General features: G+C 35.3%; 6 protein-coding genes, 1 long non-coding RNA gene and 1 pseudogene across 13 annotated transcripts; 4 read left to right on the plus strand and 4 right to left on the minus strand.

Annotated features, from left to right (window-relative positions):
- Positions 1-1,237: 1,237 nt before the first annotated feature.
- Positions 1,238-2,845, minus strand: LOC147509404 (UDP-glycosyltransferase 91C1 pseudogene; annotated as a pseudogene). The gene has a single exon (XR_015216553.1). The product of XR_015216553.1 is annotated as a UDP-glycosyltransferase 91C1 pseudogene (transcript).
- Positions 2,846-8,046: 5,201 nt separating this feature from the next.
- On the minus strand, positions 8,047-9,505 carry LOC147509405 (protein FAR1-RELATED SEQUENCE 7-like). Its single transcript, XM_086597802.1, has 4 exons — positions 9,254-9,505; positions 8,972-9,046; positions 8,619-8,769; positions 8,047-8,513 (listed from the first exon to the last, which is right to left on the minus strand). The coding sequence occupies exons 1-4, from the start codon at positions 9,503-9,505 to the stop codon at positions 8,047-8,049; spliced, it is 945 nt and encodes a 314-aa protein (XP_086453928.1).
- Positions 9,506-19,151: 9,646 nt separating this feature from the next.
- LOC147509406 (uncharacterized) lies at positions 19,152-19,871 on the plus strand. The gene has a single exon (XM_086597803.1). The coding sequence runs from the start codon at positions 19,152-19,154 to the stop codon at positions 19,869-19,871; it is 720 nt and encodes a 239-aa protein (XP_086453929.1).
- Positions 19,872-22,575: 2,704 nt separating this feature from the next.
- On the minus strand, positions 22,576-29,732 carry LOC147509407 (uncharacterized). 2 transcript variants are annotated; one of them, XR_015218486.1, is made up of 4 exons: positions 29,687-29,732; positions 28,038-28,228; positions 26,076-27,917; positions 22,576-23,029 (listed from the first exon to the last, which is right to left on the minus strand). It is a non-coding gene; the product is annotated as an uncharacterized LOC147509407 (long non-coding RNA). The 2 variants fall into 2 exon arrangements; XR_015218485.1 differs by having other exon boundaries at positions 28,038-28,233.
- A 561-nt stretch (positions 29,733-30,293) lies between these two features.
- LOC147509408 (uncharacterized) lies at positions 30,294-33,370 on the minus strand. The gene is made up of 4 exons (XM_086597804.1): positions 32,992-33,370; positions 30,990-31,781; positions 30,493-30,872; positions 30,294-30,430 (listed from the first exon to the last, which is right to left on the minus strand). Exons 1-4 carry the CDS (start codon positions 33,195-33,197, stop codon positions 30,294-30,296), a joined length of 1,515 nt encoding a protein of 504 aa, XP_086453930.1. The 5' UTR covers positions 33,198-33,370.
- A 19,913-nt stretch (positions 33,371-53,283) lies between these two features.
- On the plus strand, positions 53,284-59,134 carry APEM9 (3-phosphoinositide-dependent protein kinase-1). 3 transcript variants are annotated; one of them, XM_086601710.1, is made up of 6 exons: positions 53,284-53,481; positions 53,551-53,706; positions 53,780-53,857; positions 53,930-54,203; positions 57,467-57,564; positions 57,657-57,800. In XM_086601710.1, the coding sequence occupies exons 1-6, from the start codon at positions 53,435-53,437 to the stop codon at positions 57,664-57,666; spliced, it is 663 nt and encodes a 220-aa protein (XP_086457836.1). In that variant the 5' UTR covers positions 53,284-53,434; the 3' UTR covers positions 57,667-57,800. The 3 variants fall into 3 exon arrangements, with proteins under 3 accessions (XP_086457836.1, XP_086457835.1, XP_086457834.1); XM_086601708.1 differs by lacking the exon at positions 57,467-57,564 and adding an exon at positions 58,432-59,134 and having other exon boundaries at positions 53,295-53,481; positions 57,657-58,015; XM_086601709.1 differs by lacking the exons at positions 53,551-53,706; positions 57,467-57,564 and adding an exon at positions 58,432-59,134 and having other exon boundaries at positions 53,292-53,481; positions 57,657-58,015.
- On the plus strand, positions 58,576-62,326 carry LOC147509410 (uncharacterized). 3 transcript variants are annotated; one of them, XR_015218487.1, is made up of 8 exons: positions 58,576-58,716; positions 59,306-59,422; positions 59,499-59,765; positions 59,838-59,983; positions 60,951-61,020; positions 61,455-61,532; positions 61,693-61,878; positions 62,142-62,326. XR_015218487.1 is itself a non-coding variant. In XM_086601712.1 (7 exons), exons 2-7 carry the CDS (start codon positions 59,340-59,342, stop codon positions 61,721-61,723), a joined length of 675 nt encoding a protein of 224 aa, XP_086457838.1. In that variant the 5' UTR covers positions 58,576-58,716; positions 59,306-59,339; the 3' UTR covers positions 61,724-62,326. The 3 variants fall into 3 exon arrangements, 2 of the variants coding, with proteins under 2 accessions (XP_086457838.1, XP_086457839.1); XM_086601712.1 differs by having other exon boundaries at positions 61,693-62,326; XM_086601713.1 differs by lacking the exon at positions 59,306-59,422 and having other exon boundaries at positions 61,693-62,326.
- A 2,547-nt stretch (positions 62,327-64,873) lies between these two features.
- Positions 64,874-68,961, plus strand: LOC147509411 (pollen receptor-like kinase 4). Its single transcript, XM_086601707.1, has 3 exons — positions 64,874-65,986; positions 66,451-67,062; positions 67,966-68,961. The coding sequence occupies exons 1-3, from the start codon at positions 65,323-65,325 to the stop codon at positions 68,637-68,639; spliced, it is 1,950 nt and encodes a 649-aa protein (XP_086457833.1). The 5' UTR covers positions 64,874-65,322; the 3' UTR covers positions 68,640-68,961.
- Positions 68,962-71,408: the final 2,447 nt, after the last annotated feature.

Consider the following 71,408-nt stretch of genomic DNA (forward strand, 5'->3'; position numbering starts at 1 on the left):
TATCAGGATATAGGTATTTATCGATATTCAATTTCTAGATATGTATCGTGGATATATCCCCTCTTTATGGATATTTGATATTGTTCCACATGCAAATATCGTATATATATATTCAAAATATCGACAAATATCGTAGATATTGTGGATATTTCTTGATATATCATGATACATTATTTATATTTATTTGAAATATAATGGTAAATATTAAATAAAATTATTATATACATAAAATATCACCAAATATCGCAAAATATCATCAAATATCACAAATATCATCGAAATATCATTGATATTTGCAGTCGTATATATCTCTGTACATATTGTGATATTTATATATCTTTCTCTGAAATCTGGATAGATATTTCCAAATATCATGATATATCGGGATATTTTGTACTATGATAGGCTCTATGTAAGGAGACAGAGTGTTCATATTGAGGTGTATTAGAGAGGAACAGGGGAGGAAGAAGAGCCTATCCTATAGAGTACTATTGTTCCAAGCTATAATGCGGTATTGTTGATAAAATGATAAGGAATAGATGGGTCCAGATGGGCACATGCCTATAGTCTATGCTCTTTGCATAGGCGCACGCTCATAGGGTATTATTATTTCGAGGCCTGTTAATTTCCGCAAGTTTTAGGTTTTGTAAACTAGTTTTTGGTTATTTATGTTTTAGGTCGCCTATTTAAGGCCGCTTTTAGAGTTTGTAAAAGGCACTTATTGTTCATTCAGTTTATTTTATCGATTCTTAGTTAAAGATTGACTTTTTTATCATCTCTTAGTTAGATAGCGATATTCAGATTGTTTGAGAGCTAATGCTGCATTTCTCCTACATATTGTTTTTGGATTATTGTAATCAATACAAAGATCTCTACATGAAAAACCAGACCAAGGTGCACACCTTAGCTAGTTGGTGTGGGTTCTCTTTCTCTAAAGCTGATTTTGGGTGGGGAGAGCCAGTGTGGGTATCTCAAGTTAACTTAAATATGAAGAATGCTGTTTTATTGACGGATGCAAATAATGATGGAATTGAAGCTTGGGTGACTTTGGGTGGGGAGGGCATGGCATGATTTGAATGTCAGCTTTTGCTTGTGCAAATCCCATGGTTTGTGAGTCACTAACTCCGCCATGAGAATTGGCGAGGTCAGGCTGGGAAGCCCTGGATGATGGCTTGATATACCATATTTTAACTGAACAGTTACTGAATTTGTGGTATTATGGGGTTACAACAGCCCCTTTTATCTGATAACAACCACCAATATATTTTTGAGAAGTTTCTTGCTGTGAGATGATAGGATACAATACTTATCACTCCTAAGTTGGATTGTTCAACAACATAACTAAGCATAACAAATTATGAACAAGTATCAAGATGAAATGGAAGTGATATTGATTGAACATGCAGCATTTCGCACATGTTTATGATCTTGGAGATACTGAATAATATTGTTGACATATTTATCATGAAGATCCTTATTACCAAAGATCTCTTTCATTTCCATTGCTTTTCTTCTGAAGTAATTACCCTTATCCTCCACCATTACTGTCCTCAATGACTCAGCTACCGAGTACCTTGTGAATGATCCGTCTTGTTCGTCTCTCGGTATCTCCAGTCCAATCTTATCCCCATGTAACTTCCTCGCATTCAGCCCTTGTTCTGCTAAGAGAGGCAACAGTATGAGAGCACATCCAAAGCTGAGAGCCTCGATGATGGAATTCCAACCACAATGCGTCAAGAAACCCCCAACTGATGAGTGTGCAAGTATCTTAACCTGAGGAGCCCAACCCATACAAACAACCCCGTGGTTCCTCGTTCTATCCTCAAACCCAACTGGCAACATGTATGAGTCACCTTCGAGTGAAAGTGGTTTCCTTAGTACCCAAAAGAAGGGAACATTTGATAGCTCTAGGCCAAGCGCCAATTCATCTATTTCTTCCTGAGTTAATGTTGCCTCAGTCCCTAGTGCTATGTAAACCACTGATCCTTTGTTCTGTTTGTCTAACCATACTTTTATTTCAGCCCATTCCCCAATTTCATCATCTCTTCTCCCTTGCACCGAGGGAGGAAGTAGGCCTACAGGAATTACTGGTCTCTGAAGAACCTCCGCCTCGACGAAATTTAACCAAAAATGTTCAAATTCCAAGCAACTTCGGATTAGTACAACGTCAGAACCATTGACAGCGGAACCATACCGATAAGCATCCTCCACATCTGCAACATTTTCTTTCATAGTGTCCATGATTCGTAACATCTCATAGAGGCGAAGGAACACAATAGAATTGTAAGGTAACCACTTGGGCTTATAAGTCAGGTCTTCAAGTGATCTCCAGGATTCTTCATTATTTCCCATTAACTCGGATGGCGGTCCAAAGAACGCAACTGATGCAGCATTAAATAGACTGAAGAAAGCACAAGGGACACCAAGCTTAGTTGCTATTGGAGGCAACCAGTATGATGAGAAGTCGTATATAATCCAGTCTGGAACAGAATCTTCTAAGAAACAAGCAAAAGGATTCTTCAGCCCGTCAAATGCCTTCTTAAGGTAATGAACCTTGTTTGGTGGAAGGTCAATGGTAGCCTCTGCATCTTCTGGTAAGTTATCAACACTAGGTAAAGGGAGCCCCACCAAGTTTATCAAAGCTGATATGTTTTGAGGAATCTCTGGAAGTCTTTTGATATTTCTTGGGGTGGACACCAAGGATATACGATGACCCTTTTGCGCCAAGCACTTCGAAAGCTCTAAAAAAGGTATTATGTGACCCATAGCTAACCATGGAAGCATAACTACATGAAGCTTCCCATTGTTATCCATGGTAGAACAAACGCACTGTAGGTGAATTTTGTTGAGTGCATAGAAGTTATCTATCTATCTATATATATAGGGGCTGGCTAACTTGACAGCTTAAAATGACAGCCCATCTTAACAGCTCATCACGTCCATTCGATTATACCCGATCCAACGTCCAGATCTTGCACTAATTTCACAAGGCAAATATGAGAGGGTACAATAGTCATTTTATTTTTCTTTCACAAATTAGATTAGAAAATTGGATAAAAACTGACGCCTCTTTCTTCTTCCTCATCCTCTTTCTCTCTCCTCACTACAGGGACACCCACCACCAAGTTTTCAGAGAAACTCACTACCACGTTTTTTCATGAAAACTCTACCTGGAAACTCAATGGAACCGGTTAACCCACAATCAAATCTTAAGAATCAAAAGGAAAATATAATTAAAGTTGAATCCTTGAAACCCAACTCAATTAAGTTTGAAGAACTAATTTGAAAATTGATTACCTCCTGCTCAACAATAGAATCAAAGAGATACAAAAACTCACTAAGATTCTCAACTCAACCATCCATATCTTTAATTCCTTCCAATGGTTTACATAAAAAAATGTGTCATAACTATATAAGGTATTTCTTTATCAATGATTCAATGGAAGTCAAAGAATTCACTTCAACAGATAACCGATCACCCACTTCATATTTATGAGAATAACTCCAAGGTAAATTAAACACATCTCCAAATTGAAGAATTATACACAAATCAATACCCAACTATGAAATTTTATGCAGAGATGGCTTTTGTTAGGAGGAAGAAGAATGGGGTCGTGGATTTTTGTGGATCTTTTTTTTTTTTTGTGAATAGAAAGTCAAATGACCATTGTACCCTCTCTTATTTGGGGTATGAACAATCATTGTTCATACCCCAATATGAGTTATGAACACTCATTGTTCATATGAACATTCATTGTTCATACATATTTGGGGTATGAACAATCAATGTTCATACCTCACTATATAAGCCGTGTACAACACTATATAACGAGAAAGTTTATATCACGACAATGTATAAGCCGCACGTGAAAGACTACCAAAATGGTTAGATCTAATCTCGATCCGATCTAAAATAAATTAGATGATCTAATCTCAACCGTTTACCAAAACAAAAATAAAGATGATATTATTATCGGGAAAAATCACTCCTCTCACTTTGCGCAAAACAAGGGGTATCTCAAATTAACCATTCTTTGTTCATACCACGGTCATGAGCTATGAACATTTTTGTTCATATCACAATTGAACTATGAGCGGTGAGTGTTCATAGTCCATCTTATGCGTATTATAAACAATCAATGTTCATAGTCATGAGCTATGAATATTCTTTGTGCATACTACAATTGGACTATGAACAATGATTGTTTATAATGCATATTATGGACTATGAACACTTCATTGTTCATGTTAGCTCATAGCTATGGACAATGAGTGTTCATACTACCGAACTATGAACAATCACTGTTCATAGTCCAATTGTAATATGAATAAAGAATGTTCATAGCCCATAATATGATTAACTCTTAATATCACTATTCATAGTCCAATTGTGGTAACTCTTAATATGATTAACTCAAAACCAAAACTGAAAACTTTAATACAAACTACCAGCCTTTATATAGGCGAAATACCCTAATTTCCACAAAACTCAAAATTTTCCAAAAATGGAAAGTTTTGGGATAACCATATATTAAGAAACTACTAATCAAAATAGAATTAACCCAATTGACCAAATCGAAAACGGAATCTCCTATCAAAAGATATAGCAAAAACAAAACTTTCCTAAAACGGCAAAAACATGATTTTGAAGGCCTAAATGATGGATTTAGGGACCGAAATGATGGATTTAGGGACCGAGAGGGTGGTGCCCACAACAAAGCTGTGGGTTATGCTTATTTTGACATTTCCAATTAAATATGGGCACGTCTATGTCTTTCCGACTTTGTTACCCGCTTTTCCAGTTCATTGACGTATGTCAACTTCATTGACATACACATCATATGCCAACTTCATTGACATCATTGGCAAACTGTATTGCATCAACTATGAACACTGAATGTTCATAGTCTAACAAGAGTATGAACATTCAATGTTCATAGTCCACTAGGAGTATGAACACTGAATGTTCATAGTCCAACAAGATAACATACCTATTCCTATTTTTCACCATAGAAAACAAAACGCAAATAATCATTCTCCGTTTATTAATAATCCAACTTTTGACAACTTTAAAAGTTAAAAAACAATTGTCACATGCCTTATTTGCTTTCTTTGTCAGAAAAGTGCAGTTTCTCTCCGCTTGCCACGTGCCCACACTCTCTCTCCTAGATCGCGTTTTCTTTCCTTCTTTCTTTCATTTTTTTCGAGAAAAATTTACTTGCACCGAAAAGAAAGCGTCTGCGATTGAAGTTTTAAAAGATTAATATGATAGATATGGTTAGTGGAAATATTTTTCATTGTAGAAAACATTCATGGCCATCGAAGAATACATCAAACAAAACTACTTTGCGGTTGGTAAGTGTTTTTTTTTTTTTTTTTTTTTTGTTGTCACCGATTTTTATAACTTAGTTTAAACTTATCTCGATTGCATGTTTTTTTTCAACAAAATAACATACCATTACTAATATCCTTTGTATCAGCTATAATATGTGAATTTATGGAGTCAAAAAAAATATGTTAACATAATGATTTGTAAAACTCATATATAAAACATGAAGAGTCGATAAAACTCTTACACATAAGTTTCAAAGAGTATAAAATATGTGTTGGAGAGATAATTGTCAAGATGGTCCAGATCAAAAGTTTCCCTTACACATAAGGAAAAGCTACGAGGAACAAGAAAAAAGAAAAAGATTCGTTATGCTTTGGCTATTCAAAGAACTTGGATCGGGTAAGTTTCGGTGTAATCATTCCAACACCTTTTGTACTCTTTGGATTGATCGGAGTTAATCGATTATATTTTGGTACCTTTTGTACTCTTTTGCCGATTTTTGGATTCATATTTTGGATCCAAAGACCTTTTCCATCGATAACTTCATCCCAACTTAAGGGATATGTTCATAAGCAACTCTCATAGTAAGGCATTATATATATTGTAAACTATGTTATGTTAATTATCCATTGTATAAATTTCATAACAATATAAAATATGATTAAATTATTGGTCTGAATATATTATTTAAGACATCTTGATAAAACTCATATATAAAACATGAAGAGCTGATAAAGGTGTGTTAGTGTATACATTGAAAGCTTTGTAAACTTAAAGCTTTGTTATCAACAATGTAAAAAATAATTCAATGCTATGCTATTGTTTATATGGGTTCATTCATTATTGTTGTATTTGAATGCCAATTGGATACAGAAACAGTTCTTTGTGGACTATGAACAATTTGTGGACTATGAACAAAGAATGTTCATAGCTCATGACTATGAACAATCAATGTTCATAGTCCAATTGTTCATAGTCACAAAGCCCACAATCTACTCACCGAAAATAACAACTGAAAAGTAAAACCCAAATAGGCGCCCGCCCTCTTATAGTGCTTGGGATATAGGCTCATTTTAAAACCCAAATAGGCCCTCTTATAGTGTCTGGGATATAGGCGCCTGCCCTCTTATAGTGTCTGGGCTATAGGCGTACGCCCCTAAACCCAAATAGGCGCCCGCCCTCTTATAGTGCCTGGGATATAGGCGCATGCTGACAATATTGCACCAACTCATTTTTTGAATGATATGAACAAAGAATGTTTATAGCTCATGACTATGAACAATCATTGTTCATAGTCCAATTGTGATATGAACAAAGAATGTTCATTGCTCATGACTATGAACATAAATTGTTCATTGCTCATGACTATGAACATTGATTGTTCATAGTACAGTATGGACTATGAACAATCACTGTTCATAGTCCAATTGTGATAAAAACAAAGAATGTTCATAGCTCATGACTATGAACATTGATTGTTCATAGTACAGTATGGACTATGAACACTCATTGTTCATAGTCCAATTGTTCATAGCTCATACAATTGGGACAACAATTTTACTAATATACTGAAAGGAAATAACTAAACCAGAGAAAGAACTCTTACAATTGGGACATCTTTTGGTTTCTTCTCGAAAAAAAAGAGTATGGACAAACATGTTCAATGAGCGATTATTCTCGCACCAATTTAATTTGCAGATATTTTAACTTTTGAACTCACTACATAACATGGAAAACTCTGAGCACAAACCGAAAAATAATTATAGTCTACAAACCATATCAGTATCATGGGCAAGATCAACATTTGAATTCAGTTCCACACCAAATGATTTGGATCCGTTCCTTGACAAGGAATTCGTAAAAGGTTCTTAATTTTTCCTTGTGAAATATTTTCCGGAATTGCTAGGTTTTAGACTCCCACCAAATCTTGACATACCACATCCGCCTGTCCAAATTCAGCTACCTAAGCAACAATGTACATCCTCAAAAACCGAAATTTCTCAAAATTGTGTCTACCCGTTCCAGATCAGATGTTTCAAAATTGGGAAGTCCCATTTCTTCCATTGACTACAAAGGAAATTCCTCACATTCTCAAAATACCGATATGCGGATAAAGCCGCTCCATCGGGAACAACAATCGAATCACTTTCGGACTTTCTACAACCTAGGATCATTTTGCCTCATACCATTTTTTCTAGTATCAATTATCCGACATAAAAAAAATCGAAATCATTGGTGTAAGCTCCCAAAAATTGGATAGTTTTATAATTCTTACAATTAGAAAAAAAACACAAAAAAAAACAAAGGCAAGAAGAACATAACCAACGGTCCTTCCACACTCAACAAGCATGTCATTCCACACTCTTGTTTTTTAATTTTTCTGGACAATTTCTGGAGTCGTGCTTAGCAATCTTATTACAAGATTTACACATTCTTCCTGGATTCTCTAAGGCTTCCTCCCTGGGGCCTTTCATTCTCTCTGTTTTTTCTTCCTCCCCTTCGTTTGAGAAATGTTGGGATTTAAAACCAAGAGCTGAAAAGAAGATTTAAGAGTTAAAATCAAATAGGATTTTTATCATTGCAAAGATAAAAAAAACAAACTATATAAATTACCTGTGAGGTATCAACTATAGGCTCTTATTTGGAGGTGCTTCATTATTCATTGCATCCGTTTTGTTGATAGTTTCCTTGAGCTCGAAACTCCAATAGACATTTCACTCATCTTGAATAAAATATGCATATGTCTCAACACTAGTTGATGCATCATAAGCCAATTGAGTAGCAACCTTGATACAATGGGCAACTCTTAATGGCTCATGGTCTTCATGACCGGCCACTAGTCCACCATCAAACACCACTCTGTATGTGTTTGCCTTTTGCGTCCACCGTTTCAAAATAAAATGATCTGGAATCTCTTCGATGTCATAACGTTGAAAAAGCTTTAAAATGTGAGCACAAAGTAATCCTTCGAACTGAAAATTCTTACATTCACAGTCACCCTCCAAAGTTCCTCTATTAAAAGTCACTTTCCAAATTGAAGTTTGCTTAATGTCTCTTGTCTTCACCGTATAAATTCCTATTCCATGTATGTCTATCTCTTCTCCAACATTTCTATACTTCATCTTAGCCTTTTCTAAATGTTTCTTGAATTTATTGAAAGCACTAATGGTATAAACTTTACCTGCATGCTTGAGGAGGAAAGCATCCTTAGCCACAATGAGAAGTATGTTCGCACGGTAATCGATTCCCTTTCATTCGGCTATCGATTCCAAAGACCTCTCATTACCATGGACAAATTCCATAAGTGTAGTCGTCGAACTAACGAATTGATCATAATGAGAATTCATTGATTCACTTCGCCCAGTTGTATGCATACCAGCAAAAAAAAATGTCATTGTGATAAGCCGGAACCCAAGACGTACGGTTTTTATATATTTCTGTCAACCAAGTATTTTCAGTCAAGTTATACTTCAACAGTAGTGCAGACCACCTGCTTTCAAAATCAACAAACCTATATGACTTCCAAATAATATATGTAAGCTCTGAACACAAAGCATCGAGCCTATGGTAGACAAATGACAACTTCTCTGAAAATTTCTGCATAATGTGCCAAAGACAAAATCGATGTCGAATACTAACTGCTGCAGTCATCGCTAAATCTTGGTCAGTAAGTATTGAAGTTGGTGGACGACCACCCATAGCTGCAAGCCATGTCTGAAACAACCACACAAATGTCTATTCTGTCTCATCAAGTAGCAGGGCACAACCAAACTGAATGGACTGCATGTGGTGGTTGACTCCATTAAAATGGGCAAACGGCATACCGTAAATATTAGTTCTATATATTGTATCAAAAGATACGACATCCCCAAAGTACTCATATTAGACACAGGACCTTCCATCAACCCAAAAGAAATTTACTACTACACCTTTTGTATCTAATTGAACGGCATAGTAGAACTGAGGATTTTCAGCACTCTTCTGCCTAAAATAGTGAAGCATGGCTGTTGCATCATTATCTTTAGACATTTTTCTCGTCAAACCATAATGGTGGTTCCAACAATGCTTTCTCCGAAACCCAATCTCATCTCCATGGAAAACGTCTGCCACTTTCCCTACAGGTATACCGTTGTCATGAAAAACCTCTGTCAAACTCTTTGCAGCTTCAGGCATATTTTTGTTACCTTTCATATATTGTCTCTTTGATGGAGTGACGAAACCATGGCTATGGCGATTTTCAGCCAAACTCACATCATATATATCTTCAAGTTTTCTTTTTTGTAACTTCGCATTCTAGCTTGGCAACCACATCTAATAGTAGGAAGTACTTCTCGAAGCTACACCTTCAATTTCTTCTTTCTTGTTATGGACCCCTGGCGTGAGCAAACCAATAGACAACTAGAAGGCAATTCCACACCCGTTTGTTTTTATCCGTAGTCCGAACACTAATCTCAAATCCCTCCTGTTTACCAAACTCTCTATAGTAAGTCTTTGCTTCATCAACACTATTAAATTTCATACCTAAGTGTGGAGCAACTAATTTATTAACGTCATTACTTTGAGAATCAGTACAACAAGAAGAAGTGCCAACAAAAGCTCTAACATTTTCTTCCATTTCTAGCAAAAAAAGAAACAGAGAAAATATCAAATGACGCAAAATAGATATTAATGACTCCCATATATTAAATTGACAATTTTAACGTCTATTCTAATTAGCAAAAAACGATTATGGTATAAAAGAGGGCTATAGAGCAATTCTTCGAGAACAAACAACTAAGAATTCTAATTCGAAAAGAAAGCACTTAAGTTCAAAAGGACAATATCAAAGCAAAGAATATTAACTTCTTACAAATCGGAAAAACCAAAAGAACGATAAAATAAGATTAACTTACCTTGGTTTACAGAGATGGCTAATTCCAAAAAAAATAGTATAGTGATTTTTTGTGAAAAAGAAAGATAATGGGCTCCAATTGAATAGTCGGGTGATCTTTTGTGAAGAAGAAACCGGCGTGGTTTCTCTGTAGAGAGTGAGTGAGGGAAGAGAGAGGAAGAAGAAGTCTCGGGGGTGTTTTGTTGGGTTTTTTTTTTTATGAATAGAAAATCAAAATGACCATTATACCCACCCTGAATTCTTTGTTTGATAAGGAATAGTTCTTGGACGTTGGATGGTTGTGATCAAACGGACGTGACGAGCTGTCAAGATAAGCTGTCAAGGTAGCCAGCCCCATATATATATATATATATATATATGTGTGTGTGTGTGTGTGTGTGTGTGTGTGTGTGTGTGTGTGTGTGCATATTCTCTCTCCTCACTATACTGCTCTATTTCCAAACCAAACAATATCAGTGGTTCTTTAAAAAGAGGAGGTGCTAATAATTAGAAACACCTCTCCAGATTTGTTTAAATCTCCCCATCTATTCTTATATTACTTTAACCTCTCTAAATTCCAAATAAACACCCCATCTCTTCACAATCGGTCGTCTTCTCTATCTTCATGCTGCTCAGACTTATCAATGGAGTTTGGACCAAAACAATGAACCTACCGCCCTTCTCCACCCAAGGTTCCAATTGTTGGAAACCTTCACCAACTAGGAACTCTAATTCACCAATCTCTTCGTGACCGCTCTATAAAGTACGGGCCAATAATTTTGTTGCTTTTGGGACGAGCACTATACAGTAGGAATCCTTTGTCGAAAAAACACAAGACACAAAGGCTGCGGGGAAATCTTTGTGTTGAACGGAAATTAGTAGTACATTGTTGGGTGAATAGTGAAGCCTGATGTAAGCCAAATATGTTTTTTTGACAGGCAATCAAGTGTTCTGCCTATATGTATTTAATTTTAGTTTTGACGTACTCTTTGTTCAACGGCAATACGTACTCTTTGTTCAACTCCTTGAAAGGAAAAAAAAACATTGTAGTGGACATATTGTAATCATTAATGTTATTTTGACGTACGTTTCATTTCTCCCCTCCCTGTTGCAACCATTTCAGTGCAGAAGCACACAATGGGTGATTGAAACCATCCTCTTACTCTAATCAAACCAGCATTAGACCCTTTGACCTTACGGTGCATGAGTCCAATGGTCTCTGCTTAGTAGGTAGCGCAGCTTGGAATTTAACTTGATCTGATAACTTCTGGGTAATTTATACTTATGCTGCAGAAGAAAAATGGCAGAAATTGGATGCTGATGACTATAGAATCAAACAAGTTTTTAATACAAGGGTGTGTACTTTGAAGTCAAATGATTCAATGATGTTTACATACATATTAGAAGGGTAAACGTCTGCACGTCTGCATTTACTTCAGCCCCGGCCTGTTTTAGAGAACAAAAAGAAGTCCGAATAAAATAGAGATTGTTGTATGATAATATGATGAAGATGAATAATTTCTAGGTTAATTTCTATTGAGTTCCATTCTCTTTTGAAGAGACATTATCGTACACTCTTAAACTTATTTGGAGTAGACATACACATTGATATAAGTGTTTGCGTGAAAACCGTGTTAGTGGCTCCTAAAAAAACGCCAATTCCACATATTAGTTAGACCTCTCTCGATTTGTTACTTTCTCCTTTGTTTATTCTGTATTTATTTTGACCTCCTCAAATATCAAAACACAAACTAATTATACATTATGATTCGTGACACCCTAAGCAAACTCTTCTCACCGTGAAACCTATAGCAGTCCTTTTTTCACCGGAAAAAAAAGAAAAGAAAAGAGAGAGAATATGGTATCGAAGCAGTGGAGGAGCATGGACATGAATGCTTGAAGGAAGCCAAACGTGGTTCAATCTGCCATCTTCTTCTTCAAAAACTCTTAATCAAATACTGACGATACAAGCTTGATAAACATGTAATTCCTTGACCCCATTTAGGATTTGAATGATTTCAAATCTCAGTATATGCATTTTGATACTAATGAGTTTTTTTTTTTATTAATCACCAAAGTTGTATTTTTTTTTCTTTTTTAGTAATAATTCCTCCTCTCTCTCTCTCTCATCTCCCATCTCCCATCACTGTATATTATTTGTTTCTTTAGTTTTTCTCAATTTATTGAATCATTGATTTATTCTTTTTCCTGATTTCATTGTTAATTTGGTACTCATCTAAAATCCATAGTATTTAGTTTCTTTTGATATTTAGTATTATTTCATCAACTTAGGATTCCCTTGAATTCAACCGCAGTAATATCCCTTGTCTATATTTCTGATGAGATCCCGGTTTTGAGTCAAGACGGTGGAGATAATAAAATCGATATGATGAATTCAGAAAGTTTGATTGGATATGTAAATGGAACTAGAAATTTCGGTATTGTTCTGGTCCATGGATTTGGAGGTGGAGTGTTCTCTTGGAGGCATGTGATGGGAGTGTTGGCACGACAGTTTGGGTGCTTAGTTGCTGCTTTTGATCGTCCAGGTTGGGGTTTAACTTCTCGGCCACAGAGAAAGGATTGGGAGGATAGCCAAATGCCTAATCCTTATAAGCTTGAGACTCAGGTGATTGTCATTTTTTTATTCATTCAATATTCTTATTTCCCCTGTTTGTCTGTTACCTGTTTTATGATGAGAAACGACACCTGTTTTATTGGGAGAGAGGAGTGTCTTCACCAGTAGGTTAAGATAAAAATCAAATGTTCAAATGTGTAAATTTTACACTTGCTTATTAAAAGAAATAAACAAGTTTGGAATGTGCTACCTTGACTATTGTACAACTGTAAGGAAGGTGGGGAGAGGGGTCTTAAGAAGTCGATCATACTTCCAAAATGTGGTTTGCTTATTTTGGAAAACCCGCAACTGCAACACTACCTAATCTACCATATCGTCTCAACACTCATCTTCTCTGTGGATAAGCAAACTATCGACACAAATATTAAGGACAATCAATCACACAAACATTTAGATGTTTTGGTTTTTTGCAAGTTCCCAATTGAAAAACGAGGTTTAGGTTTAAGAAGTTAGGGTTTTGATTCAAGCGAGGGCCTACTTCATGAATTTCGCAAGGAATGAAGTCATCCATGAGGGTCTTGGTTTATCATCCATGTTTTTCAATTGAATCTGCTGTTGTTTATATCTGAAGTCTTATACTTATGATACCTCCTCCACAAACATGATTGTCAGCAACTGGACTTGCAATAATGCTAGGGAATGTCACCGTAAGTTATTCTGGGATTTATCAATCTTGGCAATGAAGCTATTTTTTGCCAACGGTTGTATTCAGTGAGTGTTCTAGGTTTGAAAACCTCAGATAATTAAGGGGATCTTTTTTTTTTTTTTTTTTTTTTTTTTTTTGTTTTGTTTTGTTTTGTTATTATCTATTGAAATTATTTGATTACTTTACGAATTGAGCGATGGCTTGAAGGTATGATTTTTATTTTTAGCTATTATATAATGTCTAGTGGTCCTGTTTTACTTTTCGTGCGAGTCAATATGTTTTTCTATACTCTCTACATTAGTGCTACGTTATATTTATACAGTTTCGGAAGCTAGAAAGCTTGAAGGATTGAAACTATAGTTTAATATATTAGAGTTAGACAAATGAAAGTTAAGGTGGTTACTGTGTTTTCTATATAATGTGAAGCTTGAGTACATCTATTCCTGCGATAGAGTACAATAATCACAAGACATGGATACATTTATAAGAATTGGTGGTGCATATATAGGTTATTGATACAGTTTCTCAAGCTCTAGAATTTGATAGGTTAAGCTAGGGTATGGTAATATTAGGAACATGTTAAGCTGCTAAGTTGTTTGTATAGGTTATGAAATAAATAAATTTGGACTAATGCACTAGATTACATTGAATCTCTCACTATGCACATTAAGAAGTTAACATGCATGTATGATCAACTTGAATTGATTCCACGACTTCTTTCCCAAATGATTGTCAAAGTCTAATGTAAATAGTATCCCTATAAGCTTTTGCTATTATTTTCTATCTTGGGAGATTTTAGTTGCTCGAGAAAGTCTTTTGATTTTCTAGAAGTACATCCTAGCTAGAAGCTTCTGATTTTCTTTTTTCCATCTTATGAGAGCGTATATCAATTATTTGAATGGGTTCAAAACTTCTTTTGGTACTGATAGCTTATTGTATTGTGATTATGCCTTAGATATTTACATAACTAATCTATATTATATTGTTTTACCTTTGATCCTTTCTTTTGTAGCTGATCTGTTGCAACTGATAAGGTTTTAAGATGCAATTCCAAACTTCTTTTGTTAACGGTAGGTTATTGATTTATTGTGTTGTAGCCTTTCCCTTTTGTTTGAGACCAAGATTATCTCTTTATCCAAATAGATGAATTTTAGATGCGAATATTATCTTGGGTTAGTTAGTGTTACCCCCCTAGATGGCCAATTAGGGTCTCCCTCCTAAACAAAAAAAAAAAAAAAAAAACACGGTCAACCCAAGTTTTTTTTTTTTTTTTTTTTGTGTACTTTGGGGGTACTAGTTAACTACATTATCTTTCATTGTCACTAAAACAATGGTGATGCGGTTTTTCTAACGTTTTCCTGCTTCAGTCCTAATACACCTCAGTATGTAGTTCATTTTTTTTTTCGGTAGTGCACATTCAATTCATATAATTGTTTGAGTTATTCATTGAATGAGTTGGTTGAGTCGTTCTATCAGTTATGTGGCTGGGTTCGTTTTTCTTAACTACGCCCAATTTTAGATATATATTGCTCTCATTTGATGTATTTGGTTCACTTTGATTACCTAGCTAGCTGCACTAAGAAATTAGTTTCCATTCATACAAGCTTCTTCTTGCTTAGTTATTTTCTATTTGAATTACCTGTTTTCAATGGAGTATGCTTGCTTGGTGATTGCGCCTTTTAATATTTCAACTTTTCTTGAGAAACTTCATTTTTTTTCGGGCTGCATATAAAAGTAATGATATATTCATAATCTTATAATCCTATTTTATCATTTTTTATTCATTTTTTTTTTATGAGTTGGAATAAATTTTATATTTTTTTTTCTCATGATTTTCTGTCATAATAATGTGGTTTCCAGGTAGTCCATACTAAGTCATTCTTGATCGATCAATTGGTACACTTCAAAGCAATGGAAATGAACCTAGCTTTCCTTGATGTGATCCTTTAAGTCTTAAGTTACATATTAACTTGGTCCTTTATAATTACACATTTCTCTTATTGTTATGTTAGAGTTTTTTGTTTCCTTAAGCTAAGAAACATTGCTAAATTGTTATAAAATAGGTAAGATAGAGTTTGCTTATTTCTTGATAATCTATCGAGACAATCCACTTTTTGGTCATTTTATTGATGAACACTATAAATTATAGTAATTTAAAAACCATAGCCTCGACTAAATATATTTGCTAAAACAATATGTTGCTTCTGCTAGAGGAATAATTAATTGACAAATACCAAAATCAGTATTTTACACGCCATTGACCTAAGACATCATAGTACAAGTATAGTTGTTTGTATTACTATTGGAAGGCAGTGTTATTCTTGCTTAGATTTTTGCGTGCATATCTTGCAGTCAAGAGACCTACTATCTACAATTAATTTGAGAGGACATAATGGGAGCGTATTTCTACTCGCAGAGGTGCTCCCTATCACTAGATCACTAATTTATGCTCTCTTAGTACATTAGACTACCAAGAGTTAACAGTAAAATCTCAAGTTGAGATCTATCATTGTCCGAAATCTAGCCATGTTTATTCTCTTTTAAACAGATAACAATGCATTTTTTTTTCTTCCCTTTTTACTACTCTTATTCCAAAGATGAATGATAAATAGATCAATCCATGTGTTGCAGATATCAGTGAAGGAGAATGATAAATCTCACTTTTAAGCAACATCCGTAAGTAGAAATAAGCTCCAATAATCTGTAGGGGTGTTGCAGATATCAGTGAAGGAGAATATTTCTTTAATTCAGCGGATGAGGATCTCAAAGGTATATATATTGTTATTGGACTGATCTTAATATCCTCAAAAGTTGTGGACAAGATATCAAGTGGTGCAATACTTGATAAAAAATTGTCACGTACAAGTAATTCTGAGATATTAGTAGAAAATCCGAACTTTTATTTAGGATTTAAGAAAACAATGGATATATTTGACATGTGAACATACAGTTTATAATGCCTTCATGCTAATTATCTTCGATGCTATATGTTGATCACGAAGAGAAAAGATAATGATTTTGTGAAACAATTAGGTGCTACATTCTTGATAAGATTTTGAGTCTAAAAGCATTGTTTTGGTAACCTTTTGGTGTAGTTGTTCTCTCTTTAAACTTTTCAAAGTAGTCACTTTGTTGTTTATCCTGTTAATAAGGAAGAAGAGAAACCTGGAACAGAGCCTTTGTTCCTTTGGATAAAAAGATGATTTGTTCAATAAAATGTAACCATACAATCATTTTTAGTCTATAAAGTATGGTTATATTAATTTATTGATTTTTTTATTTTTTATTTTTTTTTTTTTCCCTTTAGGATTTGACCTATTGGGTTGAGTACGATTTTAGTGATAAACACTTTAGAAGATATTTTGCACTTTGATTTAGATTCAACTTGACATTTGATAGTTGTTGCTTTAATAAGAACAAATACTTAATTACACAGTTGAGACGTTAGGTGAAGTTGTAAACACGTATCCCGTCCAACTATTCAATTGATTTGCTTGCATAAATAATTAAGTAATTAACCTTATTAAGCAATGTAGATCATTCCCTGAACAAACTTTTTTCGTTTTTGTTATTTGGAGAATGTAGAGTTTGGCTTTATATCGGAACGGAAAGACATAGCAGCTTTAAAAGCTATGACGACATATTCTAAGAAATTAATATTTAGACACAAGAAAAAGCACTCATGTATTTCCAAAATGAGCCAAATTACATGGGGTTTACCCGCTTAGAGTGATACACTAATTCAAGTACATATCTATGTACGTCTGATTTCCACCTATTAGTATAACTCCCTCAGAGAGCGTAATAAATTAATCCTTAATAGAAAGAAACAAGTAAAGGTCTATAAATTATTGCTCTTTGAATGGATTTCCAATTTGTTTTCTATGTAGCTTTTCGAAACTGACCAAGACATTCATGGATCCATGTAAGAAAAAAAAAACTATTCTAAACCAAGGCCGTATCTGGACAAAGATATCAACTTCCTAATAGCTTAACTTATCTACTGTCATTTTGATGTTATCTGATGTTTATTGATCTCTTTGACCATTTGAGCAGATACACGTACAAGAGCAACCATTTTGAAGATTTTGCAACCAAGCATCAATAAAGTCTCTGTCTGTTCAAACTCTCTTAGGAAAATTTAAATTCTCAAAAGTTCAGGAGGTTAAACATAGTAATCCTTTGATATCTCCATTATAATTCTAGGGCAATTTTCGTAGTCTTTATATCTCATTGTACCTCCTCATAGGTTAAAAGCCAGCTCGACCCTTGCTTTTGGAGATTGAGTTATCTACTTTTATTTTGCTGCTGGCACATCAATAGTTTCCATTTTAGGCATCTTGGTATGTTATCGTGGAACTTATATGCTACCTTCAATTAAACTCAGTCAATCGTATCAAACTGAAATACATGAATAAGCTTAAACATGCGTGAACATAGTAGCTAGAGCCACTCATCATCATATTTTTCTTATTCTTAATTATTTATAGCTTATTGATCAAATTTGTAGCTTGGTAGGAGTAGCTAGATTTTGGCAGAATATTGCGTATTTTCTAATTCTATTGGGTCGACTGCTAAGTTCTATTAAAATTCTCAGAATACTAAATGTGATTCATAGTTACTCTTTATATCAAGTCCATCCATATTACAGTATTGTGTCTATGTGTGGTCCTTTGACCAAGGTTGTGCCACATATCATCTATTGTTGTTTTCGTGGTATTCTTTTCTTCAAGGAGACCCTCTTTCCCCTCTATTGTTTGCCTTGGCTGAAGACACATTGAGTAAAGCTTTACATTTTCTCAGGGAAAAAAATTCATCTGAAGCCACTGACTATCATTAAGAAAGTGGCAGCACCTAGCCATCTCATATTTGTAGATGATATTATTATATTTGCAAATGGTGAGATAAGAGGCATTAGAAAGCTCAACCACATCCTTCAAAGGTACCAAAAGGCAGCTGGACAACTCATTAGTCAAGCCAAAAGTAAAGTGTTCTTTAGTACCTTTACTCATCTCAGAAAATAGGATGTACTGATGGAACTGAATATGGTTGAAGGCTATCTGCCGGAGAAGTATTTGGGGGTCAGTTTACATCAAGGTAGAGTTACCAGGGCACGTGTAACACCAATATTGGGCAAGATTAAGAAGAAACTCACAGGGTGGAAGGGAAAGAGGTTGTCTTTTCAAGGGAGAATCACTCTGATAAAATTTGTTCTCTGTAGCATACCAATCTACAACATGTCCATCTACAAATGGCCAATGTCTGTGGTAAAAGAAGCTGAGACTATTATGAAGAATTTTCTATGGTCGGGAGATCCTAATATAAGAAAAGGTGTGATTGTAAGCTGGGATAGAGTGTGCAAGCCTACTTGTGAAGGTGGACTTGGGATTAGAAGGCTCAAACATGTGAACACTGCTGTTTTTATGAAAATGGCCTGGGAAATTGTGAAACTGTTTTTGCTTTGTTCATGAAAGCAAAATATTTCAACCCTGATGGAGAGATTATTAAATCACACAAGCCAACCTGTATATGGCCAGGGATCATGAAAGCTCTAGAGGAAGTTACACACAGAACTCAATGGGTGATAGCCAATGGAGAAAAGGTAGACATCTAGAGGGATAATTAGTTAGGGAATCAATCTCTAAAACACATTCTCAATGTCAACTTAATGGATCTGAAGGGATGTAGAACTCGGGTATGTGACTTGCTTGAAAGGGATAGTTGGTGTATTCCTGATGTGCTGCAAGATGTCATGCAATGGGCCCAAAAAAGCCCATCATCTGTCCTTAAGTGTAGCTCTGCCTTCGAAGACTATGTTATCTGGTGTCCTGATCTGAAGGGCAACTTCTCGACTAGGTCAGCATATGAAGAAATTAGAAAAAGAAAGCCGGTGGTTGAATGGATGAAAAGTATATGGAGGAGTTCGATCCACCCTCGGGTATCAGCTTTGGCGTGGAAGATAATACAAAGAGGAGTGCCAACTGATGACAGAGTATGGAAGATAGGCATCTATCTACCCTCTTGTTGTAGATTGTGTGGAAACGATGTTGAATCCAACCATCATCTGTTTTGGCAGTGCGAGTTCACTCAGAAGCTTTGGAGATGGATAACACAGGTTTTTAACATCACCACTGACATTAATAGCTTCCAAGACACAATGAAGATCAACAAGAATTGGAGCCCTCTTATACGAGATCTGTTGAAATCGTGTGTGGTCTCATGCTTGGTAAGCATTTGGAAGGAAAGGAATAAGGTGCACTTTGATGACAGAAAGCCAAAGCTCTGGACGTGCAAGTACTATGTGAGATTGCAGCTCAAGATCACGGGTAAACTCTCGAAGGGTCACTGTTACAACAACCCATCAGAGTTTGACATTCTCAGATTCTAGAATATTGGTACAAGACTGAAAAAAGTGCCGCAGGTTAAACAATTTACATGGATGCCACCTGAGCCTGACATAGTGAAGCTTAACACTAATGGTGCGGCAATGGGAAATCCCGGACCTTCTGGGATTGGCATATCTTTTCGAAGGAATATGGGTCAATTCCTGCTCACACTGAGCATGAATATTGGGTTGGGTGACAACTACAGAGCAGAGTGTATGGCTATCCTTATCAGAGTTGAGACTGCAATCACTAAAGGATGGCTGAATTTGTGGATTGAAACTGACTCTGAAGCAGCTGTGCGAGCCTTTGAAACTGGGAATGTCCCATGGATTATACAACCACGGTGGTTAACATGTATAAAGAGGTTGACTAGATGGAAAATCTCTACTATATGGAGGGAAGGCAATACCACCGTGGACTTGTTGGCTAAACGAGGAATAACATTAGCTGAAGGAGAAGTGAGCACCACGATTTGGCGACCAAACTGGCTGCATAAATGGGAGGCTCCATTTCAAAGCTTTTATAGATTTTTGTGAGATTTTGCTTCAGCATACTTGTTTAGGATTACATGCATGTTTTGGAAAGTCATGAAATAGGGGGACAACATGTTGCCCTATACCAAAAATTTGTATTTTCGTTAAAGTTTTAATATATTCAAACTTACCAAGCAAAAAAAAATGGTATTCTTTTCTTTCTCAACAATTTAGTCAAACAACTTTTTCAAAATAATTTATGGAAATATTGTTAGGAATATACAACTTAATTGTACTTACTCTTTACCAATTACCAAACTATACAAAGTTTTTGTCTTGTACGTGTCTTGTACTTCTTAGTTAAATCCGAGCCTAGTGTAGATACACTATGTCCTTAAGATAGATTTTTCCTCTCACGGTGCTTGAAGGTTGATGGGAAACTGTCTCCAAAGATAGAACGGATTTCCTTCTATAGAAAGCTAACACTTCAATACTATAGAATCAGCGAACACAACATAGTATTTGACTAAGAACAGAGGGATAAGAGAAAGATCAGAACTCTGTGTGATCTGGTGTGTCTTTCTCTCCAAATTCATCCACTATTTATAGGTGAGTAGTCCATCTTCGAAACAACACAGTGACTCTTGGGAAAAAGTAAGCAACTCTTCGAAAAGTCACATATTTCGAAATGACACACCATTTCAGCATAAAATACTATTTCGAAGGTCACACCTTTTAATTTCAATATGATGCACTATTTCAAACCAGTGCACATTTCGAAAGGTCACACCTTTTTAGCATAATGCACTGTTTCGAACCAGTGCACCCTTTCGAAAAGGTTTTTCTCACTTTACGTACTGTTTCAAGAGAAACCCATTTCATCTCAAGTGGGGTAACTTGGGAGACAAATTACTCATTCATATCTCAATGGATTTGTGCAAATCTATTTTTCTAACAAATATCTCCAGAATCTCACAATAATGATGGTATTTCAATCCAGTCTAGATTCTAGAAAAGTCGTGCTAAGGTATTACAGTAAGTGTGTAGGTTAAATTCAAAATTTTCTTTTATGTTTATTAATCTTTCTAATTGAAGCCCTGTACTTGTGCATGTTCATTAGTAATCTTTCCAATTACTCAAAGTGTGACACCAGCTCTAATCTCCATGAACTCAACTCACTTGAGTATAAAATCAATTTTACTTGCAGGTGGAAGAGCTAAGGATTGACATGAAATCTGAAACTGAGAAAAACCGCAAGTGGAAATACAATTGTAGTTGGCAGTATACAGATGCAAGTGGAAATGTCAAAATGGATACTCGTGCTACTGTTATTTTCTTAAGAAACTATTGATGGAATAAAAAAGCAAATGTATTCTCTTAATTCCATTTTCTAGCAAATATTGAGTATAGTTTTCTTAGCCTATATATAGATTTTCAATCACAGTAACAAAGATTAGTATTAGCTAGCTCTGGTCGTATGGCATTGTACTTAGCAATTATAATTTTAATCCCATTCTTTTCTTAGAAACTGATGAAACTTATTGACAGTAACGTCATTGATTGGAGCTCATTTTCTACAATATATAACAAGGTTGAGTAGGATAGCTCTGACTTCAAATCCCCAAGAGATTGTGAGGGACATAAATTCCAAACTGCTCTAACTACTGTAGGAAATTTTGTGAAGGTTAGTTGTTGTTGTTAGAAGTAAAAGATTTCATATATGCTAGCTGTTTTTGACAATGCAATAGAGGATGCAGTTGACTTCATAGCAGTATCGTTGTGTTCTATGAAGGACCCCTAGCAATAGGTTTTTGCCATGTAATGAGTGGGATTTCCTTACTTTTCATTTGTGATAAGAAGTTCGAGACGCCTACCAATCATATATTTTCATTCAAATAAACATCTTCCCTTTAATATATTTCAGCAATTGAATAATTTTTTCCAAGTTATCATTCACAACATAGTGGTTGCATAATTGCATCATTGATTGGCACAACGCCCTAGCCAACATAGACAATAAAGGAACTATATGTTCTTTAATCTGAGTGAAGATATTACCAACAACGTTTGATTCTATGTCCTATCGACCAAGTGTTAAGGGCAGACTTAATGCACTTTAATTACGCTATTCTTAATTAAACATTAGTTTTCATTACGAAAACTAATTTGTATGAAGCTAAGTACCTTGGCTACAATGCAGTTTGGCATAAATTTTCTTGCTAAAGTGCTCCAAATTGTACAAGTGTATATATGCAGTAAATAGAACGCCCCAATCATACACTTCAATCTTTAGAAACTTGAATCTTTAAGTTACAATCTATTGAAAACTACCTATTATTTTATCAAACATGCATGTCTATTGCGATACTTAAACTATTGCGAGAATTTGTTAGGTTCATCAATAATCCTTGCAAGAGCAGCCACCATCCTTGAAACTGTGAAACCTATTGTTATCCCTCGCAATTATTTCCTTTTCAGTCAGCTTTTAAATCGCCTTAATAGCAGCATGACAATCTACACACACCCTGAGGTTCTTCACCATGCACCTTGATAACTAACTCTGCTCCACTCACAATTAGCTCCAAGTTCTGTAAATCGTATGCCTTCTCTAATAATAATCTCCAAACTACTTTCACTCAAGGTACATGTATTTGATCTCCTTCTCAGTTTCTGATCAAAATATGTATCTGCATGCATTCATAGAAACATAAAAAATCAATATGGAATTAAAGAGAAAGTTGAAACTATATGCAAATGCATCGAACTAACCTTAAAGAACAATTAACGGGAAATCAAAAACAGGATGCAAATGCATTGAACTAATCTAAATGAATAATTAATGGAAAATCAGAAATTGGATGCAACTACATTAAACTAACCTAAAAAAATGATTAACGGGAAATCGAAAACTATATGCAAATGCTTAACCTCAAAGGATAATTAACAAGAAATCATAAACTATATCAAATGCATGGAACTAACCTCAAAGAATAATTAAAGAGAAGTGGAAAATTAGATGCAACTGCATTGAACTAATCTTAAATAATAATTAGGGTTAGTTAGACTTACCCCCCGTTTTCAAAAATATTAGTGATACCCCCCAATTGCAAGATCCAACGGTTACAAGATGATTTTTTTTTCAGGATGAAGAAATCTGACCGTTGGATCACTCAAATGGGGTAACACTAATTGCAACTAGTAATGGGGGAGTAAGTCTAACTAACCCTAATAATTAACATAAAATCAAAAACTGAATGCAAATGCATTGAACTAACCTCAAAGAATAATTAACGGGAAATTGGACACTAAATGCAACTATATTGAATTAGAATAATTAACAGAAAATCGAAAATTGAGCGCAAGTGCATGGAACTAATCTCAAAGAATAATTAACGGGAAAACTAACGGAAATCGGATGCAACAACATGGAACTACCCTCAAAGAATAATTAACGGAAAATCAAAAACTGAATGCAAATGCACTAAACTAACCTCACAGAATAATTGATGGGAAAGAGAAAATTGGATGCAAATCCATTGAACTAACCTTAAAAAAAAAAAAAAAAAAAAAAAAAAAAAAAAAAAAAAAAAATCAGAAACTGGATACAACTGCATTGAACTAACGTCAAATAATAATTAACAAAAAATCAGAAACTGGATGCAAATGGATTGATCTAACCTCAAAGAGTAATTAACAGGAAATCAAAAATTGAAAAAAGAATAATTAACGGAAAATCGGAAATTAACCTTAAAGAACAATTAACGGGAAATAAAAAGCTGGGTACAAATGCATGAAACTAACCTCAAAGAATAATTAACGGGAAATCAGAAACTCAATAATTTTTTGATGATCCCACGAGCCATGTATATATATTTTTTTAATTTTTTTTTTAATACCATGTTTGTAAGGACACTACAAAAGGATAAATAGAAGTTGGTATTACACACCATCTCTGATAATTAATGAGAAATCAAAAACTTGATTCAAATGCATTAAACTAATGCCAAAGAATACTTAATGGGAAATCAAAAACTAGATCCAACTGCAAGGAACTAACTTCAACTAATAACTAACGGGAAATCAAAAACTAGATGGATCAAACTAACCTTAAATAATTATTAACGGGAAATCGGTAACTGGATGCAATTGCATTGAACTAACTTTAAAAGATAATTAACGAGAAATCGAAAACTAGATGCAATTGCATTGAACTAACCCCAAAGAATAATTAACGGGAGTCAGAAACGTGATGCAAATTAATGGAACTAACCTCAAAGAATAATCAACAGAAAATTGAAAATTAATTGGATGCAAATGCATTGAACTAATCGCAGAGAATAATTAACGGGAACTCAGAAACTGGATGCAAAATGAATTTAACTAACCTCAAAGAATATTAATAGGAAATAGGAAACTGGGTACAAATGCATGGAACTAACCTAAAAAAATATTAAATCCAAATACATCGAACTAACCTTAAGAATATTTAACAGAAAATCAGTGGATGCAAATGCATTGAAATAACCTCAAAAAATAATTAATCAAAAATTTAATCAAAAAATAATTAACGGAAAATCGGAAATTAGATGCAACTGCAAATAACTAATCTCAAAAAATAATTAACGGAAAATCGAAAACTGGATAATCTATGATGATCCCACATAGTGAATCATGTATATTTTTTTGATGCCATGTTTGCAAGGACGCTACAGAAGGATCAATAGAAGTTGGTATTACACACTAACTTAGATAATTAACGAAAAATTAGAAATAACTAGATGCAAATGCATCGAACTAACCTCAAAGAATAATTAACGGAAAATCGAAAACTAATGCAAATGCATCGAACTAGCATCAAATAATTATTAACGAAAAATCGGAAATTGAATGCAAATGCATCATACTAACCTCAAAACATAGTTGTATGGAATGTAGTGAGAAAGTCTCGACAAATATAGTTTTGCATTTAAAATGGTGTTTATCGTTCATATATATTTTTGTATAATTGGGATTGTCTTGCTATTCAAGTGGCTTCATTATGATCTTCGCCTCATTTGACATTCTCACAAAACTTTAATCAAACTTCTATTATTAAACAACAAAAAGAAGTCAAAGGGTTTTATCAGGGTGGGGTCCTCATTCTATTACTTAAAAAAATCAATTATATGAAAACGGTTCCCGTTTTGTGAAGGGTGCCGATTTATGTAATTTAAGTAAATAATTTAAAAATATAAACAATTCCGTTTTCACAAAATGTGAACTGAACATGTTCTGCCTATGAATTAAAGTGTAAATTAGGGGAAAAAAAAATGACTGGTTGTCAAAATATAATCAATTAAAAAGTGTCAACAATTAAATTTTGAGTTCAATGACTTTTCCAATTTGAATTTGTGCATGAAAGAAAGATAGATTTTACTTTTAAAACATATCCAATTTGAATTTGAATTTTAGGATTTGTCAGTGGTTTATTCATAAAACAAATTAATTATGTTTGTTGAACTATTTTTTTCTTTTATTAATACTATATTATTATGTCTCAACGCCTTCATACGAATCATTACAGTATTCTATAGTTAAAACTTTTTGATACATAATAATTCAAAAAATATTAAAAAAAATCAGATCAATTTTATGAAAACAGTTCCCATTCGTTGACGGACTCGAAAACTAGTTATACTAAGTTTATGGCAGCATATATATATATATATACCTTGTTTTGATGCCATTAAGTACCTTGTCTTGATGCCACTGTCTCATTGCACTTGGACTAGGTGTCTAGGTGTCTTCGTAGCAGGACACATGCATTGACACTTCCAAGTTAAAAACAAGCGCAGGCTGAGAGAGATCCGTTGAACACATGCATCAGGCATTTAATAAATGGCGCAAGGAAGGCTAAGCCTAGATTGTGGTGTATTTGAGCAATTAAATTATGGCTAAAAGCCTAAAACTAATCAAAACATTCATCATGATAACCAGTTGCCTGCTTACGGTATGCCTGATTCAAATCTTATTCTTATTACAACATCATTCTCTATTCATTTACAAAACAAAGAAAAAAAATAAATAAATAAAGAGAGCAGATGGTGACTAGTTTCAATCCCCACATAAGAAGATGACTGTGATCAGCTTATCAAGAGTGACAAAAAGCATGAAATCATCAGTGACACACCACACGTGTACAAGAAAAGCATCTTTAGTTGTCTTTGGGCTTTAGTTATAATTAGCAGGTGTCCTACCGTCATAGTTTCAAGCATAACGGTCTGGCTGGCTGTCGAAGACAAAATCAGGGGCACAGCAAACTAGAGTACATATCGGGTTTTCCACTCTCAAATTAATACTAAAAATGATGCAAAATGAAGATAATTTGGACAGAGAATTACAGCTGAAATGGTGCTAAATTCTGAACAAATGCATGGTTTTATCAACAAATGCAGCATAAATTATGGAAGCCTCGCCAAAAATCAAACGATAGTGATATAAATCTCAGTTCCGGTTATCTTTTAAGTACACTAGGATAGAGGATTATTCTGTAGCAGAAATGTTTAATTCTGAACCCTGACGCAATGTGATACCATCTTCAACAATTTGAATACGGTAATCAGATGTTTCATGATATAAATGAATACTTGAACAAATTCAAAGGTAGATAAAATGGTAAAAGTATAAGAAACCAGGAGACAATGTCAGCAGCTGGAATATGTACGCCTCACTCGTGAGTTTCTAAAATCCTTTTAACCACTGCCAAAGTGCCATTTCAGGTGGTGGGTAGAAGAATTGTAGGGGTGTAGGGCTACAGTACGACTAACAAATCTGATTCCTTTCCTTTTTGTGGTGGTGGGGGTTCATTTTTTATTTCGAGTGCTAAATCAATAATTTCTTACTAAAACTCACAATATGGGTGGGATGATGAAAGAAACCCTGTATGTTGCTTGGGCACATCTCCAGTTCATAAGTTTGTTGTTGCACATAAAGTCATAACGACGGTCACTCGGAGTTCTAAAAAAAATGGCAGTTGAAATGCATTTGGCATAACGTTAAGCGCAAGCGGAAGTGGCATAATATATGGAGGGAAATTGCTCATACCAAGAACAATTGCCATTTGGCATGAACCCAAGGCCGAAGCACTAGTGCACTACAGTACTACACCAGCTGCTGTTACCATTTTCGAACAATCCCACGTCTATTTTATTTAGACAGTATTCTAACAAATTTCCTCGCTGCATTTCGCTGGTTCGTTATTCACACTAGAATGGTGCACGTGCTATGTACGTTTTTCTCTCTCCCCTCATCCAACCATATCTCTCTTTCTTTTATGCCCAACAACTTTTCTCTCTCTCTTTTACTCTTTTAAATAGGGTAAATTAGGTAAATAATTACAAAATAGAGAGGGCAAATAATAAATGACCAAGTAACCAAGAGGCACATAAAAAAATAATAAAACACTGTTGTCCCACTGTAGATGAGAGGCCTAATCTAAAATACAATAAGCATAATAATAATACTGCAGAAAGTATGTGCTTGTGATTGCTTTTGTGGGTATTGCTCCAATTTCCAACTGTGCATTCATTCCAATTACTACATGAAAATAAAAGAGAACAATGAAATACTAAGATATGAGTTATACAAGACAACATTTTCCGTTTAATTATTAATAAAGAATAGAATCAAGTTCCAAATGGTCCCAACAATCCTTACCACAGTAAAAGATGCGGAGAGGAACCTTGGTATTTCACTTCTATGTTCATTCTTAGATGTTGACGCATGAGATAGTATTTCACTTCTACGTTCATTCTTAGATGTTGACGCATGAGATAATTCCGAACAGAGAATGGTCCATTTATTCCACTGGACAGAAGTGAAGATATCTGCAGAACCATAGAGTTTAACTAGACTAGATCAGAAACGAAACTTAGAAACTAAACAAGAAGTCAAGAACAAAGGGGAAAGACAACACACAAAGTAGGAAAAACACCCACAGACGCACACAATATAAGAATTTAGCATTACAATGAATACTCTTGGTGCTTAGCTTCTACAAAATAAGAAAACAATGCACACAAAAGCCATATAATGCTGTCATGGACTTGTGCTTTAGCGTCCAAGATATGCACAAAGTATCCAACACACTGAGTATTATTTAAATTTAGTTTTCAAAATCCTATGAAATGCAGGGTAATACAGTGTACAACACGGAAAATGCTTGGAAAATGAAGCGTCCTCGTCGCATCAGCTAAAAGCAAATTGAGAAGCCTTCTCCTTTTCATTTACGAGTATACACTTGAAACATGTTCTTGCAGAGGCAATTGAAATAGAGATAAATGTGAGTTGTGCGATTTGATCCTTCATATGGGCGCCATCGGGACTAAGAATGGGGGATCACTATCGACTATATCTACATTTATTCCAACTGTGCCTAGGAATCTATCAACATCCTGTGACTACCTCTTACTGATCCTTATAAAGGATCAAAGACAGCTTATAAACTTTGGTACTTGGCTATGTGAATTTCCTAAGGAGTCAAAAAAAAATAGCATATTTCCTCGGGTTTGGGTTTGTGTGGTGGTGGTGGTGGGTGGGGTAGGCGGGGCGGGGGGGGGGGAGAAAGAAAGTTGAACTACAACATCCTTTTATTGTGTATGGCCTGCACTTCAGTAAATACAAACTGAACCAAAAAGAGAATTAAACTAAGGGGACACAGGGACATAGATCTATTCCCTATCTTTGGTCATTAAAAGAAGAGAAGAACCAACATATTTGATGGACTTTTATCAAATATTGAGGTATCAAACTCCATTCCAATCAGAAGCTGTGATTTCAGCAAATTTGGAAGTAAATGTTCCAAAAGGAGTGCCAATTTACTCATCAACTGTTATCTTCAACTTTTTGTTTCATTCCTTCCATATTAAATCAATATATCGTTTTCACCTATAATCTATACTCGCCTTTCTCTCAGCAAGTAAACGAAAAAAGATTTAAAACTAGGAGAAAATAGAAAAAGAGGACTGATAATCAAGAAAATGAACAATAAAGAAAGTTAAAATAAAATAAAATAAGTATATATATATATATATATTAGAAATAAAACTAGTTGGTTCCCATAGCATACACTGATAAAATAATCAAATGAGAAAACATAAAAACAAAAAACAAAAGCAAAGCACTTCTCTGTAAGTGGCATTAAGTATTTGTGTAAACCAATTTACAAATTAGATCTACAGATATAGAGTCAAATTTTAGAGGGGAGGTTCTAAAGGCATAAAATATGATCAGAGTTTTAAATATGATTTTTTTGGTTGGGGGTGAAAAGGAATACAAGTATATAACCAAAGTGGATAATTACTTACCTCTTCAGAACGTGATGCTCATTAAAGTGCTAGTTGAAAAGCATTTTCAAAGGTTGTACCTCTCCATATCTTTCCCAGTTCCACTTAATTAATTATTACAATTCCTTCATCAGGATTGAGAAGGTAATGGGGCTTGAACCAGAAGGATCTTTGCTCCATATCATTACCATCAACAGGTAAATAATTGAGGAGATGATGCCTCTCCAAACCAGCGCATGAAGATAACCAAACTGACCGCGACAATAAAGACATGGCAATCCAAAACCACCATTATTCCTTGTTTCTTGCACCATCCTTCAATCAACAATGTATATGTATGAGAACATCCATGATGCTAACCAGTTTGCATTCCTGTCCATTTTCAATAAGAACTTTCCAGGCTACTTAATCATAATTATTTCTTTGAGTACAGACCTGAATCTATCAACGATTCCAAATTCGGTATATGACCTTGTTTAACCATCATATCCACCAGGGCTGATGCTTCTGCATACATACCATATTTGAGCAACAATTTGCAAGAGAGTTGGGATCTAATCCAACTTCAGTCAAATAATGGAATAAATTCTGAGCGACATCCAAACACCTTTCTTGCAAAATCCAGCAATTAGAGCATCATAAGTGCTGATATCAGGCGAAAGCAACCAAGTTCAACCATTTTTCCAATGAGCTTCAGAGCAGTCTCGAGGTCAAGTATCTTCCAGACATCAGCAACACTAATAGAAGCACCATTTGCAGCTGGATCTAGACACGCATTTATAATTTTTTCAATCAAGACAGTATTTTTCATTGATAAAATGTTTGACCAATATGGTATTTGAATCCAGCATCGACCATCCGCTTGAGAACATCAAAAGCACAATCTACTGATCCCGAATTTCCGTACCCATCTAACAATGCAGTGTATGTCACCAGATTTGGACGAATCCCTTCTCTGTTCATCTGAATCATCAAATCCTCGGCTTGTTCTAACTTCCCATTGCTGCACAGGGTATGAATAAATAAAGTATATGTACAAACATCTGGCTTTAGACCTGAGGATATCATTTCTTGAAAACCCTCCATTGTTTGACATTCTTTCAGCATCTCATCAATAAGGATGGTATGGTGAAAACTGTTGGTCCACTTCCACCATCTTCTAGTAACATCAATGCTTTGTCCATTTTCTTTTCTTTGCACAGACCATCTAAAACCATTCTCGCAAGCATCTTTCAAACAAATCTGGGCAAAGTCCATGTTCCCAAGTACCCATCAATGCAGTATATATCACTTCACATAACCTGAATCAAAAGCTTCTTCTAACCTCCCCTTTTTACATAGCGAGTCTATTAGCATGGAAACTGGTGCAAAACCATTCTCCTTCATCAAATGCAGTAACCTAAAAGCACTGTCTAAATGACCTTCCTTGCACTGGCCACATATTAGCAAATGATATGTGACAAGATTAGGTTTCAAATCACGCTCAAGCATTCTACTGAACAATGCCATTGCTTTATGAACCTTTTTCTCCGTACACAGCCCAAATATCACCCCGTTGTATGTGCGAGTATCTGGTTTACAACCACTGGATGCCATTGAATCCATAATTTGAAATGCAACATCAGTCTTTCCATCATTGCAGTATCCATTAATAAGAGCATTGTAGATCACGGCATCTGGAATCAAACCTTTCCCCAATATCTCATTCAACATCATACGTGCATCATCAAGTTTCTTCTCTTTACACAAACTATCAATCAACACACTGTAAGTATAGAAATTCGGCTCACACCCTCTCTCTTTCATCCCCCTGTACAAATCAAACGCTTCCAATCTCCTACCAGCTCTACAAAGTGCTGAAATAAGAACCGTATAAGTACGAACAGTAGGTCGGCCATGATCATCACTCATTTTACCATACAATGCAAAAGCTTCACTAATCCTCTCATCCTCACAAAGCCCATGTATCAACGTAGTATACGCAACATCATTCCTTGGACAACCCTTTTTCGTCATACACTCAAAAACCCTTATAGCATTATCCACATCCTTACGTTTACAATACCCCAAAATCAAAGAAATATACGTAAACGTAACCGGACACAAACCCGCGTGCCTAATCTTACCAAAAAAAATCCCCAACTTTACAATACACATTAACCATTGTATTGAAAGTAAATATATTAGGACATCTCAAGATAAACTTGTTTCATATCATCAATCAATAAAAATCTAGATAACAAAATTAATATATAATTATAACATTTCAACGTAAACTTCAATATTTCCCCAATTCTGTTAAAACATAGTTACAATCTTCCACACTCTGCAAGATTTAATCATTATGAATTTCAATAAAGATAAATAAGATTTAACGTCGTGGCGGTTAAAGAAAGTTAATGCGATTTTGGGGTCGATATTTAGATTGAAAAGTTGGGACACATGGAATTGAGTTAGTTTTTGAAGAGATTGGTTTTTTTGCCAGTTTCATGAGTTGAGTTGGTGAGGGCCCAATTATGTTCCATGGTCACGCATTTAATGTGGAGAAAATGAGAAACAAGTAAAGAAGCCTATGCCTGGAAAATCTGTTTGATAGTTTCGTTGGTGACTGAATTGTCATAGAGGGCCCAATTATCCTTGGGCCATTGAGAAAAGTCCACTTGCCTAGTTTCACTTTTCACTGTTATGTTTTTTTTTTCTTTCATTTTACACTGGTATACTGCATAGCAGTGGGGGGCGTGAGCGGAGGGAGAGGGAAGAGGACTTTTTATTTATTTTGAGAAAACGAGACACACAAAATGTTTTCAAGTCTACAGTTGAAAAATAAAACAGAGAAGAGCGGTTTTGATATAAAATGCCTGCATTAATGTCACTATCAGGTTGTATTTTTTCATTTCTAGCATGCATTCCAGCTTAAATGTAAATATAATGCTCTTTTCCCCATTCTAAGGGTTGTAGCCATCTCAATTCTCACTCAAAAGGATTGCAAGTTTTCTGTCGAAAGAATGGATGGAAGAAGGAGCATTAGAACATAGTGTCTAAACTAGTTCTAAAAAGGACGTAATAATTTTTCGTGCATTATAAACTTCTTCATAGTTAATTCCTATTATTCCAACTAGTCGATAAACATTATCTCTAATAAACATAAAAATACACAAACTAATCAACCAAAATAATCCTCAAAAAAAACCTTCAATGTCTTATCAATATTCTCATGTTCTCTTCTATTCGAATGTGTCCTTATCTGTAATTCAAATTTCACTCAAATTAAATAATTCGTTCAAAATAATTGAACCGATCATATAAAAAAGGAAAAAGAAACTGACCTGAGTGATTGCGGTTTCATGTTGAGAGTACTGGTTTGGTGATGAACAGAGAAGAGGATACGAAAGAAAGATACGTATTTTGCTTCATTTGTCTTTACTACGGGGCGTGAGAGGGAGAGGAAGAACAAGATGGAGAGAAGAAAAATGAGGATAGACAGAAACGTTTTGGGCCATCTACCCCAAGATCCGCTCACTGGATTAATCATGATAATGCCATGATTTAAAATATTCAAGTAGATTTCTTCTACCCACCACTCATACCGGCGTATATAGACGTTAAAACTGGTGCTATTTATAAGTAAATTTATACCGATAACGTTGGCGGATTAGCGTTTTACGCACCATTGGATCAGAATTTCCGTGATATTTGGTGTTTTGCGGCATCATTAGACTTAAAAGTGCGTTTGTTTACCAGGAATTGGACTTGAGGAGTGGAATTTACTAAAATCCTTGGTGGACCATCCACTTTTGGCATGTTTAGGAGGCATGGAATCCAATAGAATTAGATTCTAAACGAACTCCAACTCCTTTTATTAAATCTTTGAGAGACCCCTGTTAATCCAATGGAATTCTAGACTATGGGAATCGGTTTCTTATTTCTAATCCAAAAATAGAGTGATAACCAAACACAAAAATTTAAGTAGGAATTGAATTCTAATTATTTATAAATATTTGCCAAACACACATTTTGTAAGTTGGAAACTAATTATATTATAGTGGATTCCATTCCATTGGTTTCCAACTCCATTCTATTATTAATTAGTTTCCAGTTTCAGTTGCCAAACACACTATTAACATAAAACATTTCATTCTTACAAGTTACGAATGCACATTCCTTGTTCAAGGAACCAGGTAAAAAGGACAGTGGTTTGCCTTTATAGTTGGTGATTTTAAATGGAGTATTAGAAATTCATTGATTATTTTGGTTAGGATTTCTAGTTTTGACTAGATTTTTGAACCCGTTCAACGAATGAAGACCATTTTTATATAATTTTTCTCATTTTATTATTATGTATAAAAAATCTTACTTCCAAACTATATTGAAACTCATACACTAAATTAATTTATAAAAGTTCTCAATGCCAATAATTTGTTATGGCTATTAAACAAAGTTACAAACATAGAGCGCTAAGCAAAATTCATTAAAAAGTAATCAATGTGAGGAAGACTGGCACGAAGGAGTTCCACTGGCATTTCCTTATAGCACTTGTTGCTTCTAACCCCAATAACTGCAACATTTTAATTCATTAAAGAAAGCAATTAATTATACCTCTTTGCTTCCACTTATACTTGTAAACAACATATTAAAATGAGATTTTCATATATGAGAAACCACAATTGGTTTTAATCTAAGGGTTCAATCTAAGTTTGTTTTTCCCTTATTCCAAAAAACTACAAAAGAGAACCAACCTTAGAATACTCATTTTTTAGTATTTAACCTCAGAATATTCATATCGTCAAATAAAATTAAGCACAAAACAAAATTTTGTTGAAATCTTACATGTAGCTAGTAGAGCTTATGCATCAAGATCGATTAAACAAAAATATGGAAAGAAAACCCGATAAAGAAAGCAATTAATTATACCTCTTTTTTGCTTCCAATTATACTCGGACTTGATATTAAAATGATATTTTCACAAATGAGAAGCTGCAATCAGTTTTAATCTAGGCCAATCGAAGCGTTCATTTTTCCCTTATTTAAAAAAAAATAAAAAAGAAAACTATTGTGTATGTCTCGAGTGTTCAAAGCCAGCATATGAAAAAAAATAAAGACAGAAATATTCAATATCATCAAAAGATATATTGATTTTCATAGACGTTAACTAACTAAACAGGTTCCACTATGAATTCAAATGTAAATTAGAAAAAAAAATGGTTGTCAAAATATATTTGAATAAAATCGTTTCAACAATATAATTAAAATTTGATGAGTTCAACGATTTTTCCAATTTGAATGTGTGCACGAGAGAAAGGTATATATACACATAGATCAGTGAAATTTCATGTGCAAAGACTCATATAAACAAATTAACAAAGCACATTTATAATTTGTTTGTGGGTGCATGAGTAATGTTTTTTGGTTTTGGATGCATTTAGTTACTACTCACTTCAAACTGGCCTGTGTTTTGCTACGTTCTGTTTTTGGTTTTTAAAGACCCAAATATTTAGAATCTCTGTAGTAAGTCAACCCTGTAAAGATGAAGTTTCATGTTGTCTTTCAATTCCATCAAACGGGTTCTCTTTCAGTATATATTTAAAAAATAAAATAAAACAAATCAAAGGTGTATTAAAATTTGTATTTCAATTTGAGAAGAACTTGAAAGTAAAATCATACGACAAAGTATTAAACCGTCAAGGCCTCAAGTCTACATTTTCTCAATTAACCATCCAAAATAATATTTCACAAATTGTCGCAATGACAGATATATACCTACACACACATAAGAATTTGTAAAAAATCATTGGTTGTTTATTAAGAAATGACTAATATAAAATGTTCATGGACTCAAATACTAATACGAAAAATGTCCAATTAATCACTTGACACATGATTGTAAAACCAAAATCCTTTAAATTTTAGTTGAGAATTGAGATGAGGGCAATAACCAAATACGGCTATATATGTCAGCCATGCATGCACACATCAAACATTTCCTAGGAGTACGTAAAGAATCACTTGTCATCAGAACATAGTAAAGTAGTGTTCAAAACTATTCATGTATAAATTACATTGATCAACACATGAGCAATGAGAATGTTGCTCAACTCACTCCACAACTGAATTAGAAAACAAATTTGGTCCTCAATGCATTTTTGATGTAATCAACCTGCAGAATACGTCAAAGGTAAGCAAACTACATCATAAAAAGAAACTATACACATAATTCTATACCTACTTCATAGGTTAATGGAATTGAACAAAATTCCAGCAGAACAGAGTGTACTATTAGCATAATACACCTTTATAAATATTAAGTTTAATTGATCCAATAAATAATTAAAACTTATGCCCATATATTAATGATAATTCCACAAAAACAAAACATGTTTCAAAGGATATTTAAGCGCCCAACAACAACATGTTGAGTTTAAAAGGGATTGCTAGAGTTTTGGAATACAATTCTCCAAGATATTGCAATGATTTCCAATTAGTCTTTCTTTCCTTCATAAATTTCCCATTCTAAGAGAATAGCCAACAATTTGTAAAATAATTGTTAGGAAGATAACATAATTACAATTTTAATAGAAAAAAGAGAAACGTTCAAGGCTCAACAGGTTTTTTTACAAATTAATAACATGAATATAGCCCGATTTGTAAACAGATACTGGGTGAAGCTTACCGAGACATTGTGATGATCCGCCACATTGTGATGATAGCATTATTATTGACACTGTTTCTTGACGGTTAAGGCTCAAGGATATGGCAATATAAGGTCCTTGCATAAAAATGAATGTCACACATACATACATGAAAAATCAAAATCCCTTAATAACGAAAAGACTAACTAGACTAAAAAATTTCGGTTAAAGAATAAAATATATCATCCTCATTTGGCATGCAAAGAAACAACAAACAAAGAGAATATTGGATTACATGCATGAGTAAATAAACCTATATTATGTTATGTTGTTGGCATATAGTCAGGGTTTAACTAAGTAAGGGCCTTTGCTTGGACACACTAAGACGTACAAAAACATTCATAACTTCAGACTTGGGAGCCTTAAGCCTAGGACACACTAAGTTATCATTTCATACAAACATAATAAAATCACTACTTCAATTAAACAAACCAAAGACAATAAACAAAGTAAAAAAAAGAGTCGCTTGAATATCAATATATAAGTAGTTCATTCTACATGTCGAGTACACTCCCAAAAAAGAGAATTGATTAGTTTCTCTCACATCAAAAGTGCATAATTAGTCACACCACACACTTACGACACATTCATCAAATTTTTCATAAAAAGCCACATTTGGTCTTAGCAAAGTGAAAAGAAAGGGATTTTTAGGTTTTGCCCCCGATTATTTAGGCATATTTAGGTTTTGGCCATTTTTTTCATTTATTAGGGTTTGGCCTTTTTGGTCCAAAAAAGAACTAGAACCGAACCTGGTTGGGTTTAAAATTTATTTAATGGCAAAATTGCCCTTAGTTTTAGGGGTAAAAAGGTAAATTGTATGCCTTTCTTCTCCCAATTGATCTCAACCCACTACATTTGAAGCAAATTAATTAAAAACTTCAACTAATATAACAAACTCAACATTTACAATGCAACTATATAGTAGAAAGTGACGAAAAAGATTGATACTTAATGAAAATGAAAGAACCCATTTCACGTCTTTCTTCCTCATATGGTTACTGGTTGCCACCCCATTAGTGATCGAATTTTAACTATCTTTGAGGGTGTGGGTTTGACACCTTTTGAATTAAATTCAACCCTTTGTAATTTTATGTGTTGAAAGTTGTTGGTGATTTTTTAATATGATTGGAAAATTGTTGATTTGTTAATATGTTTGAAACTTACAAAGAGGTTATGAAAACCTAATTAGGCCAAAATAGAAGGGGGCAAAACCTAAAAACTAATAATGAATGTAATGGCAATTTTGCAATTAAGTAAAATTTAAGCCCAACCCGGTTCGGTTCTGGTTCTTTTTTGGACCAAAAGGGCCAAACCCTAATAAATGAAAAAAGGGCCAAAACCTAAACATGCCTAAATAATTGGGGGCAAAACCTAAAATCCCCTAATCTTAATCGTTGGTTTAGGTTTTCATTTCCTAGTTTTATTGAAAGCGTACAACATTTTGTTGTAGTTAGAGAAGTTTGTACCTGTAAAATCATATCTTACTATACTTTTAACAAATATGTGAAGGTATATATATCAAATTTTTAACTCTCTCGGATCATTTCATTGAGCGTGGCCTAAGCTTCGTGCACTAACTTCATAATGAAACTTATGTTGAGTAATTAGACATTGATTCAAGATTTTTAGAGTTCATGCAAGTCATGTATAGACTGTAAATATATTATTCATGATTTCGTGAATAAATGAAATTTTTATTGAAGGAAAAGTGCATAATCTACTGATGATTAATGGCTAATGTGTCATGTTTATAACTTAACTACAAATACTTGCAAGTCTTTTAACAAAAAAATTATTTCATTTAATGGCACCTGTTTATTAAATTCCAAGAGAACCTATAAAACAATAAATAAATAAAAATACATATAAGACATGGGAAAAAACTTTACTAAAATTTGACAAGAAGACCTTCAAACAAAGCATTCTTCAAATGTAAAGATATCTCTAATAACTAGAAACAATTAGTATATCAAAAATACTAAGAATATGATATGATTTAAATATCCAAGCACACTACAGTTATATGGTATACAAACTTTCACTCAATAAAGAAAGCATAGGATGCTTAAATAGCCGTTTCTTATCTACAAAACCTTCATGCTCAATTCCTAATTTACCCACCAACAACCTCTAAGTTTCAACATTGGATTTTTTTTCTGTGACAGATGAAAAAAGGCAAGCTTCACACATTCTATATGTACATCAACAAGCTTATCATGAACTTGACAACAAACAACTAATGATGAGATATCCGTTTTATGAGCACCACAAATTAAATGTCTATAAAATCCAGGTTTTTCATTTCCAAAAACATGATCAAGCCTTGAGCACAAAAGACATGGAATTTTCAATTGATAGAAATGAGCAAATTTTGTTACCAAGTACGAGAACACAACATTAATAAATAGTAGAAAAATAAACAACCACTCAAGGACACTAGTAGATAAACCAGCCGTAAACCCCTCATAATACATCAATACTTTGACAGATTTAACTCTTCGCATAGCCATTCCTTGTGCAAATGCTTTAGAAATCAATCAAGAGATGAAAAACCTATAAATTTACCCACCAACAATCTATAAAGTTCAGTATGTGATTTCTTTTCCGTGACAGATGAGAAACCTTACTTTACACATTACATGTACATCAGTAAGCTTATCATGAACTTGGCAACGAACTAACGATAAAAAATTATGAAACTATAAAAAAACGAGAGCGAGTTCAAGGGATATTGGGAAAAATAAAAATACCTTTAAGAGCGACTGAATTTACTTTTTCGCTAAAGTCAACTGAAGATAGATACTCAAGAGATAGGTTAACCCATTTGCTTTCTTAAAAAAATGAGAGTGAGAATACCCATGTGAATATTAGAGATACAAGTGGTGAAAGTGAGACCACGTGTTAAGTATACTATAGGGCCAAAAATTAAGCCAACATTTATCATAAAACCAATTAAAAAAATGAAAAATAAAAGACAGCTCAAAATTTGGATATCTTAATACACTATAAGGCCCATTGATAGATACAAAAAAAAAACCAATTAGTCTAACAAATTATTGGCGTTGGGAACTTTGATCAATTAATTTACTTTTTGAGTTTCAATATAGTTTGGAAGTAAGATTTTTTATACATAATAAAAAATGAAAAAAATTATATAAAAACTGTCTCCGTTCGTTGAACGGGTCCAAAAATTTAGTTGAAAATAAATCTTAGAACAATGCCTTAAAAAAGAAAGAAAGTGCAGAATGCTAACTTGCGGTAGGGGAGGAAGAGTGAATCTGTTAACCGCCACAACTACAAGAGGGCAAATTCGAAGCTTCCATTGCATGATGGAAAACCATACAAAAAAAAAAAAGTTTATTTACACTTCAACCACACTGACTCCTGCAATTCCTCTAGGTGGAATGCAAGGTAAATTCATACTAAATAAACTTCCAAATTTTGTATTCCTCAATTTGACTCGTGACATAAAATTCTGTTTGGGCAGGGAATGTCACGAGTTTATGTACTCAAGTAGGTGGTGGCAAAAAATTGTTGATTTCTATTCAAATGTAGTCAACGGAAAAGTGTCATTGTCATCATCAATACTGTTTCAGATGAGTCGTCCTCCTTTGCATATTCCTAATGATTTGCCTCTAGTTGATGTTGTTGAGGTTCCACCCCCAGTGGATATTGATGCCTTACCCCTTCATGTAGCATACCAAGCACCTCCTGAAGATGTGGATCCTATTGCTATTCACTATTCAAATCGTCCTCGTAAGTCTACACAACTACCTGATTTATTTATTCATGTTACTCTGCTTCATTTGCTTATTTCTTAGCTGATAGGGTTATATACTAAAAGCATTACTTTTGTATTAACTCTAATTCTTTATATTTTGAATAAGAATCATATGGAAAAATGTTATGCATATTATATATGTTATTAGTTATATGCATGTGTCTAATACTTTATGTTGTAGATGATATGGTGTGGACACACAGAATATCATATTATCAGTACCTTATAAAGTATAAGTAATCGTTCACAACCTATATGGATTTAGACAAACCATTGGTATAGTTGTAGTATAATCTGGTATTAGTTTATCTTGACTATAGGATTACACTAGTACACTTTGTGTGTATTGAATAGGACCAAGTGAGGTTGTTTCTCCTTATACTGACTATATAAGAGAACAAACGCCTCTGTTATCCTCCTAATCCGGATATAATAACGGGCATTTACATGCATTGTACATTATTTTAAATCATCAATAAGTGAGATTCATTTGTGAATCAACAAACTCGATGGATTGGGTAATGACATTGTATGTAAGGTGTGTTGTTGATTATAGAAGGAATCCGTGTCCCGCAAGAAGTTGGGTTGATGATGTCCCCTTGAGGAGCTCAAAAAGATTGTCATGTAAACCCTGCAGGTGGATTTATTCCGACATGACAATGAGGTTGAGTGGTACTACTCAAGGACATAAGAAGTTGATTAATGTAGTTGTTAGTAACTTGACTTAATCAACGGACATTCGATATCTTAAACACGGGGAGATCAACGAGCATATAATATGGAGCACATAAACGCTGATACGTAATTTGGGATTAGGGCGGTAGTGCAACAATGGCCTTTAGTGGAATAAGCCATTTGTTGACGGACTTGGGCCATGTGTTCGTTTCTGATCTGAATTCGTTTATGATCTTGAGAGAAAGAAGGGGGTTGGTAGATCGTTGTCCACACAACCTCCAATCTATTCTAAAGGAATACAACAGAAGATCAAGGGGTTGATTGTTGATTTCGGATTTGATAAAGCTTGGATTCTCAGAGTTATCTAAATCGGATTCAAAGATATGTTTTCCAATCACAAATCGTGAGAACTCATTAATTTCGCTACGCGTGGTTCTCGCGGATTGTAGAAAATTTGCATTCTGAATAACGGTTCCTACATTAGCATTTATCCATAGTCGTCGTTTTGAGTCCACCTCTTATAAAGAAGCAAGTCTTGGCCCTCTTTGGCAGCAAACCATGGTTGAAGGGCTCTCGGCATTGCATCACACCGATACTTGGGAATTGGTACTACTTCCTCTTGGTAAAAGCATAGTTGGTTATCGTTGGGTTTACAAAATCAAGACTAAGTTCGATAGTTCCATCAAGAGGTACAAGACCTGATTAGTTGCAAAACGGTTTGCTCAACAATATGGTTTGGATTACGAGGAGATTTTTGCTCCTGTTCCTAAGATGACTAAAGTTCGCACTCTAATTGCGGTTGTTTCAGTTCATTAGTGGTATCTCTCTCAGGTGGATGTCAAGAATGCATTTTTGAATGGTGGACTCAAAAAAGTAGTTTACATGGCACCCCCTCCCGGTGTTTCTCATAACCCTGATGAGGTTTGCAGGCTCAAGAAGGTATTATATGGTCTCAAACAGGCTCCTCGGCCCTGGTTTTAAAAATTGTCTAGTGTGGTTGACTCTCTTTGGTTTACCCTCTAGTGATCATGACTCGGCTTTGTTTGTTCGCTCCACATGTGCTGGTCGTATCCTCTTGCTTCTATATGTTGATGACATGATCATCACCGGTCGTATCCCCCACTATTGTACATTAGGCAACAATCCTACTTATCCTTTAATTTGATCCCTTCGAGGTACTCTCCATCAAAGTATTTTGTATCCTTCTACCTCATCCTTGGAGTTTTGTGCCTACTCTAATGCTGATTGGGTGGGTGATCTCACTAATCGGAAGTCCACCACTGGTTTATGTGTCGTTTTGGGTGACTCTCTTATCTCATGGAAGAGTAAAAAAGCAAGATGTTATATCTAGGTCTTCGACAGAAGATGAATATCGTGTTATGACTTCTACTACCACTGAGATAGTCTGGATACGTTGGTTACTTAAAGATATGGGTGTACCTTTTATTGCTTCCACTCATATGTATTGTGACAATAAAAGTGCCATTCAAATTGCTCGTAATTCCATCTTTCATGAACGGACTAAACACATTGAGATAGACTGCCATATCATGCGCCATCACTTTCAAAGTGGAACACTTACTTTGCCATTCCTCCTATCTTCCTTATAACTCACAGACTTCTTTACGAAGTCCCATGCTATTTGGCAAACTCTTGATGCGTTTTGACTACCTCATGAGTTTGGGGGGGGGGGAACCCTAAACCCTAGCTTTCTCCTTTGCAGGCTTGTAAATAGTATGTTAACAATCACCTTCATACAAAGGCTCAAAATCATTGGTTTCCATATTAAAGATATGTGTTAGTTTCATTGCCAATGTATCGACCATGTACATTTGTATAACAATAACCATCCGCTGCAAAATAGATGCAGCTAGGCTTGCATCCCAGATAGTTGGAGGCTTTCACTGAGAATATAATAAAATAATTTTACCTAAGAAGAGAGCGTGATCCCCCAGAGTTTGCACCTTCCCACTTGCAGGTGCAGAAATTGAACTTGTAAACTTTAAGATATTGTGTGCTCTCGCCCATACGTCTATCAAAAAGGTACTTTCCATATAAAGTTCTACTTACCATGTGTAGTTCACTATGCAATTTGAATAGAAAATAGTAAAAGGATGTTAAACATGGTTTTGGTCAACAGAAAAGCGGCCCCTTCCTTCAATTCACTAATCCTATACCCTGAATGTGCAATCTCAACTTCTGCTGATTTAGAAACACTAATATCAATAAGCCAAAGATGTCCTTGGAAATCAACTCCATATAATTGTCCACTGAAATGCAAGATGTCCCTAATTTGATATATAGTATTTACCGTAGTCCAAATTAGTTGTATTTCCTGGTCTAGCAAAAGTCAAGGTATTAGAAATTGCCCAAACTACAAATTCTACATCACAATCCTTTTCATGTAAGAATGAAGTGAAGAAGATTTTGAGGAAGGAATATAAACAACCACTTTGGGATATAATATTCAACAAGAAATTGGTCCTAAGGCCCATTTGCGAGTAAAAATCACTCACAGAACTAGTGTTTTTTTTAATCACTCTCAAGGACAATTTTCGGGTGTAAATAACCCAGAAAACCAATTTTAGAGTGAAAATAATTCATAAGGACAAATAGCTCGGATTTGAAATAAATGTTTTTTGATTTTACCCTTTCAGTCATTTTGCTATGAACATAAAAATGTTCATACCTTATGTTGATGTATGAACATTGATTGTTCATACCTAAATAGGTTAACGTACCTCATGCAATATGTTGAGGTATGAACAATGATTGTTCATAATTCATGTTGAGTTATAAACAATGATTGTTCATACTTCAATATGTGTTCTTACTGATCATACATTATGTTGATATATGAACAATATGAACAATGAGTGTTCATAGCTCATGTTGAGGTATGAACAATGATTGTTCAATTCATACCCCATTGTTCATACTCCAATATGTGTTCTTAGCTTACTGATCATACATTATATTGAGGTATGAACATTGATTGTTCATACCCCAAATAGGTATGAATAATGATTGTTCATATGAACAATTAGTGTTCATAGTTCATGTTGAGGTATGAACAGTGATTCAATAATTGTTCATACTCAAATAAGTGTTCATACTGTTCATACATCACATAATGTATGATCAGTAAGAACAATGAGTGTTCATAGCTCATGTTGAGATATGAACATTGATTGTTCATACTCCAATAGGTGTTCTTATTGATCATATATTATATTGAGGTATGAACATTGATTGTTCATACCCTAAATAGATATAAACAATGATTGTTCATATGAACAATGAGTGTTCTTAGCTTTTAAGAGTCCAAAACTGTAGTTTTAACTCCTTAATAATATTACATTTAGACCAATTATGTTTATAAAAAATAAGAGTTAATACTGTTCACGTACTTTGTGTATTTCAGGTCTTGGAGTCAAATATGTGAAGAAATATGTCACTTTTGGAAGAGAAAATGAGCAAAGGTTGGTTGCTAAGAAGTTTTATGGTTAAAGCCCAAGTTTCAAGGAGAAAAAACATTTTTAAAGCCTAGTCAAAGTTAACACGGGCAGAAATAGAGCAAAAAGGTCAACAGAACTTTCGCAGGTCGTATATTTGGACTCAGACCTTGGAATTGGGGTTATTATACATCAAAATGACCAGCTTGGAAAGAGCTTTATAATGGTCTAAGTCTTGACCCAATAAAAGCAATAAAAGTGGACGCAAAGGCTATTGCAGTAATTTCCAATATATAAACCCTTTTTTGACTTATGTAATTAGGTTTTAGGCTTTATTTAATGGCCTAAAACATGGCTCCAAAATCCATGCACAAAATTGTAAACCTAACCCTCTCCTATATAAAGAAGGTTAAAGTTATACAAAATTTGGCTACTCCCCTCTTTAGTTTAGTTGTAAAATTAGAGTTCTCTCATATACTTAGACTCTTTCCCATTAATTAGAACTCTCTTAATTAAATTAGCTCTCTCTCTCTCTCTCTCTCTAGCATAACCTAATTATTGTTTCTAAACCCTAGCCTCCATTAATAAAACCAAGTTATTGTTATTGTCTTCATTATGTCTTATTCTTCTTCTATTAATGATAGTCTAATAAATATTAGCTAAACCTCCATTAGATGGGTTTGATAAAGCTTTGATGAAGACTTGATGTGTTAGTTAGAATTATTGCTTATTCAAGAGTTTCAATATAGAGGTTAGTTTATTCACCATGAGAATGGGGTTAAATTTCCTCTCATGCTAATTTTTGTTTGGTTAAAGATGCCATGAATAGTTAGGGATCAAATATTTAATCTTTATTGGTTAGGGTTACAATAATCTACACTAGCATATTAGGAATTTATCTAAGTGAATATCAAATCCCCCTAATCCCTTTTTCCCATTTAAAATCTTCGTAGTAAATTGCATTAGTATAAACTAGACCATTAAATCTTCGTAATTAGTTATTTTTATCATATTAGTAAAATTACAATCCATTGCTTTCATAGATATACGTAGAATTGTTAAAACTATTGAAAATGTTACGTTTAAACAACTAGGAGTGGAACGAAATCCTTACTACACATATTGCAAGATAAATGAGAGTAGAAACTTTGATCTAAAACCTAGAATAATAGCTTTTACTTCTTCCTAGTTTAATTAGCTAAGTAGGAGTGAAACAGTTATTTTAGGATAATCAAATGGCGTCGCTGCCATCTTAGTATTGTTTAGATTAGTTTCCCTTCGTTTTTCAATTTTACGTATCCCAATTCACCCACCCACCCATTGTTTGGTTCTAACTGTGTTTGTGTTTTTCAAAAAAAAAACACGAATTAACTCCTTGAAGTATACTGGAAATTTTCAGAATTGTACACAGGAGCGCGCCCGCGCCCTACTTACAATCTATCTAAGCGCGCATGCGCCTATCTTCCAAAAGCAACCAGAAATTTGCTCCTGGAAGTCTACTAGAATTTTTGAAGTCTTAACTCTGAGCGCACATGCGCCCTATCTACGTTGTTCCTAAGCACGCATGCGCCTGTCGTCCAGTAAGTTTATTTCCTATTTTATTTTCAAATTTCAAGGCCCAGCCCATTAAGGAACAGCGCGAAAGCCTGTTTCTGAAAATATCATAGAGCGCGCACGCGCCCTAGTTGCCTTATATTTAAGCACGCCCACGCCTTTTCTGAAGGAAGCCCGATTCACATGTTAGTTGCAGACTCTCCTTTTGTTCAAATTATTTTATATTAAGTGTTTCCAACTTCTTAAATATACTGAGATTGCGTATACAAGACGCTATTCATAAGCGAAGCACGGAGGCATTCAAGTACTATTTCTTTCAATCCTCGTCTCTTCTGTCAGAGGAGTTTTCATTCTAGCAAATCAGGGTTGTTTGACTGCTGTTAGTGGTTTGTTTCATATTGGCCTTAGCCTTGCATGAGATTAATGTTTGATAAGAAAAAACCATCGTTATACATCGTAAACGTCAATGCACACACCTATCTAGAATATCACACACTACACCTGCAATAATGGCTAAAGAACCAGAGAGTCCTCTCTCTGATTTTTACAAAGCCCTGATCGATGGACCTAAGTCATGCATCGTTCATGCAGACCAAGTAGGGGATTTTCGAATTCCCTCGAATATATTTAACTTGTTATCGGTTTTCCATGGTTTAGACCATGAGAAACCTTATCAACATATGCGTAGGATAGAACAAATTTTCACTACATTCCATCATCCTAGCGTAAGTCCGGATCAAGTTAAACTTAGGGTGTTTCTATTCACCCTAGCCGACAAGGCGGCATCTTGGTTAACTGCCCAAACACCAAACTCTGTGGACTCATGGGCTAATCTTGTTCAATTGTTCATGGAATAATTTTACCTACCACTAAAGACAGATGAAATACTTCAAAAGATTTATTTCTTCTGCCAAAATCCTCATGAATCCTTTTCAGAAGCCTGGAATTGTTTCACTGATCTTCTCATTAAATGCCCGTATCATAATCTTGCGAAAGACACGCTTGTTCGTGCCTTCTTCAAGGGGCATTTACACCATCATAAGGAGGTTTTAGATATCATGACTGGGGGTAGTTTTCTTAGTAAAGGAGCCTTTGAAGCTTATAAATTCTTAGAAGATCAATCTAAGAGGAACAACAATTGGGGAGGTAACGACTCTTTCAGCTCTACTCTTTCTTCTTTTGAGGTTAAACCTGATCCCGAGCTTAAAACTCTTATCGATGCCCTTACTAAAAAGGTAGATGTTCTCTCTGTTCAACAACAACCCACTCCAGTCATAAACATTAAATCTACTTGTTGTAATGTTTGTTTTAGTCTTTAGCATTCCGACTTCTATTATCCTCTTGTCTATGCACAACCACCACCACAACCATCAAACTTCAACCAGTTAACTCAACCCCAAGGACAAGGAAACTTAGGTGACCAGAACAAAGGGTTAGTGCCCATGACCCAAAACTATCAACATCAAGACATGAACGACCAACAAGCCTTAATTCTAGTTCAACCATCTACAGACGAAGTAGTAGTGACCTTGTTGGAAAAACAAAATCAAATTATGCAATAAAACTCCAACTTGATGAAAGATCAGCATGATCAAAACTTTAAAATGATGCAACAAACGATGCAAATGAGGCAGTCTTTGTGCCAAAAGGTTATTGACATGTCTCCTAACCAAAATAATAACCAAACAGGCGTGTTTCCAGGTCAAACAGTGCCTAATCCTAAATCAACAAACACCGCCTTTGAAATAAACAGTATTCAGTATAATGGTAATATAACCCCAGAGGACCTACATGCAGTCACTACCCGTCGTTCAGGGAGAGTAGTTGATAACAAAGTAACTATGCCTAAATATCGCATGCAGATAGAAGCTGAAAATGAAATCGGCCATACAACATATTGCCATAGAAACTGAAGACCCTACAACTGTAGAAGTTCCAGTCCCACCACAACCAAAAGGGAAACCCTAAACCCCATAATAGAAACTGATGATCCTACACCTGTAGAGGTTCTAACTTGGACACCTAGATGGAAAACGGCTAAAGATAAAGCAAAAACTAATAATACTTTTGACCATTATGCTAAATATAGAGATAAACCACCGTATCCCCAGAGACTAATTGTGTCTAAAAATAATGATAATTTTGATGAGATTAGAAAGTGTTTAAAAATTTGACTATAAACCTACATTTTCTAGATGCTATAAAAAGTCTACCTGGACACGCTAAGTTTCTAAAAGAGTTATGTACCAAGAAGAGGAAAACCAACATACTCACGAAGCCTTATTAACTGAACAATATCCCTCTTTATCTGAACATAACTGAATTGTTAAGTACAAGGACCCTAGTCGTCCTACTGTACAATGCACCTTAGGTGATACCTTCATAACAACTGCTTTATTAGACCTAGGGGCGAGTGTTAACTTACTCCTTTTTTATTTAGATAAACAACTAGGTCTAACAAAACTTTAACCAACCAAAATGACTTTGCAGTTATCCGATCGTTCTATTAAGTATTCCAAAGGCGTAGTTGAAAACATTCTCGTTAAAGTTTAGGATTTTTACTACCCAGTTGACTTTGTTATTCTCGACATAGAAATTGCTCATGATTCTATTCTCATCATTTTAGGGCATCCTTTCTTGGCAACCGCCAATGCCCAAATCAATTGCCGAGATGGCTCAATGACTCTTTCCTTTGGAAATCTTTCTGTGGAGGTTAATATGTTTAGACTCAAGCAGAGACAACTAGGTTTGCCTATAGAAGGAGAAGTGAAGTCCATTGACAGTTTTGTATCTCACATTAGTGCAACCGACGCTTTCGTCCCCACACTAGTAGATACCCTTCTTATGGAAGAAGACAAAGATCACAATTTCGACTCCTTGGACGAGATTGATGAATTTTTAAAAGATGCAGATGAATACCATAATTATGTGGATGCAACCAAGCTAGATGAGGAATTCTATGAGTTTCTAAGAGCCTGTGATGATCCACCCTCTCAAAAACTACCTAGAGCACCACCCGACCACCATCTACCTGAGCTAATCCCTCATAAAATCCAATCATTCTTCCCACCCTTTTCTTCTAACACTTATTCACATTCAAAGTATTTTCCACAACCATTCATTTTCTTACGATCATTCACTTGGACACCCTCTCATTCAACTAAGTTGCATCGTAGGAAGTCTTGGTGCTTGATTTTGTTTGGTGGTGCATTCCATGTTAATTATTTATGGAAGGACCCACAACTTTTTCGATTATTGATGTATGGTAAACTATATTTTAATACATATATATTAGATAAAGTCTCGAGTATCTGACTATAAAAGACTCATTTTATTTTTTCGGTGTACTCCATTTCAATTTTATGTTATGGGAGTGCACCATTAAGGTATTCGAACCCTCCTTTTTGGAATGCGTGGTTGTAAGTGTCGGATCTTTAGTCCACGTTTCATGTGACTCACTCATTCATCTCTTGCATTTTTTTTCTCGTTGTTTGAGTAGTGTTTCTCTATGGAGTGAGTTTTATTTTTATTTCTTTCTCGTAATTTTTTTTTTTTTTTTCAAAAATCAAACATATACAAATTTTAAAAAATAAAAAACATAAACATGTATTAGGAAGTCTAGGGAATCTGACTTTAAAAGACCCAATTTTTTTTACAATACCACCTTCCTGGAGTATAGGCCAAACAAAAATTTTCAAACTTAAAAAAAGTTTTCCAATTTTGTTTGGGGGTGACGTATTTTAGTCTTTCAATTTAAAACTTTCTGCCACCCTTTGCTTGTCATGTTTACTCCAGTAGAGTTTGTATTAGTTAGTACGTAATAGTTTAATTGTGCTTCATGTTATCATATCATCTTTACAATATTTCTGTTACAAGTACTACCAATATTTGCCACGTTTCTGTGCTAAATTCTTTCCTTATCTCTTTACACTTTGATGACAAAACGTTCGATTGTTTGAGGGTGGGATAGAAATATTTGCAAAAATTAGGTACTTTTAGGATGTAAATTACACACTTTTCTTTATAAAATATTAAAAATCATAAAAAGTATTTATACTATGCACTTAGAAATATTTGTATTGTTTATTTTTCTGTGATGATTGTAGTCTAGAAGTTTCACTTTAGCTCTTAAATTAGAATAGTTTTTAAAAACTTAGGTTAATATGTAGGTAATAATCATTGCATCTTTCCATAAATATATTGCATGAGCATCTATGTCTGTATTGGCAATAAGTTTTTGAAATCTAGGCTAGAGTACTTATTCTACAAATCATGTGAGAATATAGTCTAAAAGCCTTATGAGTGAAATATCTTAGTAATAACACAAGGAAGAAGTAAATTCCGAATAGAGAAATCACACGTCCACTTGCTTGATCACTATACCATATCTTAAACGAGAATTTAGGCCCTTTTTGGATCGATATAGCTAGAAATTCAAACCTGTATGAAATTATTTTCCGCTAGTCGCTCCTCTGAGCCTTTCTTTAGCCTTTTCATAAACCACAAATCCTTTACCCTTTTATAAAAACAAAATAAAAATAAAATCAGCCTACCCATTTTTGAATGAGTCTGAGAATAGAGATGAAATAAAAAAAAAGAAAAGAGAAAGACCTGTGCAAGACCAAAAATTTGTTAGTGCTTCAAATAAGAAAAGAAAAGAAAATTTCCATCCAAAGAAAATAAAATAAAATAAAAAGTTAGAACTCAAAAAACAGAATGAAAGGAGTCAAAAGCTAAAAGGAAAAAAAAAAAAATGGCTAAGGGTGGAAACAAAGTGTAGAAGCAAAGTAAAACAATGTTTTATCTAGTTAGATATTTTGAAAACTCTATTATCTCAGACTTGTCTTTTTGAATATCAATTTTCTTTCTTCTTAAAACCATCACCTAATCTCCACAATACCTAATAAAGACATCTAGCTCGATTAGGAATATGTTAGTGTGATAGTAAGTGCTAGATGTGTTTGATCGACTTCGGCTTCCTTGTACGTTATTGAGATTGTAAAGTAAAGTGTGCCCACTACGCACTGGAGTGAGTGAAACTTGAGTAGAAAAATCAGAATGTTTTTGTCTTGATATATTTGTGAGGACTTACTTAAGAACGTTATTCCAAAATTTCAGAAACAGATCTGTTATTGCATTTCATAATATAGTTCATTATATATATGTTTATCCGTAGATGCTTGATTAATTATTATGCACGTATTAGCTTAGGTTTCCAATTGATTATTCTGTATTCATTGCTAGTGAGATGTATAAATATCAGAGAATAAATAAGGAAACATTAATTTTTATTTCTAAGTTATTGTAGTATAGATGAAGTTTGTGAGTACCTTCTCTGGAATACTCGCACGAGGCTATAACTCGTCCACTAGGGAATTCATAGTGGTTTAAGGCCTTATTGCATATGGTCAATGCAATCGCACTGGGCGAAACGCGATTAGTTAGAACTCCATTTTTGGTCACTTATTTTAATTTATCATATTTGCTTGAGGACAAGCAAAATGCTGTTTGAGGGTGGTTTGATAAGCAAAAAAATGTAGTTTTAACCTCTTAATAATATTACATTTAGATCAATTATGTTTATAATAAATAAGAGTTAGTACTATTTACGTACTTTTGTATATTTCAGGTATTGGAGTCAAATATGTGAAAATATATGTCACTTTTGCAATAGAAATGAGCAAATGTTGGTTGCTAAGAAGTTCTATGGTTAAAGCCCAAGTTTCAAGGAGAAAAAACATTTTCAAAGCCAAGTTAAAGCTGAAAAGTCAAACTCAACGCGGACATAAATAGAGCAGAAAAGTCAACAGAACTTCCCCATGCCGTATCTTTGGACTAAAACTTCGGAATTAGTCCTATTATATGTCAAAACGATTGGCTTGGAAAGAGCTTTCTAATGGTCTAAGCTTTGACCCAATCAGAGTAGTAAAAGTGGATTAAAAGGCTGTTGCAGTAATTTCCAATAGAGAAACTCTTTTTGAACTTAAATAATTAGGTTTTGGGTTTGATTTAATGGCCCAAAACATGACTCTAAATCCCATGCACGAAATTATAAACCTAACCCTCTCCTATATAAAGAGGGTTAAGGCTAAACAAAACTTGGCTACTCCCCTATTTAGTTTAGTTGTAAAATTAGGGTTCTCCCATATACTTTGACTCCTTCCCATTGATTAGAACTCTCTTAACTAAATTAGCTTTCTCTCTCTCTCTTTAGTATAACCTAATTATTGTTTCTAAACTCTAGCCTCCATTAATTAACCAAGTTATTATTATTGTCTTTATTATGTCTTATTCTTCTTCTATTAATAATAGTCTAATGAATCTTAGCTAAACCTCTATTAGATGGGTTTGATGAAGACTCAATGTGTTAGTTAGAATTATTGTTTATTCAAGAGTTTCAATATAGAGGTTAGTTTATTCACCATGAGAATGAGTTAAACTTATTCTCATGCCAATTATTATTTGGTTAGAGATGTCATGAATAGTTAGGGATCAAATACTTAATCTTTATTGGTTAGGGTTGCAATAATCTACACTAGCATATTAGAAATTTATCTAGGTGAATATAAAATCCCCCTAATCCCTTCTTCCCATTTAAAACCTTCGTAGTAAATTGCCTTAGTATAAACTAGACCATTAAATCTTCGCAATTAGTTATTTTTATCATATTAGTAAAATTACAATCCATTGCTCTCATAGATATACGTAGAATTGTTAAAACTATTGAAAATATTACGTTTAAACAACTAGGAGTGGAACGAAATCTTTACTCCACATATTACATGATAAATGAGAGTAGAAACTTTGATCTAAGACCTAGAATAATAGCTTTTACTTCTTCCTAGCTAGTTTAATTAGCTAAGTAGGAGTGAAACAATTATTTTAGGATAATCAATAGCTCATATTAATGTATGAACAGTGATTGTTCATACTCCAATAAGTACTCTTACGTACTGATCATACATTATGTTGAGGTATGAACAGTATGAACAATGATTGTTCATACTCCAATAGCGTTTTTACTTACTGATCATACATTATATTGAGGTATGAACAATGAGTATAATTGATTGTTCATACCCCAAATAAGTATGAACAATAAGTATGAACAATCAATTATACTCTAATAGGTGTTCTTAGTGATCATATATTATCTTGAGGTTCATACCCCAAATAGATATGAACAATCAATTATACTATAATAGGTGTTCTTACTGATAATATATTATTTTGAGGTTCATACTCCAAATAGATATGAACAATGATTGTTCATACATTAAATAAATATGAATAATGAACAGTGATAGTTCATACTATATACATTGGGTTGTTTCGGTTGGGTCGGACCGTTATTATTTCGTATTATAGATATACTTGACTTTTTATATAACCGAGCTGTTTTTAATTTCTGGTAAAGAGTATAGTTTACCTTTTGTCTACCGGCGTTTGAATTTTTTTTTTCCCCGATCTGTACTGGAGAGTTTCTCCCAAGACCAAGTAGTCAATCACCGAAATATCGTCGGCAGATTTATGAAAACACAAAATAGCGCCGATATTTCGTAGTTCATCTCAAGATCTAAAATCATAACAGAAAAAAAACTTGTGTTGAAAAACAAAGATGGAAACGAATTCTAGAATTTGGGATGAAATTGAACGTTCAGAAAGGTAAATTCCAAAGGCCAGTTTATTATTGTGAATCGTTATAACTTATTATTATTATTATTTTGGGTGCAGCTACCTTGTTTGTTGTATGTTTGAGAAGGCAGCATCTCTAGCTACTTGCGTTCTGAAGCGCATACTTATTACATCAATAATAGAAGACACTGAGTTGGATGACATGATGGAATCAGCTGGGATGGTTTTGGTCCAATCCTTAAAGGAATTGGGGAGGTGCCTATAATCTTACACCTAATAAAGAATGACTGCATTGGTTGTTTCTGACCATCTTTTGTGACTTGTGCAGAACATCTGAGATATTGAATGAGCTCAGAAATTCGTTTGGTTCAGTGACAAATGTGCCCATTCAACTTCTTCTTACTGGGTATGCCAATTTAATTAACTTTGATTTCCAGCTGAAGTTTGGGGTGTTAATATATTGCTTGTTATTTTTCAGGGCTTGCTTTCAAATATCAGATGGTTCTCATTCTGGTCTTTGTGAGTTCCTTGAAGAATTTCTGGGCAAATGGAAGTATGTGGATGGAGAGTCTTATATTCTTGCTAATGCCTCTTACTTCAAAGGATGTAACGGAGAGTCTGTTCTAGCGATAGATAAGTACTTGGATGTTGTGGAGATCTATGCTGTAACACTTCTCGGGGAAAAATTAAACAATACAGACCTTGCTATAACTTGGGTGGAGAAAGCTGAATTACCCGATGAAAAACGACAAGTGAGAAAATTTATCCATCATCTTTAACTGTTGATATTTTTAATATGGAGTTATGTGATTTCTTCACTCTGCATGTTTTCTTTTGAATATATTAAGTTTGTGGACATTGGTCACTGCTTTCCACCAAACTCACCAACCCTGCTGTTCGAGTTGCATGGGTGTGTGTTTACATTCTTGAGGATTATGTGTGTTTACATCCTTGAGGATTATATGTTTACATCCTTTTACCCAAGCTTAATGTTATAATGTTGTAAGACTGTTTGATCAGTGTTGAGATATATATAAGTCCCTAGTATGTGGTTTAGTACCACATTGAGTAGGTAGTAGTTTAAGTATGTGATCTCTCATTATTTAAGGAGAGTGAGTCCCATGTAATCACTTAACTTTTGCTATCTTCACGTTTGGTCATCTAGATTTCTACTTGGTCACCTAGGCTTCACGTTTTCTATTCCGGGGACCTGTGACCGGTGACCGGCAGATGGCCGGATTCCGTCAACGAATATATTTTATGGTCAGTTTTTTTTAGTTTCCTTCTCTTATTGTTTTGGTGTCGGTGACTTGGTGGTACTTGTCTTTTACTGCTTCGTGGCCTAAAGTTTGCACCTTGGTAGAATGATTTGTTAATGTTGGTTTACAATTATGCATGGGGCTCCAAAAGGCGATCTTTTTTATTTTTGTGGGTAAGCAAGGTTTTTAGAGAGGTCCCCTACCCCTTTTCATAAAAATAAATAAAAGTTTGTTACATCCTTACATATTGCTTACCACTAGCATCATCATAGATAATTTTCTTTACATCTTCCGAAAATGAACTAGAAACTAACTCTATGTAACTAACAGTAGGAATATCACTAGCCAGTGTATCTGCCAGTTTATTAGTCTCCCTGTATACATGGGTTATACTGAAATGCTCAAGTACTTCCTTCATATTTCGAATGCTTCGGATCATCTTCTCTGCTTCCCATGGATGCTTACTCTTTTCATTCAAAAACGAATCTGTTGAGCATGACCGCATGTCGTTTAAATATTGATTCTGTGAGATGGCATGCATGGGTGCTGGTGTTATTAATCCTTGTGACAAGCACGTAGGGTATTGGATATTGGCTGCTGGCTATTTTCACTTAGGTGCACTAAGTTTTATATGGCAAATATTACCCACTGTACCCACTGTACCATCTGTTTACATTCTTTCAGCCCGCCCAAACAAGACCATAGACAGTCCAGAACAGAAACTGTTTCAGCAACCAGACATGGTTTCTTTGTTGCCCAAGTACTTATTCTGTTCGAATCGTTTTTGTTCATTGTCGTTCAAGTCTGTTTTCTTATCACCGATCAATTTCCACCCTTATCACCAATCAATATTAAGTGAAGATCCTTTTGTTGGTCTGTTATGAAGATTCATGAATTTGATATTTGTCAAGGATTTTGTCCGTTTCTTTGAAAACTCTGTCAAGGACTGGGTTTGTTGATAGTGAAGTTTTAATTTGTGAGAGAGGCAATATCTGCTTTTCATGGTGGCAGTGCATGGCTGTTGATATTTCAAAAGAAGTTTTCATATTTTGTTGAGCAGATGCAAGCTCTGGTGTTTCTTTGATATTTTTTGGAGGACCCATGTGAGGAGCACGAATGGTGATTGCCATTTGTTAGCTTGCTTTTGTGGTGGTGTTCAATGCTCATTTGTTCTTTGTCTTTTCTAATGGTATGTGAGCGCATGGGCGGCATTGCAGCAAGCTAACTGAAATTACTTTTGCGAAAGTCATGTGCTGGTAATTTTTTTTGTACTTGGTTAACTGTGAGGCGCATGCTCACAAGTCCAAGCTTATTGATGTTGGCTTGTATGCGCCTGTGCTTTGCTACCTAGTTGGTTTTATGACTTGAAAGTGGAAAGTCAAAGCTGATGACATGGTAAAAAGTGATTGGTGGCTTGGTGCTCATTTTAAATGGCAGCAGTTATTGATTCTTGTGAGTGTACGTGTCTTGTTGTTCTTTGTAGACACGTGAGCAGCATGTTTCTTCCCCCTAGTGAGTAAAATTTGACAAGAACCCCTGACAATTTATTGTTTGGTTGATAAGCAACTTCCGTTGACCGATGGTTCAGCTTTAAAGGGTTTGACTCCCTTTTACGTCGTGGTGCGGTGTTCTCTGGTATTTCTCCGGCTTTGTTTTTCGCTCTCTTGTTGAGTAGCTTCTCATATGCCTTTGCTGTCTTTGATGGTACAACTTTTCAGGGTTTGATTCCCTTTTATGCCGCGTGGTGTCGAGTACTCAGGTGTTTCATTGACCTTTATTACCTCTTGTTAAGATACTCGTTGTTTTTTATGCTGTTACTATCTGTTCATGACAAGATGCTCAGAAAAGAGTTCATTCTAGGATATGCCTTTGGATTTGAGGGGGGAGTATAGTAAGTATTTGCTTTTGAGAAGTATTTTCTTTTGCAAGTGATGTTGGAGGTATTTTGGTATGAGACACTCATGGATGCGAGTTGTTATGTGCTCAAAAGTTAGTTTTTTTGGATGAAGTTCTCTCTAGTTGGTTTGGTTGCATCTCCCCAAATTGTCCATGATTTACTTGGATACATCACCCCGGATGCTATGATTGGTCTTTGTTATTGATTATTGGATCCAAGTATCCAACTCAGCCATTTTTTGTCGTATTGGTCAAGCTCTTCCATTGTTTGTTGCACATAGTTCTTGAGCTACCTCTAGATGAGGAGCATTTTTTATTGGAGCTTCCATGGCATGTGCCTGGAGCCTTTTGGAGCTACCGAGACCTACGAGTCCAGAACCTTTTTTTGTTTGTTTGTTGATGTTGTTGCTGGTGCTTGTTTGAGGATGATGCTTGCGGCTGGAGTTTGGAGGTTTATATCTTTGTATTTGGCAGGCATACTTTATGTGATATCTTTGTATATGCTCAAGGGGGAATGTGATCTACTAGTTATTTATTGTAATTGCAAGCATGAAATATACAGTCCATATATTTCGGTTTGAGGGGGAGTGTTGAGATATATATAAGCCCTAGTATGTGGTTTAGTCCCACATTGAGTAGGTGGTAGTTTAAGTATGTGATCTCTCATTATTTAAGGAGAGTGAGTCCCATGTAATCACTTAACTTTTGCTATTATCAATATATTCTAGATTTCTACTATCAGATTTAGCATGTGGCTGTTACTTCTAGAGTATACGCCAAGTTGTTGTGGTGCTGCAAACCCACCATTTAGAGTAGCTAGCAAACCCATTTTTTATGCACATACTTGTGATAAATTGTAGGTCTTTTTCAAGATAAAATATTTGCATCTAAGAGGAGTTTCTGATTTCAATATTGGCATGCAAGCAAATGCATTGCAAATCTTGTTTGCTCCGTCAAAGTAAGCTGAGACTTTGAATTCAAGGTGCTTCATAATAACTTATCAAATTGATCCTCTTAGTTATAGCCTTTCTTTGTTTTGTTTATTTGTAGGAACTTCTAAGAAGATTAATATCTTTATATTCTCCTAAAGCCACCAACTCGTCCCTTACTGAGGAGGCACGTAAAAGTGGATCTAGTTCTTATTCAGGAATGGAATCAACAGCACCTGGAGCTGGAGAAACGTCAAGAACTTCAAAAGTTAAATACCCGCATAATGGTGGGGATAATAGAAAGCAAACCACTTTTAAATTCACTGAAAGGGTGGAATCATGCCTCTGGTGGTTTCGTACTGTCAGTCTAAAATTCGGAAGTGTTCGTTTGGTCATTTCTCATGGAAAGATTGTACTCTGGAGCTCGTTTATCATCTTCATATGCTATGTTCTTCAGAAGAAACGAGCTACTTTACGGCGGTGAGATAATCTTCTTTCTAACTTCTTATACCAATGCACAAGTTCTTTGCTAATATGGAAACTGTGCTTCTTCTGCTTCATTCTACTTAAAACATTTGTTTTTCTTTCGCATCATCTGCATGGTCAGAAAAGGTAAGTGTGAATGAGAGATGAATGCCGCATTGGTCAATATTATTTTATAATTAATTGAGGGGCTAGGCTGACCCCAACCTGCATTTAGGGGGAAGAAAACCCAATTGGAATTCAGTTCTCATGTACAACTTGCATATAGCAGCATCAATTGGCAAAGTTGTTCGAAAAATTATAATTCCTAACTTCTTTTGGTGCTTTACATGTTTATTTTAGTGCAAATACTCTTGTTGAAAATTTGAGAACTTATCACTTGTTGGTTGCTCATGCGTTCCATTTTCTGGCAGGATGGCTAGTAGGCAAGCTTTAACTGTAAAGAAAGCTCTGGTAGACATGTGGCAGCTTGCTTTTTCTGTGCAAGTAAATCCGTTGGCTGCTATTGAACCTCTCCCAGCCGGAACACGTGGAAGTAGGGGATGATGGTATTGAGCTGGGCATGTTTGCATTTATTGTCAACCAAATGAGAACAGATGATAAATTCAACAAATACTACACTCTGGACTTCCTCTCAGAGAACACTATACAATGTAATTTCACTCCATCAGCTGAGTTTGCCATTTTCCCTTTGGCGGGTGAGTTTGTCAATGCCAGTTTCCATTTTCCAACTTGACATTCTAGAATAAGAGCATCTCAAGAAATAAATGTGCCAGTTATGGATAACAGAAACACGACTGACATTGCTATTGCCATTGGAGGTGCCATGACCAAAATGAATTTGGATAGTGTACATGGCTAGGCTGTAAACGAAGCCGGAGATATTGTTATACTGTTGGAGTGTGGCATCATACATAACAAAGTTTTTGTTTAGCCCCTGATAACTTTTCTAGCAGTTCTCTTCCTGGAATAAATCGATGTTGAATTAATTATTCTGAGCAACTTTAGTTCCAGTTCATAGTTTGATCTCTTATTTTGATGTATTATGTTTCTAAATCCTATATGGACAATTTGCATTGCAAGAAATCATTAAAGTGTACCACCATCTTTCATTCATCTACTGTCTCCACCTTCTATCACCTCTACCATCTTTCATTGCATTACAAGATATCAAGAGTGCATATGTTTTTTCTCCTTCTAGGCCCAACAAGGGCCATTTTAATGTTATAAAATAAATTTGAGAACAACGCCTTAAAAAAGAAAGAAAGTGAATCTGTTAACCACCAGGACTACGAGAGGGCAGATTCGAAGCTTCCACTGCATGATGGAAAAGCAGACAGAAAAAAAAAATTATTTACACTACAACCACACTAACTCCTGCAATTCCGCTAGGTGGAATGCAAGGTAAATTCATACTTAATAAACTTCCAAATTTTATATTCCTCAATTTGACTTGTGACATAAAATTCTGTTTGGGCAGGGAATGTCACGAGTTTATGTACTCAAGTAGGCCGTGGCAAAATGTTGTTGATTTTTATTCAAATGTAGTCAACGGAAAAGTGTCCTTGTCATCATCGATACTGTTTCAAAATGAAGACACGAAGACATGCATTAATGAAGTTGTAGAAGAAACTAAACATAGAACTACTGGAAGATGGGAAAGAGTGACGTTCAAGATTCTTCTTTCATATCATGAGACTTCTTTCAATGGGTGGAAGAAGCAACCTGGGTTGAACACAGTTCAAGGGTAAGCTGTTTTACACTTATTTAATTAGTACTGGTTTGAATGTAGTCTGAACTGTTAATTGTTTATCCATAGCATAGTGGAGAGGTTTCTTGGGAGATTTGTGGATGACAAGAAAGCTGAAAAGTTGAAAGATAAATGTTTGCCTCTTGAAGGTTGCACTACAGTTGAAGGGCGTACAGACAAAGGAGTGACAGCTCTTAAGCAAGCTTGTTCTTTTTGTGAGTCTCAAACATTTTCTCATTGTCTCTATATTCGTTCACTCGAACTTTCAATATCATCTCTATGCTTGTGTTTGATTGAACAAAACGTGTCTCAAGACTATTAGGGTGCTTAAGTAAATTTTGGGGAAGGATTTGATTGATGATTTTCGTTAGAATTAAGCATGGGGAGGGTACAAATCCTTTTGATGGTATAGTCTTGTAGCTTCCTATCATGAACTTCCATGGATCTCTTTTAGGTCTTACCAGTAGTGTGGTTCTTCTATAATTCTTGAAGGAATATAGTAGTTGCCTAGTTTACTCTTCGATGCAACTTTGCATGTCTTACTTGTTGACTCTTTTTTTTTTGGCACTACTAATGTGCCCTGTTTTTTTTTTAAAAAAAAGAAAAAAAATTGTTTTTATGCACATGTAGTTTGAATATATAGCTATAAGTAAACCATTTATAATCACGTTTTAGTGATTATAAGTATGTATAATAAGTTTTTCTTACTGTTTCCCAAAGTAGAATTTGATTGTTTCCTTCATGTTCCATCATTCCCCAAAAAAGCAGAGTTTCCAAATGGAGCAAAACTTCAGGAGACTTTTATAGATATCAAAATTTAACAATATTATGTACCTAGAAGAAAGTGAGAAAGACAGGGGTACCCATATATTGCTTTCTCTGTTGCATGGGTACTTCATATTTTGTGCCGTGTCCGACACCGACACCGACACCGGACTCAGATTCGACACATGACAACTGTCGGTTGGGTGGGTCTGATGGTGATGAAAAATCGAATAGGGATATAAAGGCCTAGCATGTAATTTATGTGTTACTTTGTGCTTAGTGCTCAATACTGCTGGGCATATGCAAACAGAGATACAGCTTGACAACTGAGTTATAATGATCAGTGTTTGGTTTAGCATAAGAATAAAGCTTTTAGAGTTTGGATACTTGCTAACTATGATGCGTTGTATATGTCAGGGGTCCACCAACCGAGTGCATTACCTACCATGTTCAAGCAACTGAAGCCACACTACCCTGTGACAATAAGGTTTCGCCTTGATCTGCAATTATTGAGCACTGCCTTTATCTTTCTCATACTTCTGTTGATAGTTTTGTTCAGCCAATTCAAGACATTTGGATAAGGTTGTGGTCTTGTTGTAGGCCTGATCTAATGTTGTGCTATTGCTACAGTACACCACAATTGCCTCAGTTAGTATTTATCCACACACATCGGTACACCAACACCAAAAAAAAGGGAAAAGAAAAGAAATATCAATTCACTTCTGATTGAGTTATTGGACGTAAATTGGTTCGTCTTTTTCTGATAAATTTCTTGATGTGTCCACACACATCGGCACACCAACACCAAAAAAAAGGGAAAAGAAAAGAAATATCAGTTCATTTCTGATTGAGTTATTGGACGTAAATTGGTTCGTCTTTTTCTGATAAATTTCTTGATATGTGTTTTGATCACTGGTTTAGGTACCTGGGAAAGGTGGAGAAAGAGTCAAGGTCATGTACTCGTGTGTGGAGCTTGTTGGCAACCGCTTCCTGTACAGGGTAATTGTTAATTCATTTGGGGAGCACAGCTCACAAAATGTAGCATTTCACCGTGATGTTAGGATAGTCTTTTCTGATACTGGTCATTTTTATTACTATTATTGGAATTGTTGTTGATGATTTTTTGTTATTATAATTGTGTACCGTAACTACTGATCAGATGGCCTGAGTGCTTGTGTCAACATCGATAAGAGACGCAGCAGCTGGTGCAGATAATGACGCACTACTAAAATTGATGGACGCTACATGTAGACGTGCCACAGCTCCTCCAGCTCCCCCTGATGGCCTTTGCCTTCTGGATGTTGGTTATGCGGAGTTCAACCCCGAGAATTGCCTAATACCATAGGTAATTCTACAGTCTCAGTGGTACGATTGTGATTATTATAAATGAAACATGCATACACATGATGCAACAGGAGAGTTAGGGACCAACCACATTGAGTGAGTCCGATGTCCTCTTTTTACAAGTAACTTTGTTAAATTGGATAATGGAGGATCTAGCTTCTTTCTTGATTTACCCCCAGTTTAAAGTTGCAACTAACCACTGGCAAATCTGATAACCCAATTCACTTTCACTAAACTTTTCTGTATGCAACTTTAATTCATCAGCCTTGCAGTTTAGCTGGCAGTTCATTTCCCTATTGAAAGTTTGAGTGTGGGCCATCTTCAAGCCATCCCTTTGTTGATTCAAGATAACTGTATTAATAGAATCATTTTTGTAGATTTATTATTTTAACTTGAGTGTATTCTTCCTTCGATTAGTTGCAATGCTATTTTTTATCTTGTTACGAATATTTAACTTGCTAGTAGTGAGAACATTTAGACAACAGTGGTCCGAACCTTTTCCAATCAATTCGATCTGTTTTCTTATTTGAGTCGATCTTTTGCATAGCTGAAGAGCTTTCATGAAGGGATTTTTGGTTTAGCCTAGAAACTCCAGGACCCTTTTGGATTTACTTTTTATATTTTATATTTTGTTTTAGTTAAATTTATAGCAAAATTTGGAAGGGGGTCTTATAGTTCAGTTTCAGTTGCCCCACTTAGGAATTATTTGCCGTGATTACTAATTTGATCTGACGATACTAATCAAATAGTTGGTTACGACCATTTGGTTGGCCAAGTTCGAACCCTGGGATATCTCCTATAAGTCCTAGGTGATGAACATGTCGATTGTTCTGACCCTGGGATGTAGTAATCACTTTGAGAAGAGGGGGGAGGGTAGGGAAGCTCAATGTGTTGATCCATCGGTTGCAGGGACATATGCATAACCGCATCACTTCAGCGGCATACCTTCAGGATAGAGATACAGACCTAGCGGCATCACTCACCCTTAACCTCATTGCAGAGAGGTCTGTGTTGTTGGACGTCTCTTCTGCAACCTTCAACAGACCGCCTTTTCCCAAGATGTCAATGCTACAAAGAGAGCTCACACAATTAGAGGCTTTCGTTACAAGGTAGTCCAACGATAAAATTAAAATGAAAGTTAATAATCCACCTTTTTGCTCTAAATCTGAACTTCGTTCATGTCTCAGGTTTCAGTTTTTTCATTTATCTTTTTCTTTTCTATTTCAAATTGTAGTATAGCTAAACCCAATGAAGTGAATTTTGCTTAGAAACCAATTTTGTTCCTCCCCCCCCCATAGTTTAATTTAATTTGCTTAGAAATCCTTTTTTTTTCCACTTCAATCTTCTCTATCCCACTCTGTGATTAAAAATTTCCTTGTGTCATCAGTCATCAGTGTCCAATGTCTAAAAGTTTTGTTCGTTGAAAAATGTTATGTTTGTTTTTTGATTGAAAGTTCTTTTTGGAAGGATCCTTGGAGGTTGTTCCAAGAAGTTTTCGAGTTGGAGCTCACAGCCTCAGTGAGCCTCACGCAGTCAGACACCATTGCTATTATTATTGGTGGTGTTGTCTTTTGCTGAAGGTCTCTGAAAGAAGAAAATTTCTTTCTTCTATTCTGGATGTCAGTTGTCGAACAATTGATATTAGGAAAGTGATTTTAGTGAGCGATTTTACCTAGCTCAAAACTTTTGGCTTGAATGTGAACGTTTGAATCCACGTTTGATAGATCGAGTGTTGGATCATTGATCGTCTACCAAAGTGAGATCAGCGTGTAAAAATATCCATTTCCTGCCCGATGTGTATGAAACGGGTGCACAAGATATTCAGAGTCAGTGATATGTTGGCAAAAATTACTAATTCAATGGCTTTATAGCTTGTTTTCAAGTCTGTACTATAATAGTAGCAGATATCCAAGAGGACAGCATAATATCAGTAGGTGAATCCAATTTTGTATCATTTGACACCTAGCAGATATTCAAGGGTTAGTAAATTTAATTTGACGAGCGTCTCAAATCTTATGTGGTGTTTGTATTTTTCGACACTGCTGAAAATTCAGGCTATTTAACCTCCAGTATTCAGCATTCTATTATTTTGAAATAAAAATTGGTGTTGAATGCTTAATGCGATTCATAGCTGGTGCTCCATACAGCGTTTTGGGAGAACATTGAATCACTTATCTTCAGCATTGCTGAATGCTGAAGACAAACTCCACAGAGAATGTGATTCGAGGTGCCTACTAAGTACAGCTGAAATTAACCCAGTGTTTCAGAGCTTCACTTGTACTGAATTTGTTTTTAGCAAGCACTTCTGGGGAGATGCTTGAGTTTTTGAGTCTCTGGAGTCTAAAGGAATGTGGAACAACCCAAATCGAGAAAATGTGATTAACTTTGGTAAACCAATATCTGCATATCAGGACTTACATGCGACGACTTTGGACAGATTTTTCAAGGAACACCATTAATTTTGCAAACTGTGAATTGCATAATGTGGGGCATAATGCAATAATTAAAACCAAATTTCACAGGTTCTTCTCACTGAATAAGGACTATCTGTGATCTGTGAAAGTCATCGTGAATTTGATATTTGTCCCCCCCAACAAAAAAAAAAAAAAAAAAAAAAAAAATAAAAACATATCTACATACATCTGCTGATATGCTGACTTTCTAAAACGTTTTGTACAAGAAAGAATATTTACAAAGATTTGTCTGTATGATGAACGTGCTTACAAGTTAGCATCAACTACTAATTTTATTATCATTTTTGAAGCATTGCCATTGTTATGAATGTTAGACTATTAGCAATGTCATGCCAGTGACGTTGTTTTTTATTTTCTTGGACTTGTATTATAGTGAAAAAATAATCTTATGTATAATGGTTGTTATATCGCTATTTGAGTATTTCAACTTCAATTATAACAGCCAGGTTTTGTAATACCGCCTTTGGATGTCGTAAAATCATTGTTGATTAATATATTTAAGTTTGTAACACCTCGCTTCATACTTCATATATAATCTTTCAATAACAACTGTCGAGTTATAAGTCATGATTAATCTCTAGACGGCAGAGAGAACAACATCAAAGTGAAATATTGATAAATAACAATTGAAATTCAACAAATTTTAAAAGGCCGGCCTTATATCTCTCCTAAAATAGCTAATCAGAACACACTCTCTTGTACAGACTAGCAATGAGGAGGACTTTGTCAATCTCATCACCTTCATTTTTGTCCACTTCGTTCTTTGTTGTCGTTCCTATTCTTAGCACTTAACGTCCAGCCTCCTCTCTATCTGACTTTGTTTCTTTCACCTAGCTCTTCAATGCACAGCAACTCCATGCCATCAAAAGCCATCATCACTTCCTTTAGAAATCCTTGATATCTTCCTCCATCTTCTTTGGTACTTGACAGTGCGTGCACATTGGCTTGTGCGCGCACCACTGCAACCTTTCATGGCTTCCAACCGCCCTCACATGCCTTGGTGCCTCGCGCTTCTTATTGTCTTAGTGTGTGTAGTGTCAGCTTCAGGTGCTTCAGAAATCGATATCTTAATGAAATTCAAAAAGGTACTAGTAGGCGCCGAGGTTCCTTTGCGTGATTGGAATCCATCTGTAGTCCCATGCACTAATAATACGAGTAACTGGGGGACTACTGTTATCTGTCGGGAAAGCACGGTGTACGGATTACAACTTGAAAGTATGGGTCTGTCAGGTCTCATCGACATTGACTCACTCACTGAGTTGCTAGGTTTGAGAACAATAAGCTTCATGAACAACAATTTTGAGGGTCCGATGCCTGATATTACAAAGCTTGGTGCACTGAAAAACCTGTATTTATCGAATAATCGTTTCTCTGGTGAAATTCCTACTAATGATTTCGATAACATGGTCTGGTTGAAGAAGATATATTTGGCTTCAAATGAGTTTACAGGTCCAATTCCCTCTTCACTTACAAAGGTTCCCAAGCTTCTAGAGTTGAGGCTTGATGGAAACCAGTTCCAAGGCAGAATACCGGACTTTCCGCAGAAGCAACTGACATTGGTAAATGTATCAGACAATCAATTAGTGGGTCCAATTCCAGAAAGCCTAAGAAAAATGGATTCAAGCCTGTTCTCTGGTGAGGCACCTTTCCCATTAACCATGTGCTTTCGTGCTTGTTATTTTTTAAATCATGCTGTCAAACAACCATTACCACCACCATAAACACCATCATCAACTTAGCTGTGGAAGTTGCATTATGGCTTGCTATACCTCTGTCCTATAACTGGTAATTATTTGTTTTTCCTTTTCCTTCTTTAATGAGTCGCGATCGACTTCATCGGATACACTCAATAATAATATTTAGAATAACCAACTTACGTGGTAGGGTATACTATTCCAATAACACACATAAATATTCCCTCTGGAATTCTGGATCAGTTGTACTGTTAACTTAGAAACTGTTTTATAGACTTCTTCTCTTAGGAACAAGGATGCACATACCTCTCGTATTATCAGTCACCAAAGGACATTAACAGAACATGTTCTTTACCGCACATCTTCTAAACGAACTCCAGCACATAATGTTTTCTGATCATGCAGGGAACCCTGGCCTATGTGGGTCGCCTTTACGAGCATGCCATATCGCCAAGAAGAAACCGTCCAAGATCACTGTAATAGTTGCTATTTTTGTGATAGTTGGGGGGTCTGCGCTACTACTCATGGCTGCAGTCTTTATCCTTCTCCGCCGCCGGCGTCACAGGCATTCATCACAAGCGAGTCTTGGTCGCCACTCATCATTGAACAAATCAGAGAAAATGACACTTGGTGAAGGGAAACATATGGAACAGAGAACGCCTGCAGAGACGTTCCATGCAGGGAAAAAGGCTGATCATGGGAAGTTAGTATTTGTGAGGGATGACGGAGAGAGGTTTGACCTAAATGATTTGCTCAGAGCTTCAGCTGAGGTTTTGGGCAGTGGATCCTTTGGAGCTTCTTACAAGGCTGCCCTTTTGGGTGGTCCTGTTATGGTGGTGAAGAGATTTAGGCAAATGAGCAATGTAGGAAAAGAAGATTTTCAGGAGCACATGAGAAGGCTAGGGAGGTTAAGACACCCTAACTTGCTTTCCCTTGTAGCATATTACTACAAGAAGGAAGAAAAACTTTTGGTGTCTGACTTTGTTAACAATGGCAGCTTGGCTTATCATCTCCATGGTGAGAATTTCATTCTCTTGTATGTGTGCATTTTGTATTTCATTTCTCTAGTGCGTGTGAACACCAAAACTATAATTTTGAAATAAGAATGAAGCAAAAATACTACTAAGAGCATCTCTAGGTGGTGGTAGCATACTCTTCAAATTTGAAAAATGCGACCACAGAATCTGGTAGCAAATTTTGACCAACTCTAGGTGGTCGCAAAATTCATTGGAGATGACCCTGCGCGACATTAGTACTGGCGCGCGCCAGTATCACTGTCGCGCGATATTACCACTGTCGCCCCCAAGTTCAAAAAAAAACTCACGCGACATTCCCACTGTCGCACCAAATTGAAAAAGTAAAAAAAATTAACTTGCGGCGACATTAGCAGTGGCGCGCGTGGTACTGGTCAAAGTCAAAAAAAAAACTTGGGGCGACATTAGTACTGGCGCGCGACATTACTATTGTCGCTCCGCATCCGCATCCACATCCAAACCTCCAGATTTGCGAACAAGAATGCGAACAGACAGGTTATGCGACCATGAATGAAGCCACCTAGAGATGGAATTCCGAGAAATTCCGAATTTTTTCTTCAAATATGAAGAATTTGATAGGTTATACTACCACCTAGAGATGCTCTAACATTTGAAGCTGCAAAAGTAACTAGAAATTTGCTTTGTCGCCTAAGCATAGACAGATCACACGTCTTATTTTCCAAGGCGTGTAAAATGATCTTTCCTATGTCAACTTTCCAATTAGTTCAGTACATGGCGTGCGGTGCCCTAGCACATAAATTGCAGTAGTTTATAATGAGTAACATAGTCTTGTCTCTTATGTTACTCATGGTTTTCTTTTTGGTGTAACTTAAGCAAATTGGCATCAGTCTATGGTTTCTAACTTAAAGTAATTTTTTATATGTAGGCAACCGGACGCCAGATAGCCCTGCGCTCGACTGGCCAACTCGCTTGAACATCCTTAAAGGAATAGCCAAGGGTCTGACTTACCTCTACAATGAGCTCGCAAGCATAAGTGTAGCTCATGGTCACCTTAAATCCTCCAACGTGCTTCTCAATGCATCATTTGAGCCACTCTTGTCGGATTACTGCCTAATACCTGTTGTAAATAGAGACCATGCTGTAGAACTCATGGTAGCATACAAATCACCAGAGTATGCACAATACGGTCGTCTAACAAGGAAGACGGATGCCTGGTCCCTTGGTATATTAATACTGGAGATGATAACTGGTAAGTTCCCGGAGAACTATCTAACACAGAGTAGCAAGGGAGGTAGCAACGCAGATTTGGCGAAGTGGGTCAACTCAGTTGTTAGGGAGGAGTGGACAGGTGAGGTGTTTGATAAGGATATGAAAGGAACCAAGAATGGGGAAGGTGAGATGCTGAAGCTGCTAAAGATTGGAATGGAATGTTGTGAGAATGACGTCGATAACAGGTTGGACTTGAACGAAGCTATAGATAGGATTGAAGAGTTGAGAGAGAGGAACAACAATGAGGATGACTACTCTTCATTTGCGAGTGAAGGTGATTATTCTAGAGCAATGACTGAAGAGGAGTTCTCTTTCTCAATGAATAGTTGAATGGTTAAAGAGACGTTGGCTTTTGGAAAATTTTAATTCGTATGTATATCGTGAAGAATTTAAGAACTTGGTGTTAGAAGGTTGCAGTCTCAGCTCGTCCACAAAACGAGGACTAAATTTCAGGCCGGTTGCATGGGACGGGGCCTTCTGTGTGTGATTAAAGGGGTGAATTTTGTTGGTTCGGTTAATTACCTTGTTGTTTCATGTAGGAAAATAACTTTGTATGATTATTGTTATTATTTCTCTTTTCTTCGGTTTGTAGGGATACATCAAAACCATAAAACTTTAGTTAGATTGACATAAAAGAAATTTTATCAAATAAGCTCTCTCTCTCTCTCCCTCTTTTTGTTTCACCAGTTGTAGGGCTTAGAATTAGCTAATAATTTAGAAGTTACTTTAAACTTAAATGCATCAATATGACAGATGACAATAATAATTATCCACCAAGGTTTCAGTCTCCATGCTGCAACTGGAACCAGTGCCTTCTGATCTCCATGACTCCAATGATGCTTATGCTTTGTCGTTGTCTGGGTACTTGTAGAGCAAGCTTTGCTGCAAGAAAATGCCTCCAAATAAACTTTCAGCTCTCGCATTCTCTGTTGCTGCTACCACTTCCATGCGATTGTGCAACCCCAGCCATAATATATGCACATTTTTCCACTCTCATAGAATAGTAACACAATTTACCCTATACCCTGATGTGTCTTTTGTTAGAAATATACAACTTAATTGTACTTACTATTTACCAATTATCAAACTATACAAATTTTTTGTCTTGTAAGTGTCTTGTACTTCTTAATTAAATCCGAGCCTAGTGTAGATACACTGTCCTTAAGATAGATTTTCTCTCTCACGGTGCTTGAAGATTGATGAGAAACTGTCTCCCAAGATAGGACGGATTTCCTTCTATAGTAAGCTAGCACTTCAATTATATAGAATCAGCGAACACAACATAGTATTTGACTAAGAATAGAAGGAGAAGAGAAAGATCAGAACTCTGTGTGATCTGGTGTGTCTTTCTCTCTAAATTCATCCACTATTTATAGGTGAGTGATGCCTCTTTGAAACAACACAGTGACTCTTGGGAAAAAGTAAGCAACTATTTGAAAAGCCACATGTTTCGAAAAGACACACCATTTTGGCATAAAGTACTGTTTCGAACCAGTGCCTATTTCGAAAGGTCACACCTTTTCGGCATGATGTACTATTTCGAACCAGTGCAAATTTCAAAAGGTCGCACTTTTTCGGCATAATGCACTATTTCGAACAAGTGCATCTTTTTGAAAATGTTTTTCTCACTTTACGTACTGTTTCAAGAAAAACCCATTTCATCTCAAGTGGGGTAACTTAGGAGACAAACTACTTATTATGTGTCAGGCAAAAAAAAAAAAAAATTATTACAAGTGTGTCATTGGTCCCAAAAAGTAAAAAAAAACAATTATTACAAGTGTGCCATTAGTCCTAAAAAATTGAATTCGAAAACCCCAAGCTTAAACGACCCGTCTAGGTCATTCGTTGTGCAAACCAAACGGTCTGGTCATATCGTCTGGACTAAGTCCAAAACGATGTGGCCATGTCGTTTGGGATTTGGACTTAGAAAAAAACTTACCAGAAAAAAACTTATTGGTGTGGTCACATCGTTTGGACTAAGTCCTAAACAACTTAAGTATCCCAAAACTCTCAGTATAGCAGTCCAATGATCTCTGCTAGGATTACTCGTATATCGACTTAGCTTGCTCACAGAGTATGCTATGTCAGGCCTTGTACAGTTCATGACATACATTAAACTGCCAAGTATACGAGAGTATTCTAGTTGAGGTATGCTATCTCCAGTATTTTTAGCTAAATGAAGATTTACGTCAACTGGTGACCTTTTTGGTGTGATGTTATATTTCTTAAACTTTTCAAGAATCGTCTCAATGTAATGAGATTGTGATAAAACAAGTCCATCCTCCGTCCTAGAGATCTTAATTCCTAGGATAACATCAGCGACATCTAAATCTTTCATGTCAAACTTACTAGACAACATTTGTTTGGTAGATTTTATGACATCCATATTACTACCCAAAATTAGCATATCGTCTACATAGAGACAAACAATGACACATCCTTTTTGAGTGCTTTTGACATAGACACACTTGTCACACTCGATTATTTTGAAATCGTTTGACAACATTGTATTGTCAAATTTCTCATGCCATTGCTTAGGTGCTTGCTTTAATCCATATAAGGATTTAGCAAGCTTGCAAACTTTCCTTTCTTGTCCAGGAGTAATAAACCCTTCGAGTTGTTCCATGTATATTTCTTCATCTAACTCACCATTCAAGAATGCCGTCTTTACATTCGATGTATCTCAAATCCATGTATTGATGCTATTGTTATTAGCATCCTTATGGAAGTTTGTCACGCCCCGAGACCCATCACACATCCCGAGGACGTAGAGATGAATCTCGAGGCAGTCACTGACATAATTCTATTGAAATTTCGACGGAGTTTCCTTTGTTTAATCGACGTTTTGTATACTTAAAACCTGTCATAACCTGTAAATCTCATAATTCACCCATCCAACAACCATATATATACTACTCTTAACTTTATATACGACAGGGATATATCTGTATATCTACAAAACTGTTTAAGTGAGAACCGTTGCCCAAATACATCGATTATTACATCAAAATGAACTGGCTCTCTATATACAACCAAAAATGAACTAGTCTCTCTCTATACAACAAAATGAGATAGATTCGCCCTATACCACAAAATAAC

The sequence above is a fragment of the Coptis chinensis genome, chromosome 3, assembly GCF_015680905.1.
Source record: "Coptis chinensis isolate HL-2020 chromosome 3, ASM1568090v1, whole genome shotgun sequence".
In the NCBI taxonomy this organism is placed as follows: Eukaryota; Viridiplantae; Streptophyta; class Magnoliopsida; order Ranunculales; family Ranunculaceae; genus Coptis; species Coptis chinensis.

Bases quoted from the DNA above. Each gene is read 5' to 3' on its own strand.
- LOC147509405 (XM_086597802.1), bottom strand. From the start codon at position 9,505: ATGCCTGAAGCTGCAAAGAGTTTGACAGAGGTTTTTCATGACAACGGT. The intron at 9,047-9,253 runs GTAAATTTCTTT...TGGTTGTTTCAG, and splicing joins TAGATACAAAAGGTGTAGTA to ACATGGCTTGCAGCTATGGG. The intron at 8,514-8,618 runs GTAATGAGAGGT...TCAAGCATGCAG, and splicing joins ACTTATGGAATTTGTCCATG to GTAAAGTTTATACCATTAGT.
- LOC147509406 (XM_086597803.1), top strand. From the start codon at position 19,152: ATGGATCTGAAGGGATGTAGAACTCGGGTATGTGACTTGCTTGAAAGG.
- LOC147509408 (XM_086597804.1), bottom strand. From the start codon at position 33,197: ATGATTAATCCAGTGAGCGGATCTTGGGGTAGATGGCCCAAAACGTTT. The intron at 31,782-32,991 runs GTCAGTTTCTTT...TGGTAAGATTAG, and splicing joins ATGAAACCGCAATCACTCAG to GCACGCGGGTTTGTGTCCGG. The intron at 30,431-30,492 runs GTCAAACATTTT...ATGCGTGTCTAG, and splicing joins TGGATTCAAATACCATATTG to ATCCAGCTGCAAATGGTGCT.
- APEM9 (XM_086601708.1), top strand. From the start codon at position 53,435: ATGGAAACGAATTCTAGAATTTGGGATGAAATTGAACGTTCAGAAAG. The intron at 53,858-53,929 runs GTATGCCAATTT...GTTATTTTTCAG, and splicing joins ATTCAACTTCTTCTTACTGG to GGCTTGCTTTCAAATATCAG. The intron at 58,016-58,431 runs GTGAGATAATCT...ATTTTCTGGCAG, and splicing joins AAACGAGCTACTTTACGGCG to GATGGCTAGTAGGCAAGCTT.
- LOC147509410 (XM_086601712.1), top strand. From the start codon at position 59,340: ATGATGGAAAAGCAGACAGAAAAAAAAAATTATTTACACTACAACCAC. The intron at 59,766-59,837 runs GTAAGCTGTTTT...GTTTATCCATAG, and splicing joins GGGTTGAACACAGTTCAAGG to CATAGTGGAGAGGTTTCTTG. The intron at 61,021-61,454 runs GTTTCGCCTTGA...TCACTGGTTTAG, and splicing joins CACTACCCTGTGACAATAAG to GTACCTGGGAAAGGTGGAGA.
- LOC147509411 (XM_086601707.1), top strand. From the start codon at position 65,323: ATGGCTTCCAACCGCCCTCACATGCCTTGGTGCCTCGCGCTTCTTATT. The intron at 65,987-66,450 runs GTGAGGCACCTT...CTGATCATGCAG, and splicing joins GGATTCAAGCCTGTTCTCTG to GGAACCCTGGCCTATGTGGG. The intron at 67,063-67,965 runs GTGAGAATTTCA...TTTTATATGTAG, and splicing joins CTTGGCTTATCATCTCCATG to GCAACCGGACGCCAGATAGC.